Raw genomic sequence first — 70,039 nt, forward strand, 5'->3', positions numbered from 1 at the left:
TTTCCACATGCCACGGGGCAACTAAGCCCATGCACCACAACTACTGAGCTTGTGCCTCAACTAGAGAGCCTGACTGCCGCAAACTACAGAGCCCATGCACCCTGGAGCCTGTGCACCACAACTAGAGAGAGAAAACCTGCACGCCACACTAGACAGAAGCCCGCACACCACAAGGAAGAGCCCTGTGATGCAAATAAGATCTGATGCAGCCAAAAAAAAAGAGAATAAACTTGAGAAATCCCTGAGATGGATTGTGGTAGCTAGTCTCCAAATATGTCTCCCTGCCCGGTCAGTCCACACAACTCTGAGAAATAATAACAGAGTATAATTTTAAGCCAGTAAAAATTTAAAATTGTGGTAAACTATGCATAACATAAAATGTACTATCCTAACCATTTTAAAGTGTACAGTTCAGTGGCATTAAGTACATTCATAATGTTGTGCAGCCATCACCACCATCCATCTCCAGAACTCTTTCACCTTGCAAAACTGAAACTTTAGACCCATTAAGCAATAATTTCCCATCCTCCCTCCCGCAAGGCTCTGGCAATCACTATTCTCCTTTCTGTTTCTATGAATTTGACTCTTCTAGGTACCTTATATAACTGGAATAACTGTATTTGTCCTTTTTTTTTTTTTCCGGCACGCGGGCCTCTCACTGCTGTGACCTCTCCCGCTGCGGAGCACAGGCTCCGGACGCGCAGGCTCAGCGGCCATGGCTCACGGGCCCAGCCGCTCCACGGCACATGGGATCCTCCCGGACTGGAGCACGAACCCGTGTCCTCTGCATCTGCAGGCGGACTCTCAACCACTGTGCCACCAGGGAAGCCCTGTATTTGTTCTTTTGTGACTGGCTTATTTCACTTAGCATAATGTCCTTAAGGTTCATCCATGTTGTAGCATGTGTAGAATTTCCTTCCTTGTAAAGGCTCCATTTTATGGGTATACCACATTTTGTTTATCCATCCATCTGCCGATGGACACTTGGGTTGCTTCTAATTTTTGGCTATTGTGAATCATGCAGCTATGAATATGGGTACAGAAATATGTATTTGACACTCTATTTTCAATTCAAGCCACCAAATTTGGAGGTGGTTTGTTACATAACAATAGACAAACAGCATGCTGAGTCATGATTAGATCACACCATTGAAATGGTACAAGGATGATGATTGTTGAAGGAGAGAAATGTGTTTCTGTGTGAGTGGATGGAGGTTAGCCTGAAAACTGTGTGCTGACTTAGTGTCCCTAGGACCTCTGCTTTGGAACCCCTCACTTCCCTGGCTGCCCTGGAGAGAGGGTAAAGCGGGCTGCAAAGTAGCAGCATTTATATACTGGATTGATAGCTGTGTGTCAACAGTATGGAAAGACTACTCCATGTTTGTACTCAGATTGGACAGTCTGCTAAGGTGCTTCCTCCACCAGGATGGTGCTAGAGCCCAGCTTGGAAAACAAAATAAACAAATTGTGACTGATTGGGTCAGTCAGTGCAGGAGAGGTGAGAACAAAGAATGTTGAATCAATCTTGGATTCCATCACAAGCCAGAGTGGCTAAAATCTCGCTCTTGTCCAGGTTAATCAGGGCTGAGGAAGCAAAAGAAGAAACCATAGGATTTTCCTGGAACAAGTTCAACAAATGAAGGTCAGATCTAGGTACCTAGGTGTACTTGGGGATCCTGATGTGATGCAGGTGAGCCTCCCCTTCTTGAAGGTGGACCCCTGACACTGATAATAAAGATAAGTGGTTTTCCAACTGTTAAAAAATACAGTGTATTAGTAGAAAATTTGAGGTTCTTAGTAAGGGCAACAGATCAGGAGACAATTAGCATTGAAAAGATACTTGTTACTCATAGTTCCCAAAAGGAGGGGCACACCCTGCCACAGGGAGTCACACGGGGAAGCACCAGCTTCAAGAGGCAGAGGGAGTGAGGAGAAAACATTTATTGTGGTTTCCATGGCAAGTAATGGGGAAGCAGGATTAAGATTGACTATTTTGAATAATTTCAGTGGGCTCTGGGGCATAGAGGCTGTCCCTAGTAGTCTGGTACCTGGACCTGGGGTGATTAGGACAGGTGGATATTGGTATTGACCCAGATAAAGTAGATGGGCAGTGGTGAGTTGGTTGGTTTGCAAATGAAAGGTACACTTGCAGAGAAGTCATTTACTATCTCTAGGAATTAGCGAGCCCTGAGAGAGGCCATCCCTTCAGAGTCAGTAAGGCCCCAGATGTCAAAGCATCAGAAAACAGAAAATAAAAAACATGTTTAATACATGCTACAACATAGATGAAACTTAAAAACATTATGCTTAATTCATTTTGATATGAAATTCACAGTGAAGCAGGCTTTGAAATCACTGCCATTAATAGTGAAGAAATCCGAGAAATTCCTGACATGGATTCTTGAGCAAACACACAAAAGGCTACGTATTGTATGATTTCCTTTTTGTGAAATGTCCATAACAGGGGACTTTATAGAGCCATAAAGTAGATTAGTGGTTGACAGAGGGAAGGGGGAGGGGGAATGGGGACTGCTGATGGGTACAGAGCTTCTCTTTTGCAGTGATGAAAACGCTCTGGAATTAGATAAGAGTGATGGCTGCACAACATGGTGAAAATACTAAAAAAACCACTGAATTGGCCACTTTAAAAGGATATATTGTGGTATGTAGACTATATTTCAATTAAAATAATGTGAAAAGAGAGAGGTGCTCCTACGGCTGCTGGAAACTGGAATAAAGGTAGTAATGGTGATGGAGCAGGTTCTAGAACTTTTGAAACAGTGGAATAGAATTTGGTGACAGGTTGGGTATGGGGCAGGAGAGACAGGAGTGGAGGCTGGTTCTCAGGATCCCAGAAGTGGTAGCCTGTGTGGATGGGAGTGGCATTGGGTCAGGCGGTGAGGAGCAGATTGAGTGGGCACTTCAGGAGGGGGCGCTGCATGTGCAGGGAAGACTCACGGATGCACTGCTTTGAGGTGGAACTTAGATGTGGCGGTGGCCGGTGGACAGAGGCAGCAGTCTGCCTGAAATGTAGATCTGGGTGCTGTTAGCAAGTGAGTGGAACCCAAGCCAGAGAGTCAGGGACATCTCCCAGGCCACCATCCTGTTTGTTCCTTTGTGTCTTAGGCATGTAGCCCCCTCCATCCTGAGCACCTTTCTCACCTTCTTTACTCCAATGCCGTATAATTCTAGCAAGCATGCCTTAAACCACTCTCCCGCCACGCCTCCCCCTCCCAGGCTGGGTCCTGTGCTTATCTTTACCTTTGCTGTGACTACCTGGTATTGAAAGTGAGTATTTTTTAGTCTGTATCCCCCACCAGGACAGGGATCCTTTTTTTTTTTTTTTTTTTAATTTTTGTATCCAGAACCAAGTGTCTCTGACTCCCAGGCTAGAGGTCTCACCCACCATCCTACACTACTCATTTGCCCATGCCAGAAACCTCAGGGTCGTCCTCAGTGCCTCCCTCTCACCACTTTCGCCCAACCCAATGCCAGAACCTGAAGATTTGAGTGGCTCTCATATTAGCTCCTGTTCAAACCTCTGCCCTGACTTACTTCATTAACTCCCATCCTCACCTGGATGCAACCATCTCCTAACCAGTCTTCCTCTTGTCAAGTCAGTCTTACATTTAGAAAAAGTGATTTTTCTACAACACAGATCATGTCACTCCCATGCTAAAAGCTTTCAGTGACAATCCCCAGCTTTCAAGATAAGAGCAAGCCTTTACACTGAGCAACAGGCCTCTGTTTCTCTAGCATTATTTTTTTTAGCACCTTTATTGGAGTATAATTGCTTTACAATGGTGTGTTAGTTTCTGTTGTATAACAAAGTGAAACAGCTATACATATACATATATCCCCATATCTCCTCCCTCTTGCATCTCCCTCCCACCCTCCCTATCCCACCGCTCTATGTGGTCACAAAGCACCGAGCTGATCTCCCTGTGCGATGCAGCTGCCTTCCACTAGCTATTTTACATTTGGTAGTGTATAGATGTCCATGCCACTCTCTCACTTCATCCCAACTTACCCTTCCCCAGGGTGAGGTGATACCTCACTGTAGTTTTGATTTGCATTTCTCTAATGATTAGTGATGTTGAGCATCCTTTCATGTATTTGTTGGTAATCTGTATATCTTCTTTGGAGAAATGTCTATTTAGGTTTTCTGCCCATTTTTGGATTGGGTTATTTGCTTTTTGACATTGAGCTGCATGAGCTGGTTGTAAATTTTAGAGATTAATCTTTGTCAGTTGCTTCATTCATGTAGGTATTAATCACTATAAACTTCCCTCTTAGAACTGCTTTTGTGGCATTCTATAGGTTGTGATATTTTTTGTTTCTATTTTTCATTTTTTCACGATATTTGACTTTTCCCTTGGATTTGTTCTTTGATGCATTCAGGGGTGTGTTGTTTAATTTCCAAGTATTTCAGAACTTTCCAGCTTTTGTTCTGTTATTGATTTCTAGTTTTATGCCATTGTGGTTGGAAAAGATACATTGTATGATTTCAATCTTCTTAAATTTTCTGAGACTTCTTTTGTGACCTATCACATGACCTATCATAAAGAAGGCTCCATGTGCGTTAAGAAGAATGTGTATTCTGGTGCTGTTGGGTGGAATGTTCTGTACATGTCTGTTAGGTCCATTTGGTATAAAGTATAGATCACATTCAATGTTTACTTATTGATTTTCTGTCTGGATGACCTGTCCATTGTTAAAAGTGAGGAATTGAAATCCCCTACTGTTGTTGTCTATTTCTCCCTTCAGCTCTGTTAGTATTTGTTTAATGTATTTGGGTGCTCTGATGTTGGGTGCACATATATTTACGAATGTTTTATATATATAATGATAAAGAGGTCAGTTCATCAAGAATTTGTCTTTCTCTTGTTACTGTTTTTAGTTTAAGATCTATTTTTGTCTACATGTAGCTACTTCTTCTCTCTTTTGTTTACCATTTGCATGGAATATCTTTTTTCATCTCTTTAAGTTCTCTTCATCTCTGATAAATTACAATTTCTTTGGCCTTGCTGCTTTTAAGATTCTCTCTTTGTCTTTGTTTTTTGAGTTATATTATAATGTGTCACTGAGAGGAACTCTTTAATTTGATTTTGTTTGGTGACCTGTGAGCTTCATGAGCTTGGTTATCCAAATCTCTCCCCAGATTTGGGACATTCTCAGCTATTATTTCTTTAAATAAACTTTCTGTCTCCTTTTCCCTCTCCTCTCCCCTTGGAACTCTGATAATTTGCTCTATTGATGTCATTCCGTAGATCAAATAGGCTTTCCTCACTCGTTTTCAGTCTTTTTTCCTTATTTCTCCTCTGACTGGATAATTCCAAAGTTCTAGTCTTCTATCTCACAGATTCTATCTTCTGCTTGATCCATTCTGATGTTAATGCTCTCTATGGCATTTTTCATGTCATTCATTTTATTCTTCAGGTCCAGAATTTGTGTTTTTTTATGATTTCTATCTCTTTGTTAAACTTCTCATTTTGTTAATGTATTATTTTCCCTCTTTTGTTGAATTGTCTTCTGTGTTTTCTTGTAGCTCACTGAATTTCCTTAAAATAACTATTTTGAAATTGTATTTGGTAAATTGCAGATCTCCATGTCTTTGGTGCTGGTTACTGGAAGATTATTGTGTTCCTTTGGTGGTGTCATGTTTCTTTGTTTTTTTAAAATAAATTTATATATTTATTTATGGCTGCATTGGGTCTTTGCTGCTGCACGCAGTCTTTCTCTAGTTGTGGTGAGCAGGAGCTACTCTTTGTTGTGGTGCTCAGGCTTCTCATTGTGGTGGTTTCTCTTGTTGTGGTGCACAGGTTTTACATGTGCAGTCTTCAGTAGTTGTGGCACATGGGCTCAGTAATTGTGGCTCGCGGGCTCTAGAGCGCAGGCTCAGTAGTTGTGGCGCATGGGCTTAGTTGCTCTGTGGCATGTGGGATCTTCCCAGACCAGGGCTTGACCCGTGTCCCCTGCAGCAGCAGGTGGATTCTTAAACACTGCGCCACCAGGGAAGTCCTGGTGTCATGTTTCTTTGATTTTTCATGTTCCTTGAAGTTTTTCATTGCTGTCTTTGCATTTGAAATAGCAGTCACCTCCTTCAGTCTTTACTGCCTTCAGGAGAGAAATACCTTCTATCAGTGCTGCTAGTGATTCTGAGGCTTTCTCCAGCCTTTTGTGGTTATACCTTCACCACCCCTATTTTTCCCTCTCGGTGGTAGGGGGAGTGTAAAATTCTTAAGATTGTATGCCTGCCCTCAATTCTGCAATGCACCAGCCTGGATTTTGACAGTCTTTGTTTTCCATAAGGTGGCACTAAAACTCAAAAGTTTGTGGTCTCTTCCTGGCCCGATCTGGTTCCATTATCTGTGCACGCCCACCAGCTGTCTGCCAAATCTCACTCTTGCTGCTGCTGTCTGGAGTGTGCCTGTGTTGGGAGCTAGCCCCAGGGGCGGAGGGGTGAAGGTAGGGGAAAAGTGAGGCATACTGAGTGCTGGGATGCCTGTGGGCCATTCAGGGTATCTTCAGGCAAGGTGCTCCCAGAAGCTTGTGGGCAGGCTTCTTGATAGAACTTGTGATGTAGTTAGTAGGATCGGTGGCCCTTTAATTTTCTCAGAGAGTGCCATCTGCCACTCTCCTAGTCTTTTCCCACCGTCCATTCTTGCAGCTCATGACTCTACTCCTCTCCATTGCACCCAAACTCATATGTTTTTGTTTTTGTTCCAGTGGTGTGCTGGAACTTCTCTTCTGGAAACCTGGATTTCCACAAAAGCTCTCTCATTCTTGGTTCATTGTCTAAAATATTGTTTTCCAGAGGGTACTGGACCATGGCCAAGAGGGGTTAGAGCTGATCCATGGGCTAGGACCACAGCTAGAACCGAGGTCTGTATGCCTATTACCCGATTCATGGGTGGGTGAGATTCTTCCCAGGTCTCTTGATATATGGTGCTGAATTCCACAGCTCCCTCAAAGGCACTTGCATCCATGGACAGATGCCAAATAATTCTTGTTGAGAGGGGCACAAAAATGAGACATTTTATTCTGCCATGATGCTGACATCACTGCACAGTAGAAATTTCTCAAGGTGCATATGGGTTAAAATGTACCGTAGATGATTATACTAGAGTGACTGATCATTCTAGTTTGCTTGGGACTTTCGGAGTTTTACTATTAAAATGAAAACTTTTAAATATTTTTTATGTTATTTGATTTTTATTCATCTTGAATGGCTCGTAGTTTTCAACCATACAGAAGGAAAATGTACCATAATTAATAAGCTAACTTTTTAAAGTGCAGAAGACCCCACTCCCCACCCCACCCGGGTAATCCAATGTTTAGATCTACATGTGTGAAAAGGCTCCCTGTGGTTGTGCATACATTATTCATCCTCCAGCTCTGATCCCGTCCCCTTCCAACTCATACACATACTCATGTACATTGGAGGTTACTAATAGTTTTGTGAAGGGATAAACTAACTTAAAAAAGTAAATTTGAGGCCGAAAGTGTTCAATCCATAACTATTATCACAATCATTGCTATTTTAGTGATTATCTCAATTGGTTTTATTACCTTAATGGGATGGAGTTTTGCTCTGAGAGGTCTAAGAGAAGTAAATTATCTTTTCCTTTCTGGTTTCAGATTATTACCATTACTGTCCAGTTCTTAGGGGAGAAAAAGAAAAGAATTGTTGAAGTTGTGTTATGCAATTTATCTCCTTCTGTAGTATCCTGTTTTTTAAAAAATCAGGAGGGTTTTTTAACTGTAAAAAACTTTTATACATACCATAACTGAAAGATTTGTGTCTACTTTAATCTGAACTACATTGATTTTATTTCCATTAGAAAATAGTTTTGTAAATTAAGGGAAAAGCATTAGTAAAGTGTATATGCATTGAAAGCCTTTTAGTCTCTAAGGCAATCATTCAGTTGGTCACATCGTGTATTTTGAGACCATTTATTGAAATTCCAGAAACAATAAAAAATATCCAGAAAGTAATTCAAATATTGAGGCTTCCATCGTTTTAGACTTTCTTCCAAAGTAGAGGCTAGGCTCATGGTTCTCTACTCTGGCTGCAATTTAAAATACTCAGGATAAATATTTAAATATGCTGCCATCCAGCCGCAGTGCTGGAGACTGCTCTAATTGTAATGTGATGTGATGTGATTTGATGGGATGTGATGGGATGGGATGGAGTCTTATATTAAGCTTTATTTGTTTGTTTGTCTGTTTTTGTTAGTTTCCCCTGGGTGATTCTAATGGGAAGACAGGGATGAGAACCACTAAACTCGGAGCGAGAGGATAAGAAAAGTGTAGCCGATCTCAACTTTTAAAAAACTATGTTTGTTATCTCTGCTTTGTCCCTTCTGTCTCCAAAACATAAACACACAGACACAAACCTCTCCTATCCTCACCAAGAATCCTTCCTCTAGACTTCATTATATTTGAATGGCTGTATTCCAATCAGCAATGCTAGATTCTAATGGGTTTTCCTCTCTTGTCTCTCCCATCCATCTCTTGCTAGACTTTTCCCCACTGAACCCTGCTCACAAATGTTTACCAGAGCACAGGGGCTGTGGCCACTCTTTTCAGGATTTCACACAGTGTCTAACAAAGGGACCTGCCCAGACGAAATCATAAATATTTGTTGCACTGAATTATTGAACTGTCTATTTGCAGGGTCTTGCTAGTTGTTTTTTCTCTGTGATGGGATGGCAGAGTTATGTTCCTATTTTCTGGTTCACTCTTACCACATCCCTTAGTTTCAGGTACAGAGATGCTATGATCTCTCTTGCATACATACAGATATATATTCTCTTCCCTGTTTATGTTTTCTCTCTGTCTTTCAGCAGTAGAAAATAAATGTCTCTTTTCAAACCAATGCACGAGAAGAATATCATGGGATAAAAGAATGCATTATCCACAAATCCTTGATCATACCCTGCCTGATTTGTATCCTGTGTCTGCATCTCACCTTTTGACCCTCTCTCCATCGTTCACTATCCTCTGATCATGCCAACTTTCTTGCAGCTTCTTGAACACACCAAGTTCTTTCCTATCTCTGGTACTATCCTCTCTGCTTAGAATATTCTTTTTCCTGCTCATCACCTGCACATCCCGCAGGTGTTATCATTCCCCCAAAGAGAACTTCTACACACCCCTTATGTGGAAAGGAGGCTAATTTAAATGGAGAAGTCAGGATGGCCTCTGTGACCTTTTAGCTGGTAGCTGTGCAGGTCCTCCCTCCACCTCAGTGCCTGACACAGTTTAAGTGCTCGACTGATGTTAGTTGAATGGATAAAAGACATGGACATTCTATTGAAAAATTAGTCCCTATAGACATAGAGGAAAACCTGAACTCAGTGAAAATGTAGAGGAAAACCTGAGCTCAGTGAAAATGTGAGTGTTGATTTTCTCTTTTTTTTTTTTTTTTTTATGGTACGCGGGCCTCTCATTGTTGTGGCCTCTCCCGTTGCGGAGCACAGGCTCCAGACGCGCAGACTCAGTGGCCATGACTCACGGGCCCAGCCACTCCGCGGCATGTGGGGTCTTCCTGGACCGGGGTACGAACCCGTGTCGTCTAGCATCGGCAGGCAGACTCTCAACCACTGCGCCACCAGGGAAGCTCTAAGTGTTGACTTTTTAAGCCTTATCTTTAGTGTTCTAAAAGAGATCAAATGTAAGGGACTCAGCTATCCTTCAATCTAATTTTCAGATATATCAGTAAGCAAAGGGGAAAAAACAAAGTAAAGGCTATCAATATTTTGGATTGAAGGAAGGTCAATATTTTGGATGTAAAACAGAAGTTGGTGAACAATTTATGCTATGTTATTTCTTTTCTTTGCAACTTCATTACTTTATTATTGTTATTTCTTAATAGTAATTAAAAATGCCCTGTTAGAAACACTGACTGACCAAATGAGAAACTGAAATTTCATAAACTTATTATAAAGACTTGGGTTGGGCTTCCCTGGTGGCGCAGTGGTTGGGAGTCCGCCTGCCGATGCAGGGGACGCGGGTTTGTGTCCCCGTCCGGGAAGATCCCACATGCCGCAGAGCGGCTGGGCCCGTGAGCCATGGCCGCTGAGCCTGCGCGTCCGGAGCCTGTGCTCCGCGACGGGAGAGGCCACAGGCCACAACAGTGAGAGGCCCGCGTACCACAAAAAGAAAAAAAAAAAAAAAAAAAAAAAAAAAAAAAAAAAAAAAAAAGACTTGGGTTACCTGGAAATAAAAACACTTAGAAGGGAATTGTAATGTTAAAACATTACCTATTTAATGATCACTATGAATTAGTTAATTAATAATTAAGTTGGTTTGGCTACCACCTATATGTATTTATTGAATTTTAATAAGTATTGTTTACAGTTTAAAATTGCTTATGAAATTCCAAAGATGAGTTATATAATTTTAGTGAACTACTAACATGGAATATAAAAGTGTATATTGGAAAAGAAGTTGGAAGAATAAAATATATAATTAAGGTTTGCTGATAGAACACCTACACAAAAAATCAATATGTACATAGAAGGTTTCTGAATGACACTATTAATCTTGACACAATTGACTTTTATCGGCGATTCCACCTAACTACTGTAGAAAAAAATAACATTTTTTCATAGTAAACATGGAAAATTCACTGAGATATTCTGGGTCAATGTATACCAATATATTAAAATATTACAAATTATGTTCTCTGACCACACTGGAATTAAATTAGAAAACAGTAATAATAAGATGTCTAGAAAAGCCCTAAATATTTGGAAATTGAACAATACACTTTATAAAACTCCATGCTTTAGAGAAGAAATAACAAAGAAATTATATAATATTTCAAATAATGATAATAAAAAGGTAACATATCAAATTTGGTAAGATGTAGCTACAGTGGTGCTTAGAGGGAAATGTGTAGCTTTAAATACTTACATTAGAAAAAGAAAAAAGATAAGTTTAAAACCAGTTATCCAAGTTTCCTCTTAAGAAGCTAGAAAAAAAAAGAGCAAATCAAACCCAAGTAAGTGAAGTAAATAAAAAGAGCAGAAATTAGTTAAATAGAAAATGAATAACCATAGAGAAAATTAACAAAGCCCAAACTTGATTTATAAAATCAATAAACCTCTAGGAATAATGATCTGAAAAAAGAATGGTTGGTGTAGTGGTCACCTGCTGGAGTGCCCATGTACCAACTCCTTGGTCTCTAAGAACTTTCTCATTCTGACAGACCTTCCTGTTTTTGTAAATAGGTTAAACCAGTTGAACTAGTGATTTTAAGGAAACTATTTCCCCTTGTGTTTTCATATTCACTTGGAACCCAGGATAGTGACAAGGAACCAGAATGTAGACCAGAAAAAAAAGGAGTGTTATGTACTAAGGAACTGTACTTCACTGTTGCAGCAGTAAAGGGTACTTTTTGTGGTACGCGGGCCTCTCAATGTCACTGCCTGTCCCGCTGCGGAGCACAGGCTGCGGACGCGCAGGCCCGCCATGGCCCACGGGCCCAGCCGCTCCGCGGCACGTTCCCGGACCAGGGCACGAACCCGTGTACCCTGCATCGGCAAGCAGACTCTCAACCACTGCGCCACCAGGGAAGCCCTGGAAAGCCCTAAGGGTACTTTTTAAATAAGAATTCAAGTAAGCACCCGAATGTTTCTCGACCATCTCATATATGGGTCAGTGAGGTTGGATTTAAAGTCTAGGTGGACAGTGTTAGCATATCAAGTATCCAAGTGGCTGATGCATGCCTTTGAAAAAACCATAACTAGCTGGTTTCTTATTCTGGATCTGTTGACCTTGGACTCATCTCTCACACTTTCATTTACTCATCTATAAATTGCAGTTCAAATGATCTCTTGAACTGCAGTAATGATACTTAAAGTGTGACACTTCACAAAGTCCTCAGAGACTCATGGAACTGAAACAAAGAGAATCACACAGGGTCATTCTCCTTCATGACTAAATTGCCCGCACTTATCACTGCAATTATATGAGTCACATATGAACCATTTTATTCCCCTTAATTTGAAGATGTGGGATGGAGGTCACTTTCAGCACATGGAAACTACATATTTAATGGTAGCTGTAAGAAGTATTCCAAATTTCACGTCAGCCATTGGTCTATTTTGAGCATACAGTTTGCTAGCATTGAGTACTGTGTTCCAGTTCAGCTCAGACTTGCTCCACCCAATGGAAGCCAGTCAGGAAGTCCAGAGGGCAGTAGCCCAGCCTTTCCTGCAAACCCACCATGCAACCCACCCAGACCAGAACCCTGCCCACAGGTGGCCAAAAGAGGAGAGAGGAGGGGAGAGAGAGAGAGGGAGAGAGGGCAGGCTGTGGGGGAGAGGGCAGCTCCCCGAGGGAGGGCTGTCTGCTCCAGCTGGGCCAGGAAGTGTTGTGGCTGCCCCTCGCAGGGTGCCTGCCAGCCCCACCCGCTGCTCTCTAAGAGCAATATCCATGAGCACGCCAGCGGGGCCTGAGGCCTCAGTTAGGTCTTATGTCCTTGGGACCTAAGGGCACACAAAGTTTGTACTATGGGGTCCAGGTGCAAAAGGACATTCGTTCTCTTGGCTTGTCCCTGTCTTGCCAAGGGAACGTCTTTCCCTTGGGAAAGGGAATGACTGTGTTGGAGTCAGCTGTGGCCTGCAGCCCCTGCCTTGTGAATTTCTCGGAGCTCCCAGTATAGGAAGAACTCAAGGATGTAGGGAGCCTGCTGCCCGCACGTTAGGGGTCCCCTCAGTCAGTGCCCCCGCCCACCCCATTGCCCTGAGTCTGGGTGGGGCTGTGAGGTTGAGGGGCTGGAATGCTGCCTCCTGCCAGTGTTGCCGTAGGGGGCCAACGAAGGCCACTGGGATATAGTGGGCAGGTGGGATTTTAGGATGGGGAGGGCAGTGGCTGGAGGGCGGGGAGGGAGGAGGGACGGGGGGAGGGTGTCTTTGGAAAGAGCTGCGGGAGAGGGAGGGGGTGGAAGGCTAAAGCCTTCAGCAGCTGGTGTCCCCAGGAGGTCTGCAAACCAAGTAATAACCATGTCAGTAACCCTGCTCCTGAGGTCAGGGGAGATTGGGCAGGTTCCAGGTGATATGCTCTGACGCCAGGGCCCCAGAAGCCCATGGCCTGCTCTGGCCACTCTGGCTCCCCACGTGGCTCTGGACCAGGCACAGCGAGGTCCCTACTTGCCAGGTCTGGGCGCACCACCAGCTGGCCCAGGCGCTAGGCCTCGCTTCTGCTGCCCATGCCTCCTACCAGCTGCATCTGGAAAGTAGGAGGCAGGCCAGCCTGCTGTGTGCCTGAGACCAGGGCCTCCAGCATTTCGAGGTCCTGGTGTTCTCTGTGCCCTCCCATCACGGGATACTCCAGATCCGGCCCTGCTGGGTTCCGAGAGCTCATGAGGTCCAGCTGCTGGGGCTGAGGGGGTAGGGACTTCAGAGCCTTGGGCCCTTGGTCATATGAGCATCCGCCGGGCCGTCATGCAGCCCAGCCAGAGCCCTGACAGCCTCTACTGCAGGGCGCCACTTGCCCCAACCCACCTGGAGCCAGCAGGGCGCAGAGGGCACAGCCCAGCTCTAGGGCCCTTCCCCACTTTTCTTTTTCATTTCCTTCTTCTCTTTCCACCAGAACAGGCAGAACTGAATGATGAAGGAATGAGCAACCCCAGACCTTACATAACCTGGGTTACCTTGTCGACCTGTCCTTGCACAGTGTTCTGAGAGGCTGTTCTTCAAGAACCTTCTCTGCCTGAACTCTCACTCCCCTTCGAGGCTTATTGAAACCTAAGGAGCTCTGTGAGCTCTGTCCAGTCCAGGCCTTTCTCTTGCTCTGGAAGCCTGTTGAGCACTTGGTCATTTTCTAGTTGTTCTATGAGTATTTGGCTGGTCTCTCCAGTAATGAAGTAGGACTCTCAGATGCAGGGACCCCCGGGTCATGCTGGCCCAAAATATGCCTCCACCCCAAACTGCTCACTCCTCTCCAAACATATTCAGAACTTTCTTTTTAAACCATATTTCTGATGGGTAGAAATGAAAGTGAAAAGTTATTTCTGGGTAAGCAAGATGTAGATGTACCTTAAAAAAAAAATGTTCCCCCCAGCTGGGTCCAAATTCTACTTTAGAAATTTCAGAGGCTAGTAGAAAACAGGGAGAAAAAGTTTTGAATTTTGAAAAAAATTGGAAACAAGAGTTTCCAGATGCTGGACCAAGGTCTGGTAAGGATTTTGAGGTGCCAAGGGCCACCCTCAAGGAGTTTGCTATGCCTCTATAGAGGATCCAGCTAACTTCACTGCCCACTTAATCTCATTCTCTTGAGCCCAGCATACATTCTCTAGGAGCATAGGCTGGGCTGAAAGTTCTGGCCCACCCAGAACAGTGCCAAACCTCCACAGAAGACAAGCCCACCAGTTCTGGGGACTGGTCCTGAAGATTTCCTGCTAATTATTAAAAAAATTAACATTGAGAGGGGGGCCAAAATGATTTCCTTCCTTTTTATTTAACTGGAATTACAGGCTGTTAGAGCTAGAAAGATCATTTGGGTCCTGGCATCTGTCCTTTCCACTCAAGCAAAGACGCAAGCTGAAGGGACTGAACACAGGCAAAACACTCTTTGACATAAATCATACCAATGTTTTCTTAGGTCAGTCTATGAAGGCAATAAAAATAAAAGCAGAAATAAACAAATGGGACCTAATCAAACTTACAATGTTTTGCACAGCAAAGGAAACCATAAACAAAATGAAAAGACAACCTACAGATTGGGAGAAAAATATTTGCAAACAATGTGTGACTGACAAGGGCTTAATTTCCAAAATATACAAACAGCTCATACAACTCAATAACATAAAACCAAACAACTCAATCAAAAAATGGGCAGAAGACCTAACTAGACATTTCTCCAAAGAAGACATACAGATGGCCAACAGGCACATGAAAAGATGCTCAACATCGCTAATTATTAGAGACATGCAAATCAAAACTACCATGAGGTACCACCTCACACTAGTCAACATGGCCATCATTAAAAAGTCTACAAATAACAAATGCTGGAGAGGATGTTGGAGAAAAGTGAACCCTCCTGCACTGTTGGTGGGAATGTAAACTGGTGCAGCCCCTATGGAAAACAGTATGGAGGTTCCTCAAAAAACTAAAAATAGAGTTACCATGTGATCCAGCAATCCCACTCCTGGGCATATATCTGGACAAGTCCAAACTCTAATTTGAAAAGATACATGCACCCCTATGTTCATAGCAGCACTATTTACAATAGCCAAGACATGGAAACAACCTAAATGTTCATTGACAGATGAATGGATAAAGAAGATGTGGCATACACACACACACACACACACACACACACACAATGGAATAGTACTCAGCCATAAAAAAGAATGAAATAAGGCCATTTGCAGCAACATGGATGGACCCAGAGATTATCATACTAAGTGAAGTAAGTCAGAATGAGAAAGACAAATACCATGTGATATCACTTATATGTGGAATCTAAAATATGACATAAATGAACTTGTCTACAAAACAGAAATAGACTCAGAACAGACTTATGTTTGCCAAGCGGAAGTGGGGTGAGGGAGGGATGGATTGGGAGTGGGATTAGCAGATGCAAACTATTAATAATATATATATGTATAACTAGAGACTTCCCTGGTGGTCCAATGGCTAAGACTCTGCACTGCACTCCCAATGCAGGGGGCCCAGGTTCAATCCCTAAGCAGGGAACTAGATCCCACCTGCCGCAACTAAGAGTTAGCATGCTGCAGCTAAAGATCCTGCACGCCACAACGAAGATCCCGCATGCCACAACTAAAACCTCACACAGCCGAATAAAATATAAATAAATATTTAAAAATATTTTATATATGTATAACTGAATCACTTTGCTGTACACCAGAAACTAACACAACATTTTAAATCAACTATATTTCAATAAATTTTTTAAAACAGAAAAAAATGGTTATGATGGTAAATTTTATGAAGTATATTTTATCACAATAAAAATTTTTTTTAGGGCTTCCCTGGTGGTGCAGTGGTTGAGAGTCCGCCTGCCGATGCAGGGGACACGGGTTCATGCCCTGGACTGGGAAGACCCCACATGCCGCGGAGCGGCTGGGCCCGTGAGCCATGGCCGCTGAGCCTGCGCGTCCGGAGCCTGTGCTCTGCAACGGGAGAGGCCGCAACAGTGAGAGGCCCGCGTACCGCAAAAAAGAAATTTTTTTGAAAGATTTCATTTCAAATTCTGTAAGGGCAAATACTCCACTGGGCAACACTTGGGGGTGTCATCGTAGCTGGGATGCCCTCACTCTGACCCCATGGAGACACAGTAGTCTCAGAGTAGTCCCTTGCCATCATGTGGAATAAGCCAAAGAAACCAACTCTGTTACAGAATATTATGACTCTGATGGCCCCACCACTTCGTGGGCTGCTCAGATCCATCCCATGGCACTTGGAAAGAGTTACCCCTCACTCTCCTTGGAGGAGCCTTTCAACTGTCACAAGTAGCCAATTAATTTGAACTACCCCCAGGTACTCTGTCCTGGACACTTGACACCTTGACTCAGATAGGAACTAGGGGAGGACTTCGTTTACAAGTTCCAAAATTTATGAACGGGATTCACAGCAACATCTGGTAGAGGCAACAAAAAGCAGCTTTGGGGCTTCCCTGGTGGCGCAGTGGTTGAGAGTCTGCCTGCCGATGCAGGGGACGCGAGTTCGTGCTCCGGTCCGGGAAGATCCCACATGCCGTGGAGCGGCTGGGCCCGTGAGCCGTGGCCGCTGGGCCTACGCGGATGGGAGAGGCCACAGCAGTGAGAGGCCCGCGTACCGCAAAAAAAAAAAAAAAAAAAAAAAAAAGCTCTGGCTACAGCAACAACATGCCAGCCAGCAGCGTGCCTGCTGCTGCCATCTGGAAGACCTGTTAGAAAGTCAAGATCAGTCATTCGGTCTGAGATCAAACCATTCTGCTTGCTGGACCAATTGTTTCAATGTTTTATTATTATTACTTAGGTATTGTAAGGCCAACAGATCAGGAGACAATTGCCACTGAAAACATAGTTTATTGTGCTCAACATTCCCAAGAGAGGGAGTAGGGACGCATGTGGAGGCATGGGACACAGAGAATGACCAAGGGGAAGTCAAGAGGCAGAGGCAGGGCAACGGGATTTAGGATTGGCTAGTCTGAATAATTTCAGGGGCTCAAGGGCATAGAAACGGTCCCTGTTTTATCATCTGTCTTTTAAATTTTTGTTAAGAGCTACACATGATGTATCGGGTAGAAAGAACTGAGGTAAATAGGCTTTTAGTGTGAGCTTTTGTATTTTTCTGGCTAGGAACCAGGCTGTATTTATTGTTTGCTCTAGTTGTAGGTGTCAGAGGCTAAAATTTCCTCCAGTGTTCTTATTTTTGTGTCTTGTGTTGTCTTTGGCTTTCCCATTAGACCTCTTACACAGATTCTGAGCCTAGCAGTTCCTTCGGCTATAGTCCCCTATTATTGTAACGCAGGAGCTTTAGTTATGTGGTGGTAAGAGCTGGGCGGAGGGGAAGTGTCTAGAATCCTATGGTTAGGGCTTAGTCTTTTACTGAGCATCTGCCCGTGGGCTGTGACCTTCACAAGTGTTGCTGAGCTTCTGTTCCTCCCTTTACGGCGAGAGAGGGCTGGAGTTCGGTATCTCCCTTCCCCCAGGTTGGGTATGCTCTGGTAACAGTTTCCCTGAGGATGGGCCTTTGTTAAGGAGGACAGGCTGCGCCGGTCCGTTTCCGAACGGTTCCTTTCCCCCTCCCCTTGCCAGAAGCATCGGGGGCTTTTTCTCCAGTCCTGACCCGGAGCACCTGGTAGGGCTCCTGGAGTAAAACCCACAAGTGTGACGCTCAGTGAGCCTCCAAGTTTTCCTACAAGTTGCTGACTCTGGCAGCCGCTTCTGAGGCTGGTGAGGCCTGGCTCTCTGTCCTCACTCTTCTCTCCAGTTTTCGAGGCAGCAGTTGGCCCCGCGACCTCAATTTCCTCATGATCCAAGACGAGTGGCTAAACTGTAGTTTTCTCAGCTTTTTCCTTATTGTGAGGACAGAAATGGCTTCCAAGCTCTGTGCATGCCAGATCGGAAACCACTGTAACCTACTGTAACTTCCACGCTTAAAATTAATATGATTATAGAGATAATCCCCGCCCCCCCGCGCAGAAGTGTGAATGAATACACGCGTGTGGTGGTGCGCTACTGGGGACAGGGCCTCGGGCCTGCGCGTAAGCTCCCTGGATTAACTGATCCGACAGTGTAAAGGGATGGAAAACGGAGGAAGGCGTTTCCTGACTCATGCTTGTGGCTTTGGCTCCCCGTTCGAAGGGAAGAGTGCCCGGGCTGGGGTGCGGGGGGCGTGGCGTGCGGGCCCGGCCCGCAAGCCCGCGTTGCCCCCGTGAGAACCCAGGACCCCTAACCACTGGACCACAGGGCAAACACAGCGGCCGCCGGGCCAAAGAGAGCTAAAACCGTCAGGGAACGCTCCGGTCCCCTCCGCAGCCTGCCGCTCGCCCCTCCGCGGACACAGCTCCGCAGCGGCGGCCCCACCCTCCCCGCAGGCCCGGGAGCCAGGCTGCGGCGGCGCCGCCCTCGAGGGAGGAGCCGGGCCCAGGGCGCCCTTCACGGCGGTGGTCTAATACATACTGGAGTAAACATTTAACCTGTAACTACTACTATTACTCACACCCGTAGTGGATATGGTACCGCATGTAACTCACTGGTAGAACAACTAGTCAATGACGTGATGAAAATCGACACTTCCGATTAATACACTGACGATGGGGCCCAGAGCTTCCCGGGCCTCAATTTCTCCAGGTTTAAATGGAGAGAGACATTTAATTTGACGTGAGGTGTGCTAGTGGAAAAAAACCAAACTGTGGCAAGTTGAAAGAGTAAGTAAGAAAAAAATAACTCAACGTTCCCATACCGGGAGTCGAACCCGGGCCGCCTGGGTGAAAACCAGGAATCCTAACCGCTAGACCATATGGGAACTTCCGAACGTCTGCTTCCCTCGATGCGACATATATTATTTGCGTCAGCTTGTCGTCAGCACCATCACAGGACTTCTGCGCACCTCAGGCCTTGCTCCGGCTGGTAGAAATCTGTGCTGACTGCGGCTGCGCGAGCCCGCACTTCATGGACCCGCCCGCCTACGCAGCGCCGGCCGGCACATCCGGGCCCCTCCCAGGGGCGGGAACTCCTCCTCCCGGAAGTGTTCCCAAGAACCGAAGCGAGGGTGGCTGGGCGCTAGTCGTAGTCACCGTCCGCACTAGCACACCCCGCTGGGACCCTGGCCGCCCCGCCACCGAAACCCAACTTCAGCGGTAAATAACGGAGGGCTATTGCTTGTCCTTCGATGTCAACTGACATCTAAAACAAAAGACACCTCTTCTCCCCCCACCCCAGTACCGAGTTCCCCGTGAAAATCTTTTCCTCAGAAAGGAAAAACGGGGTGTTATCTTTCTTTAACTCATTTTAGCTTGAAGATCTCACAGGTTGGCACTTTGTTGGTAACAGGTTTTGGCCTGAAATTCAACCTTTTATGTGGGTGGAGGGATGCCCTTTTTTCCTCCGGTCACAGCGTTTCCTTTTCAGTGCTTCGATTAGGCTGTTTCACAGACAACTCAAGCTCAACGTAGTGCCCCGCCCAGCCCCGGACCGGCCAAAACAAAAAAAAATTCCCTCCAACCAGAAAATGTGCGCTTACAGCGGTTAAAGTATGTATTAAAGGCTCAAGAATTAAAACAGTGTGGTTCCTGTGTCTGACATTAAGATCAATGAAACAGAATGGAACCGCCAGAACATGGTACGGGTATACAACATTGGGATTAATCGAAAGAAAAAGGTGGCATCACAAATCAGCGATAAGGGTGGTCCCCTGTATGTGGATCTGTGGTAGAAAATAGGAAGTTGAGTGCAGGACTCACCCTGTACCTCACCTGAAAACACAAAAGTTCTTGAGGAAAACACTGGCGAATTCCCTTACCGTCACATCAACTACAATCCCAAAGCAAGAAATCATAAAATAGCTAAGTGATAAATTCAACTGTACTAAGAAAACTGACTTAAAAACACAAGAGCTGAGAGATGCTCATGATAGCTTTCACCTTGCTCTTTGAGCTATTCATTTGGTCTGTGCAGTTTAATGTAATGTGTTTTATAATAAAAAGTTTGCTTTTTTTTTTTTTAAAACCACCATAAGCAAAATTAAAAGACAAACTGGGAAAAAAAATTTACATCTCATATTATGAACAAAAAACTAACATCCATCAAACATAACAATTAGCTCCTAGAAACTACTAAAAATATCAACAAGCCAGTAGGAATATGAATTGACACAGAGTTCCTGGCCCTTCAACAAATTAAAAGACTCACTCTTGGAAAGATAAAGGCAAGTTTTTAAAAACTTGAATGGTCTCTTGAAAGATTTCCCTTGAAAATCTAGGTCCGATCCTTTTTTACCTTCTGGCTTAAAACCTGCCAAGCGCTGCCCATCTACTCGGGTGTGTGTGTGTTTTATCGATGAGGAATCATTCTGTCCTCATCTGTTAGCTGTGTATGGTTTATTCCTCCATCAAAATCACTTTTAAGGATCTAGTGAAACCAAAGCACCTACTTCTTGTCCTTCCCTGCCATTAACTGTTCAATATTTCATCCTTTAATGAAAAACCACAGCTGATTTATGCATCAGGTTGTTACAGTTGTTCAGTGATATGAACTAACCTAACAGGTTTGTGCCTGCCCCACATGAATACGTCCTGAGACAACAGAAGTCTAGAAGTGGTTTCAGAGTAGTGGCTTTCAACATTACTCACTTTGTCCCTTCAAACTTCCCCACCTAACAAAGTTCGAAACATGCAGACCAGAGAAATATTAAGGAGGGAGGAATAGCTGGGGTGGGGGGCAATCTGTGAAGGAAGAAGGCCTGAGATAATGCAGCCACATCGAAGAACAGCTGTGCTCACTGCCTTGCTTCTGTGGTGGCAGGTCAGGGAGCCCCGGGCTCCAGCTGCTTGAGTTTCTCCTGCAGCCCCTGGAGCTGGCTTCGACCCCAGTCGATGCGGATCTGAAGGCTGGCCATGTCTGCAGCCAGCTGCAGACCTAGAGGAAGAGGAGAGACTGTCACCATGGTATCTGTGGTGACAAATGACTCAGGGGGCTCTGGACATCCCCAGGCCTCTCTGGCCTTCACACTTCCTAAAACATTCCAGGTATAGCCTTGCATTGGCTCCTTGAGAACCTCACTGGACCCATACCCTCATGTCCTTCAGGTCGTTGCTAAAATGTCACCTCCTCAGATACTTCCTTGACCCCCTTATATCACCCACCAGGAACTAAAAATTCACAGATCATAATATAGGCTCATGCCCTTATTTCCTTCTTTTCTCCATTATCACAGCCCCTCACTGCTCTTGTCCTCTCTCCTTCTACCTGTTTTCTCTGCCCCCAAGATTGGTCCACACTCTGGATCCACCTCTACGTTGCTTTCACCTGATGCTTCTCCTGGAACAGCTGCTGTCAAGTCCTCTGGGCCATCCACACCACCCAGTCCACTGGCCAGTCCTGTCTTCAGCCTAACTGCCTGGCAGCAGAGCTGGCCACACACCTGATCACCTCCCTCCAGGGCACATCTTACCCTCTTGGTGTTGCTCCTGCCTCACTGTTGCTTCTAAGTCTCCTCGACTGGTTTCTTCCCTTCTTTTTTCTCTTACTTCCTGTCCACATTCCCAGGACCTCTGCTGATCTTATCTCATTTCAACTTTAATGCTGTGCCTGTTAGCAACTTGGGAATTTAAAACCAGTGTTATGCAGTGGGCTCCCAAATCTCTCTCTCCAGCCCAGTCCTCTTCCAAACTCCAGATGCATGTGGCCAAGCATCTGATCAGAATCTCCACCACACAGTACCAGGAACACACCCCACACCACTCCTGACTTCCCCTCGGCTGTTGCTGCTCCGCAGCCCTCCCACTCCAGGTGAGGGCATCCACCCTTTCAAGCATTCTGGCTAGAAACTGTGGGCTCATCCTTCACTTCACTCCTTCCCTTACTGCCCAGTTGATCTGTCAGCAAATCCTGTGGCTTTTACTTGAAAAAACGGGCAGCTTTCCACCACTTACCCCATCCTCCACTGCCCTCCCCCCGCCCCCCTCCACTAGACCACTGGCCTCCTCTCTGCCATTCCAGATACAACCTTGCCTCAGAGCTCTGCCCTGGCTGGTCCCTGCACCTAGAACACTGTCCCCCCAGATCACCAAAGCTCTCTCCTTCATCTCTTCAGAGGCCTTTCCAGGCTACCATTCAAAAAACAGCTTCCCCAGCTCACTCCATACTCTACCTTATTTTTTCATAGCAAGTCTCATTATCTGGTATTATATTTAGGGCCTACTTATTTGTTTGCATGTTGTTTTTCTGCCCTCAATAAAATAAACATCCCATGAAGCTGTTTGCTCCTTTTGTTTACTGCCAGCACCTAATATGAACCTGGAACTCTGCCAATAGCGAATAAACGCTTTTTGAAAAAACAGAAGGTGTGCAACAAAAGTCTGCAATGGAGAAAACCTGCAAAGCCCTTTGCAGGCTAATCCCAGCCCTGGCATTAGTGCTCAAGTGCTCCCTGTAGATAGGGGGTCCACTCACCCTCCCGGAAGCTGGCTTGAGCTTGCCGTAGACTGTGAGGAACCAGGATTCCAAACCAGTTCAGAGGGTCCTGGGGAGCTGGGGAGGGGTCTGGCTCCGGGGTCCTCGTGAGACCCTTGCGCCTGCGCAGAACTGTAAAAAGAAAGGCTGGAGGTTGGGGGGCTTGTTACCTGGCCCCTGTTTTCTCAGTGACACAATGTTAAACTTCATTTGAGCTCATGATCCTAGAAAATACCGATAGTTGGAAAATCCTCTCAACCTTTTATGTTCTGGAAAACAGCTTACTACAAAGAACCACCCTTCCCCTTGTGGTTCATGTGAATCTGTCCACTCTTTCTCTTGACTATCATAAAACCAGCAAATGACACCCCTTGTTTACCCGTGAAAAAGCCACATACTGACTTTTCCCATTTCGCCTTAACATGCTGAAAGGCCAGACAGACCCTTCAACTCCCTGTTCTTTGTCTCACGAATGATTGAGATTAGAAGCTTGTCCCGCTGAAACTAGCTAGACAAAAATATCTTCTGCTCAGCTGAGACTTCCTCTGATTGCAAAACAATTCCAACTGTAAAGGACCTCACCTATAACTTTCTCTCTCTCCCTGTAAAAGTCTAAGGCAAAAAACCACTCTGCTGAGACATTCTACATTCTGATGTTCAGGTCTGGGGTGCTCTCTCTATTGTAACAGCCTAAATAAAATCATCTCCTCTGTTGTCCTGTGCATTTTGTCTTTGACATCGGAAGGGGCCCTACGGGAAGAAGGGGCGGGGGGACTCACCTGCCTCGCGGGGTCCCACCTCCTCTGGAGTCTGGGCGCCGGCTCTCACCATCCAGAACTTCTGGGGTCCGTCCTGGGCCTCGCTATAGAACGAGAAGGGAGGCTGGACCTTTGGCGGCCCCGACCTGGCCCCTGCCTGCCCACCCGCTGCAGCGTGACAGGGACCTCACCTGGTGCAGACGCGGACCTGGGGCTCCATGCGGGAGGCATACTGCAGAGGCCCTACCGACTTCGCACCCATGGCGTAGCGAGCTTTGGAGAGCGAGAGCCAGCCCTGGGAAGAGAGAGGAGAGCGGTGAAACTCAGTAACCTTCATGTGCCGGCCCGCCCGCCCCAGGCTCCCACCTCCTCCACCCGGGCGTTCAGCGCCGCCCGCTTCGCCTCCAGTTCCTCCAGGTCCCCGAGCAGCTGCAGGAGAACGGAGTCCAACTCGGCTCGCGGGTCCCGCGCCGCCATGGGATCCACACACCCTCAGTAGCCGGCTCCCCAGGTCGCCCAATCAGTGTCCGCCGTGCCAGAAGGACAGCCAATAGGCGCGTGAGGTCCGTCCCCGAGGGGGCGTTTCCAGCCTTGGGCCGAGACGCCCACTGGATGGAGGCGACTCGCTGAGTTCCTTTCAGGATAAGCACCCTCAGGGCAGCGGCCCGGGGAGGTGATTAGCGCCTCGTCACGCGAGCACCGGAAGGGGACCAGCCACCCGGATAGTCGGCGAGAGCTGTGGGTGACTCCGAATCGCTTTTGGAATCGGCCGTTTTTTAAAGTACGGCTGTCGCAGTGGCGATGGAAGGAAGCATAGCTGTTCGGCAACCATTTTAAGGGAGGAGCGGCTTTAAATTCAATTCTAGAACCGGCCGCTAGGCGATCATCCGGTCAATCGCTGTGCAGCTTTTACAGTTGCTGCACTATTTCGAGCCTACAATTATGATTATTTTAGCTGTTCGTCGTCTTCTAATTAACATCCCGTTCCGCACGTTACGTAGTGAAACCACGGCCGACGCCTTTATTAACGGCCGTTCTAAGCCACGTGACAGCACCTTGACAACTCCCCCCCCCCCCCCCCCCCCCCCCCCCCCCGCCTAGTGGTTGCTCCAGCTTCGGGCTGGCCAATCGCCTTGCGACTCCCAGCCATTTTAACTTTGGGCATTCTCGGCAGCAGCAGAATCTAGTGAGGCCTCTAGCGGCCTTCTCGGTTGAGGGCGGAAGGGACGACTGCGTGGTGCTGGCGGCGCCAGAAGAGGACTCCTGGACTCACGTGGAAGTTGCGCCCAGGATGGTAATAGGGATGTTTAAGCTCCTGTTTTGGAGGTCGGGGGCTCGCGGAGGCTGGGGATGTGGCCCGTGGGCTAGGGGCAGGTGTTTCCTGGGCCCGGTCTTGCGCGGCGAAAAAGGTTTGTCTGAGCGGATCTGCTGTTTCCCAGCTGCGCCGCGAGGCCCGCCTTCGCCGCGAGTACCTGTATCGCAAGGCCTGTGAGGAGGCTCGGCGAACAGCCCAGGAGAGGAAGGACAAGGTTCGGCGTGCGCTCGAGGGTACGTCTGTCCCCGCCCCCCAGTCACGGTAAAGACCCTTGGGCTTTCCTGTTAAAACCCAACGGGAAAAAGGCCAGTGGTGTCAAACGCTTTTGATTAGCATTTACTTGTGTTAGTATGGTGAGTATCTTTTCAAGTATTTACTGGTCATTTTCCTTTCCTGTTGGATCTTCCTGATGGGTTGCAAATGTCGATTGCATGATGGTGTGAATTACTTGTCATTTATGCTGCAGTATCCAGATTTTACAACTTGCGTAGTGATTTTATTTACAGTGTCTAGGTCTTCCCAAATTTAAACATTTCACGTGGTCCTATATTTATTTCCCCTCTGTCGTTTTTATTCTTGCTACTTTTTTTCACTACAAGGTAACAAGAATATCTTATTGTCTTTTAGTGCTGTTATGACTTCCTTGTATTTTGAAACTGTTCACTCGTGTAGAACTGAATTTTATTTGCGTTGTAAATTAGGAATTTAACTTTGCAGTATTTTCCGCGCTTTCCATTTGCCGTACTAATGAAGAGCCTGTCACACATGCCTGATTGGAAATGCCGTATTTATCCGTATTTTGTTGGTTCTCATGTTGGTGGAGCTCTGTTTCCTATCTGATAGTACATCAACTCCATACCTCTATTTTAGATTCACTTTGATTTTCTTAGGTTTTAGACATATAAAGTATATGAGGTATGTGTATGTAGTATTTATGTCAAGCGTAAAGTTAAACACCTGTGACCTATCTGCCCATGTTAAGAAATGAAAAATGATGAATATATTTAAATTCAGAAATATTTCCTCCAACTTAGATAAACACAGTATTGAATATTGATTAAAAATGAACCATTTCCTTGCTGTTCTTTTTGAGGATTATCATGCTTGTTTGTATTCTTAAATCATATTGGTCGATTTTTAGTTGTAAAGGTAGTATTAGGTTGCGTGTATTCTTTTGCAGCTTTCTGTTTTGGTTCAGTGTTGTTTCTAAGATCCATTGAGTGTAGGTGGGGCTCCTGCAGGTTAATATTCCACGAGGTCTTCATCCATTTCCCTGTGGGTGGTGTTGAGCTTATTTTTAGTTTGGGGCAGGCCTGCTGCTGTGAACATTCTCTTACATGTGCAAGAGTTTGTCCAGGGCATGTTGGAGGGACCTGCTGGGATCAAGGGCATGCTCCAAAGTGGGCATGCCCACAGCCTAGCCCCTCTGCCAAGTCTAGCATTAGTTCACAGAGGAAACCTCTGACCCAGAGCATCACGATTAATGATTTTATTGTAAGAGGGTTTCAGGGTTTCTGGTCCACCTTTGTATAGAAAGAGCAGTTTCCATTTATTCTTTAAAAATTAATTGTTAGTTTTTTTCTAACTACGAAGGGAGTGCATACTTGTGATTAAGTATTTTAGAAACTCTTCAAGTCTTGAGACTCAGGAACCATAGTAAATGAAATCTCCTATAACCACTGTTAGCAGGTTGGCATGTAGCCAAAAATAGTTTTATCCCTCTCCCCCAGTTACGTATCACCTCTCTACTCAGAAAGGAGTAAAAGGGGTATTTTCCCATCAAGTTTGTTCAGTGTTGTATAAACTGAAGGCTCCATGCATGTGTCTCACTAGCCCCTCTGTCTTCCCTCTGCAGAGAACCGCCTGATTCCCACCGAGTTACGCAGGGAGGCTCTGGCCTTACAGGGTTCCCTGGAGTTTGACGATGCCGGCGGTGAAGGTGACCTTCCCTGACCCTGTGAGCCAGCCTCACTCCCTGCCGTTGAGCCCACTGGCTTCCATGTCATTCCTCAGACACCTTGAAGAAAGGTTGTGCAGCTCCCACTCCTGAAACTGTCCCCCAGGTGCCCTCGTGGCTCTGTACAGATGACACCTCAGGGGACCTCTCCTTGAGTGCTTCCAATTCCATTTACGTGACACAGTATTACCCCACTTTCTGCTTTGCTTTGTCTGTTGATTGTCCCCCTTACTAGGACGGTGGGCTCTGCTGGGGCAGAACAGTGTCCATTTTGTTCATTGCTGTGTCCTCAGCTATCAGCACTTCATTGGCACTCAGGTGTCTCATTCACTGCATCATTCAACAAATATGAAAGGAATCACAAACATTATAAATATTTGTTATGAGAGAATGGAGCCGATACCTTTGGCCTTAACAGAATCTGGATTTGTGCTAACGTGGTAGCTACTAGCTCCATGTGATTACTACAGCTTCAATGAACTAAAATTAAATCAAATATAAAGATTCAGTTCCTTGGTCACACTTGTGTTTGTAGCCAGTGTGGCTGGGGGCCACCCTGTTGGCCCAGAGCAGGTAGAGAGCCTTTCCATCCTTGAAGGTATCGTCAGTGCTGTTCTAGGTGGATTTGGCCACCCCAAGTTAGCATTTCACTTCTCTAGACAACGTCATGTTCTCGCGCCTCATGCTCCTAACAGGTGTGACCAGCCACATGGATGATGAGTATCGATGGGCAGGGGTTGAGGATCCCAAGGTCATGATCACTACTTCCCGAGATCCCAGTTCCCGCCTCAAGATGTTTGCAAAGGTACCAGTAGGTGGGAGTTAGTGGGAGATGCTCAGGCCCCAGGAGCCCCAGTCCTAACCAGAGGGAGTTCATATGCAGGAGCTAAAGTTGGTGTTCCCAGGCGCCCAGCGCATGAACCGTGGCCGGCATGAGGTAGGGGCGCTGGTGCGAGCCTGCAAAGCCAACGGGGTCACTGACCTGCTGGTTGTCCACGAGCATCGAGGCACACCTGGTAAGACTGAAGGGAAGGAGCAGGGTGCTGCCATGGTGGCTGGCTGGGAGCAGAGGGTCTCTGACGGCTTACCTGGCCCTGCCAGTGGGGCTCATTGTCAGCCACCTGCCCTTTGGCCCGACCGCGTACTTCACGCTGTGCAACGTGGTCATGAGGCATGACATCCCCGACCTGGGCACCGCGTCGGAGGCCAAGCCTCACCTGATTATGCATGGCTTCTCCTCCCGCCTGGGTAAGCGGGTGAGTCTGAGGCCGTGGGGTGAGGACTGGGGGCCTGGAGTGCCAGGCTGGGCATTTGCCACTTTTCTTCTTTCTGCCCCAGGTCTCTGATATACTCCGCTACCTGTTCCCTGTGCCCAAAGATGACAGCCGCCGGGTCATCACCTTCGCCAACCAGGACGACTACATCTCCTTCCGGTGGGTCAGTGGGCTGGGCCCGAATGGGGTCTTGACCTTTGTGTCCCTGTGCTGTTTGTTGTTGACCCCGAAGCTGCTCCCTGCCTCCCCTCACTCCTACCCTGCCCCCCTTGCCCCAGGCACCATGTGTACAAGAAGACCGACCACCGCAATGTGGAGCTGACCGAGGTTGGGCCTCGCTTTGAGCTGAAGTGTGAGTTTGGGGCTTTATCCCACATCTGGTGAGGGGCATGCTGGCTGTGTAAGTGACCATATCTCATCCCCCTTCACCAGTGTACATGATCCGTCTGGGCACGCTGGAGCAGGAGGCCACAGCAGACGTGGAGTGGCGCTGGCACCCCTACACCAACACCGCGCACAAGAGGGTCTTCCTGAGTGCTGAGTGAGCCCACTCACCAGTCAGGATGTGGACCTGGACCCGGGAGCTGGGGAGAGGTCAGAATAAAGTCTGCTTGCCACAGCACCCTGCTAGCCTCTGAGTGGCCAGGACAGGGCTGTCAGGCTGAGCGTGAAGGATGCGGGGTCCCCTCAGCTGGGGACCTGATAGCTCTGGGACATTCTCAGGCCTGGTGGTGACATCGTGTCTAGGACAAGGCAGGCCTGATGTGCTGGCTTGCCCCTGGGCCACAGAGGGTTTGGTGCTACCCTGGGAGATTTGGTGCTGCTCTCTGTCACTCAGGAGTTGGGGGCCTGTGACTTCATTATCTGGGAGTGGGGATAATAGTGTGAGCACGGAAGTCTCACTTAGAGCAGGGCTTGGCGCTGGGGCCAGCTCTCAGCCAGAGACAGACAGAAAATAAACAAGAGGCAAACCATTTATTCACTTCATTGTGGCCTCCTTTGAGTGTAATTAAAGTTCCTCAGAGATCCCAGTGCACTTGGACTCACCAGCAGTGGAAAGCTTTATAATGACCATCTTTCCCTTTAAGGATCTCCTTAGGCTCTCCCTGGATTACCGAGGATATTTCTAGGTTATCTAGGATGTCTGGTATGTGTGGATTCACCACTCTTTGATGGTCGCACACTCAAGTTGTTTCCTATTTTTACTACCACAAACATTGCTTCAAGAACATTGAACATACCTCTGTGCATATTTATGCGAGTATATTTGATGAGTAAACTACCGCAAGTGGAATTGTGTCTTGAAAATGATTATAGATGCTGCAGAATTGTCCTCCAGGAGGCTGTCTCTCCCAGCCACTATCATCAGATCTGAGTGTTTCCTGTGTCCTTGTAGGCACTGTGAACTGTCAGACTTTACATCTTGCCCGAGCTCTAGGTGCAAAATGGGTCCTCAGTTGAATTTGCATTTCTTTAATTATGACAGAGGTTACGCATCTTCAAATACTCATTGACTATTAGTGTATGTGTATTCTCTGTGACCTGTTAGCTCTTTATAGAAACAGTTGTTCACCTCTGTGTTGATTGATTAAGTCTTTTAATTGTGGAGAATTCCAAACATAAGAGCTGAGAGGACTGTACAGTGAGTCCATGAGCTCATCTCAATGTTGACCAGTCTGGTTTCCTTCATAGCCCCAACCACTCCCTTTATCCACTCCATTCGTTCATTTTGAAGCAAATCCCAGACACCATATCATTTCATCCATAAATATTTCCATATATCTCTGAAAGATGAGACTCAACAGGAATAATAATACCACTGTCGCACCTAAAAAGTCAACAATTATTCCGAATTCTACATGTTAATGTTCAGTTTTCCCTGATTACGTTATGTTTGTTTGAACTAGGGTCCAACTTGGGTCCATTCATTGCAAATGATTGACAAGTCTCTTGTCTTTTTTAAAACAGCTTTATTGAAATATAATGCACATGTCCCACACAGTTCACCTGTTTAAAGTGTACAATTAAATATTTTTTTATCATATTCACAGCGTTGTACAACCATCACCACAGTCTAGCTTTAGAGCATTTTTGTCCCTCCTAAAAGAAACTCCGTACCCTTTAGCTGTCACTTCCCATTCCTCTCCAGCCATCTCCCAACTCCCAGCCCCCAGCCCCTTGTAGCCACTAATCTACTTTTGGTTTCTATAGACTTGCCTATTCTGGACATTCCATAGGAACTGTAATAGGAAAGAAACTTTTGTATTCTATTACAAGCTAATCACTAAAGGGATGTTGCCTATAAGCTTGAGTTATACATAATGGCTCATCTCTGGGAACCCTGCTTCCCAGGTAATGAGCTAAAATACCTTTGTTTAACCTACAGGAAACATCCTGACCAGGTCCACCTGTAAATGACTGCAGGGAGGAAGAAATTAACACGTCCTTTCCAGAGGCTGATGGGAACCAGGAAGTGTTTGATTTTACTTCCTCCTCTTTTAGTATAAAAGGAGCCTGAATTCTAACTCAGGCAAGATGTTTCTTTGGGGCATGAGCCCACCATCTTCTCAGTTTGCTGGCTTTCCAAATAAAGTCTTATTTCTTGTCCCAACAACTCGTCTCTCGATTATTGGCCTGTCGTGCGGCGAGCAGTATGAGCTTCAACTTGGTAATGGAACGGAATCATACAATATGTGGTGTTATTTAGCATTGTTTTCAAAATTTATCCATGTTGTAGCATGTGTTAGTACTTCATTCCTTTTTTTATTGCTAAACAGTATTCTGTTGTGTGTGTATACCTTATTTATCCATCAGTTTATGAAATTTGGTTTGTTTTTCAGTTTTGGGCTATTTTGATAATGCTGTTATGAGCATCTGTGTATAAGTTCTAAGTCTCTTTTATCCTATAGAATTCTCTCCTTTTAATTTTTTTTCTTTGTACTTTATTCAGTTTTATTCAGTAATTTATTCAGTTAGGAAATTGGTTTGTCTTGTGGAGCTTCCAGAGTCTGGAACAATTTATTCAGTTAGGAAATTGTAATTTATTCAGTTAGGAAATTGGTTTGTAATTTATTCAGTTAGGAAATTGGTTTGTCTTGTGGAGCTTCCAGAGTCTGGAACAAAAGCCCTCCCAAAGGCAGTTACTTCCAATCACTGGTGGATGCAGGCTGCCACTTGTAACTGGAGAGACTGGCATTTTTCCTTTTTTGCCAAATGCCAGACTTGTAGGTGGGCCAACAGGTCAGCCCACACCCAATCCAAAAATTTGTAACAGAGTGGAGCAGTGGGAGAATTTTTTCAAATTTTTTGTTCCCTTTTGTGGCCTAGCAAAAACGGAAGTCAGAAGAACTGTTCAATAGGGATGTCAGTAGTCTCAGACTATCTCCGCATAGGCCTTCTAGGTGAGGGTGGTGTCTGCCAGGTTTCTTCACTGTTTAAAAGTTACTATTTCCCCTTGGCAACATCAGCGCAGGCTGGGTTCTTCACAGTATTGCAAAAGCTTCTCCGAGTACCTTCCAGCACCCTGTCCACTTGGCTCTGTTGGGTGGCCTAGCACTCTGAGCTGGGAAGCAGGTGGCAGACTGGCATGTGGCATGTGGGCGCTGGGGTGCTCAGGATCTTCAGGACAGTGCCAGCTGCTCCCACTGCTTGGGACTGCTGCCAGTAGGGTGCGCAAGAGGGCCAGCAGCAGCAGTGAGTCCCACTGCAGGAACACAGCTTGCAGTTCTCTGGGACAATGGAGAGGGGTGAGCCAGGGCTGCTGGTGGAGGTCTTGGGGGGTCTTTCCATCCCCTACACCCAGCCTGAGCTGAGCAGAGGGCAAGCCAGGAGAATTTGGATGTTGGAGAGACATGGAGGGATGGTCAGTGTCAGGATGGTGGTCCGGTTAAACAAGAGGAGGGTGTGTAGTAGGAGGTGGACGTGCAGCTAGAAAGATAGACACCCAACCCTGGTGGAAGCATGGCAGATGGACTAAAGTCTCAGCCACTCTGTTCACAGGCCAGATAGGCAGAAAGATTCCCAAACAGGCAGGCAAACACATAGATCCCTGGCAAGACAGACTTCTAGATAGAGTCCCAGGGAGAGAGAGACTACAGCAGGACAGCCAGACAAATGGACAGATTATTGGACAGGTGGGAAGGTGCTCAGCCAGGCATCCAGAAAGACCTGTGTCCAGACACATGGACACCCCTCCCACCCCACTTCCAGCCAACCAAAAGACAGAATTCCTCAAGCATAGAGCCCCACAATTGTACAGGGAGACCATTAACTCGATGGAGAGACATTCCACTACCCAGTCAACTAGCCAGCCAGACCTTCAGCTTGACAGACTTACTCTTTGCCAGTAGGACCCAGCCTATGAGAAAGGCAGGTAGGTCCTCAGGACAGACAGATGTCTCCTAAGCCAGGGGGACAGATAGACATATACACCCCACCCTGTCAGACAAATAGACCCTCAGCCCCTAGTGGAACAGAAGATCCCAGAGTACCAGAACCCAGTTGCTGGGTTAGTTGGCCTGCCTCCCAGTCATCACCATAGGTGATATGGATGGCTCACTGACCCTCAATGTTGTCTCTGCTCCCCAGGTAGCACTGGCTGCCAGTGATCATTGACATCCAATGACATTCACTACCAGCAGAGTCCATAAAGCCCTTTCTTGATCCCACAGTGGCTGTTCCCCCTTTACTCTGGTATCCACTATACCCAAATGACTGCCATTAGTATCCATGATTACTCAGGGACTTGAGTCTCTGTGACTCCTCCAGTGGGCCTCCATATTTTCTCAAAGTTCACTGATACTTCTGTATCCTGCCACCCTGAGTCTCCAAGAACCCATGACCATCCAAGAAATCTCAGTGATTCCACTGACATTCACTATTGAGCCCTGGTTAGGGGTCCTCAATGACCTTCCCTGACTCTTTTGACCCCTCAGTTATTTAGTAAACTAACATTCCAAGTCCCAATGGCTCCTCAGTTACTTTCAGTCTCTCACTGACCTCCCAGTGACTGCCATTGACGTCTACTGACAGTCTCCATGAACATCCAAGGAACTCTCACTGGCCTCCAATGAATTCACTATCAATGTCCATCCTCAGTGATCACTGCTGACCACCTTTGAACTCTTAAAGATGACAGTGATAAACAGTCAACAGTGACTCCTACTGACCTCTCAATAAGTGAAACATCCCCACTAACTGGCTTTTTGACCTCAGTCACTTAAACTGGGGTCAGCAACCCACAGCCTGCAGGACACACACACACAAATGGTGACACATGAAATTAAAATTTAAAGTCCACAAAGTTTGGGACACAGCCATGCTCATTCCTTTACATGTTGCCTATGGTTGCTTTCACCCTGCATAGCGGAATTGAGTAGCTGGGACAAGGACCAGAGACCCAAGCCCTTTAAGAAACAGTTTGCCTGTTCTTGACTTAACACTGATGAATTAGGTCCACACTCCTCACCCCCGAGGTGAAGGATGGGCTAGCCCATTTACACTGGCCAATCCTCGGCAGGGGCTGTAGGCTTCTCTCTGCTCTCTCCAGCCTCCCCTTGGTGGCCCTGGGAGCTGGGACAGCAGCTGTCCTCCAGTCTTCTCCACATTTTCTGAAGACAAGAGTGTGGGGACGAAGGAAACTAAGCCCCTTAAAAGCACTGAGAACACCTAGTCCCTTGGAACCCACTCCCAGAGCCTCGATTCTCAGTTTCCCAGAAGGTTTATGCGGGTTGAAATCCTCAAATTAGGACTGGATGCTGGCGCCCCCAGTTCATCCTAGCCCGACCCAGAAAAAGAAGGAGCCTCAGGAAATACACGGATTCAGTCTTTCTCACAGCCCAGGTGCCCGGGTGTCATTTTCCCCCGCGGCTACCTCCCCCGACCTCCCTCGGACCCCGCCGAAGCGCAAAGCGCGGGATAGTCCCCACCCGGGGTCCCCCAGGCAGGAGTTGCAGCTCGGTCTCGGCGACCGTCTTTACTCACAGCTGCCACGCCACCCCGGCTCGGATCCGGACACAGCCTAGCTCCCAGAAGACAGAGCCAGGGAGGCCGGGCGAGGGCGTGCAGCCATCCGCCCTGCCCGGGCGCGGACCCCGGGTCCAAGAGAGAGGAAGTGGCCATGGGACCGTGCGGACTCAGCCAGCTCACGCGGAGGCCATAAAAAAGGGAAGAGCCAGCGCAGGATCCACGTCCCTGGCCCACCCCGGGTGAACCAAGCGCTCAGGCAGCCGCCCCGGTCCGGGAGCCTGTAGGCGAGGCTGGGGCGGGCTCTGAGTGTCATTGGCCGAGGGGAGGGCCCTGTCCGCCGCTGCGCACTTCCATTGGCTGGCGAGATCTGAGGAGGGGCCTCGGCAGCCTCCCACGGAGTCTACGCTTGGTGGGAGCGCGGAGCGCTACAGGTGGACTGGGCATCGCTGGCCGGCAGCGCCATGAGCTGCAGCTTGGACGCGGCGAGGAGCTTCTTGGAGCAACTGGAGGCACGGGGAGGCCGGGAGGGGGCGGTCCTCGCCTACGAGTTCAGCGTGAGTGGCCGAGTTGGCCGGCAGCGCGCCGCGCTTCGGCTCCTTGCCCTGGACGGTCCAGACGTCTGTTCTCCTCTGCGCCCTGCTGCGCTTTGCCTCTTTCTCTCTGTCTCTCTCTGTCTCTCTGTCTCTCTCTCGGCCTCCAGGGGCATCTCCTCGCCTCGAGATCTCTCTGTTTTTCTCTCCCCAGCACCTCTCTCTGTCGCACTCTCTCCCTGTCTGTCTTCACCCTCTGCCAGTTGGGTCCCAGAGGGCGATGTCCACGGCCGGGTCGGGCGGGGCCGCACACGCCCTCGGGTCCCTGCGCCCTTGCCGTGCTCCCAGAATCGTCCGGTTGCTGAGCAGGGCGGGCGCTCACCTGCGCTGGGCACGCGACGCCCGAACGCTCCAGGCGACCAGGCAGTCACTCCTGTTGTCCTGGGGAGGAAGGGGCTGGGGAAAGAGGAACCAAGAGGCCCCGCTGCGGCGAGGGTGTGGACGCCGGCTCTAATAGGCGCTGTGGCCTGTGGCGCTTTATCCGGTCCCTCTGGCCTCAGTTTCTCCTTGGGTGAAATGCGGACATTGATGACTCAACTGGCCTGAGGATTAAAACAACAGGTGTGGGTAAAAAGCGCTTAGCACATCTTGAGCTCTCACTTTGTAGGCGCCTTTGTCACTAGTTTTAAATATTCTAAACTTTACAATGGGGTAGTGCAAGCCGTATGTAAAGAATGCTAACGCAGCAGCGTCATAGGCATCGTATCTACATGTACTGAGGTATTTTAAATATAATAACATGGAAACGTGCTATGCAAATACAATATATGGTGACATCTCAAATTTAGAAATAAGTTTGGTAAATATATGTATGTATTTAATAAATGACTATATATTGTTGAGTATAATAAAAATAGATAACAGAAACATTTATGAAATAATTTTATTAATAAATAGAAAATATATAGTGAATATGTATAAATATGATTGTAAACTATAATTTACACAATAACATTGGTTAACTTCTTAAAACAGTAGAATACACATAAATACAACATAGAATTATAATTTATCAAATAAGCAGTTATTGAAGTTCCTAAGTAATAAAATATGTAATAAATAGATAAAAGAAGTTTAAGATAAATCTAAATTTACACAAATATAAAAAATATCATATATAAGAAATGCATAATAAATGCAAAATATATAATTTATTCAATATGAAAATGTACATAATAAATGTAAACATAATATCCAGGTAGTACATGACATCATGTCCATCCGGGTCTGGGTCCAGTCTGGGACAGTAAGCAGTACCAGCTGCTGGAGGCCACCCTCCTGCAGGCAGCCTCCTGTACTCTCAGGAGTCTTTGGGCCTCTCTAGGCCTTGGTTTCCTCATCTATATAGTAAAAATATTAATAGTGGTACCCACTACACTAGTGTGTCCACGAGGATGTAAATGACTTGATGGGTATAAGAACACTTAGAATTGTGGCTTGCACTCATCAGGGGGCTTGGTAGGTGTTACTTATTATCATCATGATTATGAATACTTGATGATGGTAATGCTATTCACTAATTATAATAATGGAACAGTAGTAAAGCACCTATAGTATCTAGTTACATAAGTAATGTTATTCATTATAATTCATATGCATTGTATATTGTCTTATATATTGTGTATCACCATGTTTGTTATTTTAAATGCATAATATATTACAATTATTGTTCACAATACAATGTAAATACACATTGAGTGTACAGGGGGTAGATGCTCAGAGGTCTGAGTTCAATACTCACTCACTCACTGTGCCACTTCCTGGGTGGGACTTTCAGCAAGTCACTCAAGCATGTGGTGCCTCAGCTTTCTCACCGGCATGATGGGGACGTCAATAATAGTACCCACTTCGGAGGGACCCTGCAGGTGGTTCAATGCCCTCACACAGAGCCTGGCACAGAGACGGCACTCTGAGTCGCTACTATTATGGAATCATAATTAGCAGGCCCTGTGCTATCTGGACACAGCACTCACCTCTCACAGGCCACGTGCTGTGTATCCCTGTGACAGTCTCAGTGTCCCAGGACCCTGACCTGGCTCCTCTCTTGCTCTCTTCTCCCTCCCCCGGGTCTTCTTTCTGTCCTCCCACCAGGACATCCGGGCCCACTCAGCCTCCTGGAAGACAGACAGCATGTGTTCCACTGAGGCCGGCAGTCGACCAGAAAATGTGAGGAAGAACCGCTACAAAGATGTGCTGCCATGTAAGTTGGGGGTGGGAGTGGGGACCTTCTGGAGGGAGTCGGTGCTGCTTTGCATGCCCGCACCCCGAGGCAGTGCAGGTGTTAGCCTGGATTCCCGTGCCACCACTGGGCCCCCAGAACTCTCCCTCCAAGGGCCTTGCTGTGGCTGCATTTCTCTCCAGCAGTCTGCGAGTGCACCTCGATAAGATCCCTGCTAGGTATGCTGTCCCCTGCTGGCTTTCATCTGGGAAGCCGTCAAGGCCCCTGTCACCCACAAACTCCACGTTTCTCACCTCTCCCGCTGGCAGACGATAAGACACGAGTGATCCTTTCCCTGCTCCAGGAAGAGGGACATGGAGACTACATCAATGGCAACTTCATCAGGGTCAGGCTGGGCGTTAGGGAAGGGGCAGAGGTGGTGGAGGGGACAGCGGGATCTCCATAGTGAACTTAGCCTTTACCAGGGCACAGATGGAAGCCAGGCCTACATCGCCACGCAAGGACCCCTGCCTCACACCTTGCTAGACTTCTGGCGCCTGATCTGGGAGTTTGGGGTCAAGGTCAGCTTTGGGGGGGGTGAGGTATGTCCAACATTCTGGGTCCTCCCTTGGCCCTGATAACCACACCCCCTAAACCAAATCTCCTCCCTTTCCTCTTACCCCTCTTGTCTAGGTGATCCTGATGGCCTGTCAGGAGATTGAAAATGGGCGGGTAGGTGTCCTCAGCCCCTAGAATGCATATCCTTGTGCAGAGAGGAGACAGGAGAAATCTTGCTAGCTCTTCCCTGATGCCATGACTCAATGGCCCTGTTCTTGGTGTGACCCTCACTGTACCTCTGCTAAGCCCACTATTACTATCTTTAATTTTTTTGTTGATCTTTTACCTTTTATTCATGGGGCTCAACCCCTCTCCTGCTGGTCTTCCCGCCCCATTCCATACCATAGACCATAAGGCCCTATAACTGTGGCTTCCCCAGTACAGCTCTGATCCCTCTTTCCACCTTTCTCCCCTTTATTCACTCCACTCCAACCACCCTGGCCTTTGTTCTGCCTCGGGTCCTATGCTTTGTTCCCACTGCCTGGGACATTTTCCCCTTGGCCTGCTCCATCACCACCTTCAGGTCTTGGCTCAAATACTACTTCCTCAATGAGATCTTCCTGGATCTCACCCATTTGGAACTCCAAGCACTCTCACTCTCCTTCCCTTGTCCTACTTTCATTTTTTTCTTCACAGTTCTTACCAACTTCTAACATACAAGATAATCTACAAATGTGTTATGTATATTGTTTATTCTGTCTCCCTGATAAGAAGAAAAGTTCCATGAGGGCAGGGATCTTTGTTTTGCCCATAAGCATAAATTAGTTACTCAAAGAATGTATGTCAACATTGAAGGCACATGGTTTCTGCATCCTGGCGTGCTCCATGGACAGGGCTGGGGGTGCGGTAAGTACTGCCCCGGGATGGATGGCTGATCATGGAGTCTGTACAATCTGTAGTGATGTACCATCTTCATTCCTAATTTTGATAGTTGGTCGTCTGTCTGTCTCTCTCTCCTACATTGGTCTGGCAAGAATAAAGACAAGCAAACTTTAGTTGTTGTACTAAATCTGTCCTGCTGCCTGTTTTTGTAAATAAAAATGTATAAGAACATAGCCATACTCATTTGTTTACATAGTGTGTATACCTGCTTTCATGCTACAATGGCCAAGTTCAGTAGTTGCAAGTTAAGTACATTGTATGGCTCACAAAGTCTAAACTATTATCATCTGGCCATTTATAGAAAGTTAGCCAATCTCTGGGCTAGAGGCTTATCAATTTTATTATTTTTTCAAAGAAGCAGCTTTGAGTTTTATTCAGTTTCTCTATTTTTTTCATGTTTATTTCATTAATTTCTTCCCTTTATCATTTCCTTCCTTCTGGTTTAGGTTTAACTTGCTCTTTTTTTTTCTAGTTCCTTAAGCTTAGATAATAGATTTGTGATTTTTTTCACATATAAGTATTTAAAAAAATATTTATTTACTTTTTGGCTGCATGGGGTCTTAGTTGCGGCATTGGGGATCTTTTTGTTGCGGTGCGTGGGCTCTTAGTTGCGGTGCACAAGCTTCTCTCTAATTGTGGTGCACAGGCTCAGTAGTTGCGGCATGCGGGCTCTGGAGCATGTGGGCTCTGTAGCTGTGGCACACAGGCTCCAAAGTGCGTGGGCTGTAGTTGTGGCACATGGGCTCTCTAGTTGCAGTACGTGGGCTCTCTAGTTGCGGCACGTGGGCTTAGTTGCCCTGTGGCATGTGGCATTTTAGTTCCCCGACCAGGGATCAAACCGGCATCCCCTGCATTGCGAAATGGATTCTTAACCACTGGACCACCAGGGAAGTCCCCACATATAAGTATTTAATATCATTCATTTTTTTCTATGCAGTGTTCTAGCTACATCTCACAAACTGCTATGTAGTGTCTTTTTTTTCAGTTAGCTCAAAATATTTTCTACTTTCCCTTGTGATTTCTTCTTTGACCAATGGTATTTGACCATGGCTGTGCTTAAATTCCAAATATTTGGGGGCTTTTCCATATATCTTCCTGTTATTAATTTTCAGTTCCATTGTGGTCAAAGAACAACTTTATATGATTCAAATGTACTGAAACTTGTTTTGTGGCCATGAATGTGATCTATCTTGGTAAATGTTTTGTGTGCACTTGAAAAGAATGTGTATTCTGCTTTGTCGAGTGGAGTGTTCTATAAATATCAGTTAGGTCAAATTGATTGTGTCTTTTTGAAAGACACTTTAATATCTTCTATATCTTTACTGTATCTTCTATATCCTTACTGATTTCTTTTCTCTAAATGTTCCATCAATTGCCAAGAGAGGAGTGTTGAAACTTCCAGCTGTTCTATAACTGTGAATTAGGACAAGTTTCTCAATAGTATTATTCAAATCTTATTATTCTTACCTTTTTTTTTTTTTCTTTTTGGCCATGTGGCATGTGGGATCATAGTTCCCCTGACCAGGGACCGAACCTGTGCCCACTGCACTGGAAGGGTGCCCCCTGCAGTGGAAGGGCAGAGTTTTAACCACTGGACTACCAGGGAAGTCCCTATTCTTACTTTTTTTCATCTACTTGTCCTATTATTTGCTGAAAGAGGAGTGTTGAAATCTCTAACTCTGATTTTAGATTTATCTATTTCTCCTTTCAGTTCTGTCAGTTTTTGCTTCAGATATTTTACAACTCTATAATTGAGTGCTTATACAGTTAGGATTATGTCTTCCTGATGAATCAATCCTGTTTTCAATATGTAATGTCCCTTTTATCTCTAAAAGGAAAAGGGTAATATCCCTTTCTCTAAAGTGTACTTTGATATTAATATAGCCATTTAAACTTCTTTAGATTAGAGTGTGCATGATATCTCTATTTTAATTCTTTTACTTTTTATCTGTGTTCATTTTTATTTATTTAATTTATTTTTTTGGCTGCACCACGGGGCTTGCAGCCTCTTAGTTCCCTGAGCAGGGATTGAACCCATGCCCCCTGCAATGGAAGTGCAGAGTCCTAACCACTGGACTTCCAGGGAATTCCCCATTTTTATTTTTAAACTGTGTTTGTTATAGCTGGTATATTGTGGGTACTTACTTTTTTATCCAGTCTGACAATCTCTGCCTTTAATTGGAGTATTTAGTCTTTAATGTATCAATAATGTGTCTAAATCTATGATTTTGCTATTTGTTTTCATTTGTTCCATCGGTTCTTTGTTCCTTTCTTATTTTCTGTCTTCTTTTTTACTGAGAATTTTTATGACTCTGTTTCACAGTCATTATTTACTTATTAGTTATACCTCTTTGTATTATGTGCTTGTGTTCTTAGTGGAAAGTGTACTTATCACAGTCTATATTCAAATAATATTATATCATTTCATGTAAAATGTGAGAACTTTACAATAGCATATTTCAATTTTCTCTTTCCATGCTTCAAGCTGTTGTTGCCCTAGGTTTGATTCCAAATTTAAAATATACTACACAACACACTGCTATTATTTTTCCTACAGATTATCTTTAAAAAAAACAACTTTATTGAGATACAATTCATCCATCTAAAGTGTGCAATTCAACTGTTGTTAGTATATTCCTGAGTTATACAGTCATCACCACAATGAATTTCAGAACCTTTTCATCACCCCATAAAGAAGCCTTGTATCTATTAGCAGTCATGCTGCATTTCCTACCAAACTCCACCCTAGGCGACTACTAATCTATTTTTGGTCTCTGTAGATTTGCCCACTCTGGACTTTTCCTATAACTGGAATCATATGATATGTTGTCTTTCGTGACTGGCTTCTTTCACTAAGGTTGTGTTTTAAGGCTAATGTATAATGTAGCATGTATCAATACTTCACCCATTCTTATTGCTGAATAACATTCCATTGAATGGATCTACCACATTTTATATATCCATTAATCACTTCATAGAATTTGAGCTCTTTCCACTTTTTGGTGATTATGAATATTGCTGCTATAAACATTCATGTGAAAGTTTTTGTGTAGAAGTATGTTTTCATTTCTCTTGGATATATACCTAGAAGTGGAATTCCTGGGTCATATGGTAAACTCTATTTTTAACATTTTGAGGAACTACCAAACTGTTTTCCACAGTGGCTATATCATTTTACATTTCAACCAGCAATGTATGAAGGTTCCAATTTCTCCACATTCTTACCAACACTTGTTATTGTCTGTCTTTTTCATTTTTGCTATCCTGTTTGATGTGAAGTTGTACTCATTGGGTCTTTTTTTTTTTTTCAGTTGTGGTAAAATATACATAACATAAATTTTGCCATTTTAACGATCTCAAGTGTACAATTTGGGAACATTAAGTACACTCACAGTGTTGCAAACCGTTACCAATTCCAGAACTTGTTCATCATCCCAAACAGAAACTCTGTATCCATTTAACAGTTTCTTCCCATTTCCCCTTCCTGCAGCTGTTGGTAGCCTTTATTCTACTTTCTGTCTCTATTAATTTGCCTCTTCTAGGTACCTCATATCAGTGGAGTCATACAATACTTTTTCTTTTGTGTCTGACTTATTTCATTTATCAGGTTTTCAAGGTTCATCCATGTTGTAGAGTGTACCAGAATTTCATTCTTTTTAAGGCTGAATAACATTTCATTGTATGTATGTACCACATTTTGTTTATCCATTTACCTATTGATGGACATTTGGGTTGTTTCTACCTTTTGGTTACTGTGATAGTGCTGCTATGAACATTAGTACATAAGTGTCTGTTTTGAGTCCTTGTTTTCAATTCTTTTGGGTAGTAGAATTAATTACTGGATCATATGGCAATTCTGTGTTTAATTTTGTTGTTGTTGCTTTCCACAGTGGCTGGACCACCTTATATTCTCACCAGCAATGCACAAGTGTTCCATTTTTCCATACACTCACCAAGACATGCTATTTTCTGTTTTCACTTTTATTAGCCATCCTAATGGATGGGAAGTGGTATCTCATTGCAGTTTGGGTTTGCATTTGCCTAATGAGGTGGATTTGTGGATTTGGTTTACATTTACCAAACATCTTTTCATGTGCTTATTTTTCCATTTGTATGTCTTCTTTGAAGAAATATTTGTTTCAGTCCTTTGCCAATTTTTTAATTGGGTTGTCTTTTTATTATTGGGTTGTAAGAATTCTTCTGAATACAAGTCCCTTATCAGTATATGATTTAGAAATATTTTTTTCCATTGTGTGGGTGTCTTTTCATTTTCTTTATAGTGTCCTTTGAATCACAAACAATTTTTAATTTTGAAGACTTCCAATCTATTGTTTTGATGTGCTTTTGATGTGGTATCTAACAAGTCATTGTCTAACGAAAGGTCAAAAAGATTTACTCCTATGTTTTCTTCTAAGTGTTTTATAGTTTTCTCTCTTATGTTTAGGTTTCTGATTCATTTTGAGTTAATTTTTGTATATGGTGTAAGACAGTGGTCCAAATTCATTCTTTTGTTTATAGATACCCAGTTGTCCTAGCACCATTTGTTAAAAAGAGTGTGCTTTCCCCATTGAATGGTCTTGGTACTTTGTTGAAAATCAATTGAGTGTACACGTAAAGGTTTATTCCTGGACTCTCAATTCTATTCCATTGATCGACATGTCTATCTTTGTGCCAGTACTACACGGTATTGTAGGTTTGTGGTAAGTTTTGAAATCAGGAAGTGTGAGTACTCCAAATTTGTTCTTCTTTTTGCAAGATTTTTTGGGCTATTCTGGGTCACTTGCCATGCAGAAAAGAGTTACATACCAGGCATAAATGCTTATGCTTAAAAAGAACTTCCTGCAAGGTTGGCTCTTGACTGGAAATTGGATTTCTAATAAGAGTGGCTCACCAGGCCTAAACTGTTTATACAAACAACGTGTCTATGTGACAGTAGGTTTATGTGAACATCTGCTTTCCCTCTGGGAGTCTGAAGTTTTGTCACATGCTAGTCCGAGGTGCCTACATACCACATAGAGTCCCCCAGTAAAAAACCCTGGGCACTGAATTCCTAAATGTCCCTGTGGACATTTCACATGTGTGGTCACAACTCATTCTGGAGGAATTAAGCACATTCTATGTGACTCCACTGGGAGAAGACCCTTGGAAGCTGGCACCCTGTTTCCTGCAGACTTCACCCTGTGCGCCTTCTCCCTTTGCTGTTTTATCCTGTAACCTTTCATTGTGATAAATTGTAGCCACAAGTACAACTCTATGCTGAGTCCTGTGAGCCCTCCTATTGAGTCATCAAACCTGAGGGCAGTCTTGGGAATCCACAACACATTAATTAATGTTAACATATTGTTTATATATTAATGTTAAGATCAGCTTGCCCATATCTTCAAAAAGCCCTCTAGGATTCTGATAAGGATTTCATTGAATCTATCAATTCTGGGGGTGGGTGGGAGGTATTGCAAATAATAGTTTTTTAAATATGAAAATACAGTTGATTTTTCTGTATTGATTTTGTATCCTGCAACCTTGCTGAACTCGCTTATTAGTTCTAATAGTGTGTGTGTGTGTGTGTGTGTGTGTGTGTGTGTGTGCATTCTTTAGGGTTTTCTATATATAATATCATGCTATCTGCAAGTTGACATACTTTTGCTTCTTCCTTTCCAATCTGGGTAACCTCCCTTTCTTTCTTTCTTCTTCCTTCTCTCCCCATCTTTTTTTTTCCTTTTCTTTTCTTTCCTTTCCTTTTCTTTTTTCTCTCTCTTGCTTCCTCCCTCCCACCTTCCCTCCTTTCCTTCCTTCATTTCTTTTTTCCTAACTGCACTGTCTACAACTTCCAGTACAAAAAAGTGCAAACATTCTTGTCCTGTTCCTGATCTTAAGCACAAAACATTCAGTCTTTCACCATTAAGTATTAGGTTAGCTGTGGGTTTTGGTAGATATTTTTTGTTGTTGTTGGTTTTGCTTTTTAAATCAAGATGGGGAATTTCCTTTCTATGTCTACTTCCTTTCCTATTTTTATATGAAAATGTATTGGATTTTGTTCAGATTTTTTTTCTGCATCTATTAAGTTGATCATGTGTTTTTGTTTCATTTTCTATTATTATGGTATATGATATTGATTGACCTTCATGTATTGATTTTCATATATGTGTTCCTGGGATTAATCCCACCTGATCCTGTGTAAAATCCTTTGTTAATATTGTGTTGAGGATTCTTCTGTCTATATTCTTGAGACGCTGCTTAGTAGTTTTCTTTTCTTGTGATACCTGTCTGGTTTTGGTAGCAGAGTAATACTGGTCTCATAAAATATGTTGGCAAATGTTCCTTCAATTTTTGGGAAAAGTTTGTGAAGGATTGCTATTAATTCCTCCTTTTTTGGTAAAATTCACTAGATTATCTTTTAAAGATGTTAAAAACGAGAAATACCTTTTACATTTAGCTACATATTTACCTTTTTCTTTACTCTTCATCCCTTTGTGTAGGTCTGTATTCCACCTGGTTCCTTTTGTATGAAAAGCTTAGTATAATATTTCTCATAGTGCAGTTTTGCTTGTGACAAAGTCTCTCAGCTTTTGTCTGAAAGTTATTTTTTTTTAATTTCAGCATTTTTAGGGTGTCACAGCATTGATCTCTGGCTTGCAGAGTTTCTAACAAAATTCTGCTGTCATCCTTATTCCTCAGTATGTAATGTGTCTTTTTTATGTGTGATACTTTTAAGATTTTTTTCTTTATCATTGTTTTTCAGCAATTTGATCATGAGCTACCTTGGTGTGGCTTTCTTTATGATTATTCTCCCTCTGGTTCATTGACCTTCTTGGATCTGTGGGTTCATAGTTTCATCAAATTTGGAAAATTTTCCAGCTATTGTTTATTCAAAAATAGCTTCTATTCTCCCCTCTCCTCTCCTTCTGGACTCCAGGTACACATACATTAGGCCACTTGATATATATTTCCACAGGTATCTGATTCTCTCTCTTAGTTTTTTTCCCCATTTTTTCTCTCTCTTTTTCATTTTGAATAGTTTCTATTGCTATGCCTTTGTGTTCACTGATCTTCTGGTGTCTAATCTGCTATTAGAGAGTGAACTTTTTTTCATATTCTTTTCCATTATGGTTTATCACAGGATACTGAATACAGTTCCCTGTGCTATACAGTAGGACCTTGTTGTTTATCCATTCTATATATAATAGTTTGCATTTGCTAATCCCAAACTTCCAGTCCATCCCTCCCCACCCCCTTGCCCACAGCAACTACAAGTCTGTTCTGTATCTCTGTGAGTCTGTTTCTGTTTTGTAGATAAATTTATTTGTGTCATATGTTAGATATTTAGTGATATCCTATGGTATTTGTCTTTCTCTTTCTGACTTACTTCCCTTAGTATGATAATCTCTAGGTCCCTCCATGTTGCTGCAAATGGCATTATTTCATTCTTTTTATGGCTGAGTATATTGTATATATATACCTCATCTTCTTTACCCATTCATCTGTCGATAGACATTTAGGTTGTTTCCATGTCTTAGCTATTTTGAGTAGTGCTGCTATGAACACAGGGGTGCATGTATCTCTTCAAATTATAGCTTTGTCCGGATGTATGCCCAGGAGTGAGATTGCTGGATCATATGGTAACTCTATTTTTAGTTTTTTGAGGAACCTCCATACTGTCTTCCATAGTGGCTGCATCAATTTACATTCCCACCAGCAATGTTGGAGGGTTCTCTTTTCTCCACACCCTCTCCAGCATTTGTTATTTGTAGACATTTTCATGATGGCCATTCTGACCAGTGTGAGGCGGTACCTCATTGTAGTTTTGATTTGCATTTCTCTAATAATTACTGATGTTGAACATCTTTTCATGGGTCTTAGACAGTGAATTTTTTATTTCATATATTTTATTTTTCCTCTCTAGAAGTTCCATTAAGGTCTTTTTTATATCTTTTATTTCACTTTCATCCCTTTTGTGGTTCCCTTTTCATCTTTGAACATATTTATAATATTTATAAAGGCTGTTTCAAAGTCTTTGTCTGCTTGTTTCCTCATCTCTATTGGGTCTTTTTCTGCTGCTTTTTCTCCTGGGTATAGGTCATATTTTCTTGCTTCTTTGTATGTCTAGTAAATTTTTATTGGATGCTCAATATTTTAAATTTTACAAAAGTAAATTTTGGATTTTTTACCTTCCTTTAAAAAGTGTTGGACTTTTTGTGGAAGGCAGTTGTTACTTTTAGATATTTGATCATTTTAAGGTTTGTTTCTAAGCTTTTGTAGGGCGAGTCTAGAGAAGCCTTTATTCTAGAACTAAGTTCTTCTACTTTCAATGTTTGATCCTTCAGGTTCCCTACTGAATGCCCCTTTTAATCACTCAGGTCTCTCCACTGTGGCTGGAGGAAATGTAAATTATTTCTGTCCCACTGTGAACCCTAGGAAATGTTCATCTTATAATTCCCTAGCTATTATTCCTTCAAGGGATGTTATTCCTTCCTAGCTTCATGGGGTTTCGTGTCATATGTGCCCAGATCATTATTCAGCTAAAGACTTAAGGGGACCCCTATGCAGACTTCTGGAGTTCTTTGCTTTTGTTTGCATAGTGCTGTTCTCTCAAGACCTCTGCCTTGGCCTCCCTGAGCCAAGATCTCTGGTTCCTCAACTCAGTGGGCTCATCAAACTCTCCAGGTTCTGCAGCCTGGTTACTGCCTCTTGGCAGTAAGCCGGGGAGGTCATAAGGTTTGACTCATGTGTTTCCCGTTGTTCAGTGATCACAGTCCTGCAAGGCTGTGCACCAGTGTCTGTAAGTAGTGGCTCATATATTTTGTCCAGGTTTTCAGTTGCTTACAGAAGTAGAATATTCTGGACTGTCTTCCTCCTGCACAGTCAGAAGCTCACATCTCCATTGAGTCTGTCTGTGTTTACTCTGATGAGGTTCTGCTGCCTGGCCTCCTTTGAAGTTTCAGCTGTCTGTGCTTCCACCAGCAACCTGAGCTGTCCCATGCGGGGTGTGCACGTGTTGATCTGAACTTTGAGGCAGACTCCCGCTCTTCACTCTCTGCCCTTTTCCCCTTGCCTTTTGCAGAAAAAGTGTGAGCGTTATTGGGCCCAAGAACAGGAGCCACTGCAGATTGGGCTTTTCTGCATCACTCTGGTGAGCTGGGGCAGAGGTGGGAACAGCACTTTATGAAGTCTCGGATGTTGTGGAAGATTTCACAGATGATTCTGAGTGGAAAGCTTTTGGGCTGGGCCTGAACAGTTTTCCCACAGTCCCAGTCACACTGCAGGGAGCGCTCTGGTATTAGCATTGCAAATAGTCAGAACTCATTATACACTGTTTTTGCATTTTAACCACTATCATGGTTATCTCTGTAAATGTTCATGTGCCTGGTTAGGTTCTTAAAATTCTTATTTCCCGTACCCTTTCAAAAGAACTCAGGAAAATCTCTCATAAGTCATAAATACAATTGGTATTGAATAAATACAATGAAACTTGTTTTAGAACAAAAGACGTTTCTTTGTTTCACTGTAAATGAGATTGTTGGATATTTAATCATAGTTCCTTTCTCCCCTTTGTGAAATGCTTCCTTCACAAAAGCCATGGGAGATATTCGGGCTAAATTATTTTTTAAAATATGTTGTTTGTATTTGATTTTTCTTTTGTGTTTTTTGGGGGGGCATGCTGCATGGCTTGCAGGATCTCAGTTCCCTGACCAGGGATTGAACCCAGGCCATGGCAGTGAAAGCCCAGAATCCTAACCACTAGGTCACCAGGGAACTCCCTGTATTTGATTTTTAATCAGAAATGCTTTGTTTTTTGTAAATATGTCTTTTGGCACCTGTGATCTTTGTTCTCTGCCCTCTTCTCACATGCCCCATATCCACAGACAAGGGAGACATGGCTGAATGCAGACACCACGCTCAGGACCCTTCAGGTCACCTTCCAGAAGGTACTGAAAGGGGAGGAGGAGACTCCTACCTAGGGAGAGCTGTTTCCTGTCTCTGTTTTCTCATCTGTAAAATGTGCATTAACAATAGTACCCATCTCTTCAGTTATTATCTGTTGCATTTAAATGGAGGATGTGGAGAACTAGGGCTGACATGTAACAGGGGCTCAATAAATGCATTTCTTTCTTTTTTCATTCTTTGCCCCTCATTTCCTGTGTTTCAGGAATCCCGCTCTGTGTACCAGCTGCAGTATATGTCCTGGCCAGACAGAGGGGTCCCTCGCAATCCCGACCACATGCTCGCCATGGTGGAGGAAGCCCGGCGCCTCCAGGGATCTGGCCCCAGCCCCCTCTGTGTCCACTGCAGGTTTAGGAAAATGGGCTTTATGGGGGTCTGGTGAGACAGAGGGGATGGTGGTGGAGAGGGGACAGGGAGGATAGTGCAGGGCTTGGAGCCAGTCTTACAGTCTGAGTGCCTGTTTCAAGAAACCTGAGGCCACACTTGCTCAAGTTGCAGCTGAAATGGTTAGTATTTATTGAGCACAGACTGTCTGCTAGGGAGTAAGTACACAGTTGATGCTCAACAAATATAAGCAATTAGAAAGGTTTTCCTTTCAAATTATAATCTGGGATTCTGGGAATCAAAAAGTGCTGCAGGGGACACTCCATTAAGGCCCTCACCCCCAGCCCCAAATGCCCCCTTTAAAAGGGGTTGCAGGCAGGCCCTGACCAAGCTCACTCTGATTCTCACTTGTCAGTGCGGGCTGTGGGCGAACAGGTGTCCTGTGCACCCTGGATTATGTGAGACAGTTGCTCCTGACCCAGGTATGAAGAGGGCATACAAGCGCAGTGTGGGTCCTGTGCCTATGAGGTCCTGCTCAAGTGCCCATCTCTCTGCCCTAGATGATCCCACCTAACTTCAGTCTCTTCAGTGTGGTCCTCGAGATTCGGAGGCAGCGGCCTGCAGCCGTACAGACAGAGGTGGGAGCCGGGTCTCCTCGTTCCAAGGACATATCCCTCCTGTTCTGGTCTCCCCTTCTCGATGACCCCTCTTTCCTCCCCCACCCCCTCAGGAGCAGTACAGGTTCCTGTACCACACAGTGGCTCAGATGTTCCTCTCAGCGCTCCAAAATGCCAGCCCTCACTACCAGAACCTCAAGGAGGTACCAAGGCCCCCTTCCAATCCTCAGAGACCAGGACCCAGAGCAGAGGTCTATGGTCACCACCAGCGCCAGCATCCAGCCTTTGGACTCCCTCCGGGAGCAGGGACTGACGCACTATGACATCTACCTTTGTCCTCCTCCTTGCTCCCTTATCACTGTCCCCTCTTAAGCTTCCCCCACAGAGCCCACAGTGACCTCACACCACTAGGAGCCTGGAGAGCGTCCTCCGAAGCCTCATGCCTTTCCCTCCTGCCTTTCCCCAGAATTGTGCCCCACTCTACGATGATGCCTTCTCCCTCCGGACTTCCCACACCCTTCCTGCCACAGCCCGCCCATCTGGCGGGGTCCTCAGGTACCCAGCCCCCTCTCCTCAGTCTTCCATTTTCACTTTCTCGTCCTTGGAGGCTGGCCCTTTCCTCACCCTTGAAACACCAGCCCCTTCCTTGCCGTTCAGTTCACCAAATATTCACTGGCCCTTTCTTGCAGCTGAGCTCTGGGAACCCTCCCCAAGATGATTCTTTAATCCCAGAGATCCCATTGCCTCTGCCCCTCAGGCTAGCTCCCGATGTCAGTTCTCTCCTCGCTTTTCCACTCATTAATTCAGCAGATTTTTTTTGAGGCCACCCAACTGTAAGGCCTCATGTCGGGTGCAGCAGAGACTTCAGCCCTTGGTCCCTGAGACCAGCCCTCCATTTTGAGACTCTCCCTTGCTTCTCTTTAGATGTCACTTCCTCATTCATTTATTCAACAGACAACTACACAGAAATGACCAATCCTCAATACCAATATCTTGCCCCATTCACCTGCCAGGCTGGCCCCTTCCTTCCTTCATCCACCCAACCTGCTGGGCGCTAGGGACACAGAGACGAGACCCCTTTCCCCAGAGACGCTACCACCTCGACCTCCTCGCTCCGTAACTGCGCGCCGCCTCGGGCGGGAAGGAAGCCGGTGGTTTGCACGCCGAGTGCGCTGCCCCCTCCCTCCCCAGCCTCGGCGCCGCCGCTTCACTTCCTCCCCACCCGCAGGAGCATCTCGGTACCCGGGCCGCCGGGCCTCGCCATGGCCGACACGTACGCTGTGGTGCAGAAGCGCGCGGCCCCCGCGGGCACCGGGACAGGGGCGGGCGCGCGGGCGCGCGGCGCGGAGGAGACGCCCCTCTACAGCCAGGTGACGCCGCGCGCCCGGCGGCCCCAGGCGCACGCGGAGGACGGGCGCGGGCCGCTGCCCGGCCGCGGTAAGTCGACGCGGCCCGGGCGCGGGGCTGGGGAGGGCTGGCCCCGACCTGCTCCGTCTCCCGACCCCCTGTGGCTGCGGTCTGGAGGGTCTGGAGGCCACGAGGACCCCCACCGCCCCCTCCACCGAGTCCGGCCCGGTCACGCCCCGGAGGCTGACGTCCTGGCTTCCCCGGCCACGCCTCTGGGACAACCGCCAGTCCTCTGGTCACGCCCGGAAGCGTCCCGGGCCAAACCGCGGTCTCTGGCCCGACCACCTAGTCTGGGCGGAGGTCTCCGATTTGGTCACGCCCTTGGCCGCGCACTCTCCTGCTGGGCCCCGGCGCCCGGCCTCCAGCCTGCCTTATCTGGCCTGGGAGGATGCGCATTTGCCTCCGAGTGGCTCTCCGGAACTTCGAGGGGCGGCCTGAGCCGATCTGTTAGGTGGTTTTCTGCCCGCAGTTCCTGTTGACCAAAGCCCAGCAGGGCCTGGCGCCTACGAGGACGTGGTAGATGGAGCTCAGACTGGTGGCCTAGGTAAGTCAGACAGCCTGGGTCGCTGGGACTCTCTACAGTTTTAACTGAATCCCAGGCATTTGGGGCTTTAAGATGGTGTTAGGAAAACACTCGCCCTCGGAGTCCTGTGGATGTGTCAGCATCAAACCGTGAGGGCCTGGAGGCTTGGGGGTGGCTTTCCACGAGTTGCCTACCTCTCTGCACCTCAGCTTCTCCATGATCCCTACGGTGCCCTTCCTTTTCCAGGCTTCAACCTGCGCATTGGAAGGCCTAAAGGACCCCGGGACCCGCCTGCCGAGTGGACCCGCGTGTGAGTGCAGCGCCCTTGCCTGCCTGTTGGGTGCCTGGTCCACGTGGGTTCCTGGACTGCTGAGGGCCGTGCTCTACTCTGTGACGTGCTGGGAATGGGGTTGCTGGGCTGAATCAAAATAAAAGTTTCTCAGTGTGGAAAATATGGGGGCTTTGCCTCAGTGATCATAACGTTCAAGGCATGAGGCTTGGGGAGGTAGTTGGTTGACGATGGCTGGTGAGGTTACACTGAGCATATTCAAGAATAAATTCAACCCCAAGAGTCTGGGCAGGGCTCCCGGCTGTGAAGGGAAGGATGGACAGATAGGCTTCTGGAGACTGTCCCCTTCACCACTTGAAGGACTGGTTCATCTCAGTATCTGAGCCTCCCTCACTCAGACACTCAGCTTATAACACAGGGAGATGGATGGACCCCCGTTGACCTCCACCATTCAGACAGATGGAAGCCAGGCATAACAACAGCCAAGCAGACTGATTTCAGACAGGTGAAAAGATCCCCAGATGGGCAGGCAGACAGATGGAATCCCAACCTGGACAGGCGTATAGCAATTCCCTTAGACAGCCAGACCTTCAGAGGGAGAGTCCATGGGTGGACCTCCAGCCAGAGAGAGTGACCCACTGACAGCCTAACAGACCACTCCATGCAAAACAGACCACCCAAAAGACAGACCACTTCCCCCAGCTAAGCAGCTAGACAGACATCAGCCAGATAAACCCTTGGCTGGACAGACTCCCAGGCAGATGTAAAGAGATCCCCAGCTGAATAGACACAGATGTCCTCTCAGCTAGACAGACCTCCCAGCTACACAGACCCACCCCCATGTGGGCAGACAGCCTGACAGACCTAGTCACACAGACTCCCAACTAGCCAACTGGACTCCAGCCAGGCAGATACTAGCCACACGGACCCTTGATTGCACAGATGCCCCACCCAGCCAGCCAGACTTCCAACTAGGCAGACAGGTGGGCAGACCCCCCATTTTAGCAGAGAAATTGATATATCTTCTGCTGGGAAGACACCCAGGTGGACACTCAGGCAGTCAACTGATCAGATAGGCAGATGGACCCTCATATAGAAAAAGCGTCACGAGCCAGACAGATCCTCCGCTACCCAGACCATCTGCCAGTTGGACACACACTGCAAGTCTTCAGGTAGACGGAATCCCTGCTAGCCAGATGGGCTCCTAGCCCTCAGATACATAGGACCCCATTGGATGGGTGGACTCCTAGTCGGACAGATAGATTCCCAGCCACAATGACACACCATCCTCAGCCAGAGAAATAAATGGACCCCAAGCCAACTGGCCAGCTAGATCCCAAGTTGGATGAACAGACCCCCAAACCAGATGAACGGGTAGACCCCCATCTGGACAGATGACTGGACCCCAAGTCAGACCCCTAGCTGTTCACACAGGCTTCTAGCCAGACAAGCCTCCAGCCCTTGATCTGGACAGCAGATGCACACAGACCACCAGCTTGGCAGACAAATCTGCAGCCAGCAAGACAGCCCTCTAGCCTCACAGTCACATGGACTGACCTCATACTGATAGACTGGTAAACCTCCAAGTAGACTCAGCTGGAAAAATAAACTCCGGACAGACCGACTCCCAACTTGAAAAGATCCTCAGACAAACCCATGACTGGACAGACATGCAGACCCCCAGCCAGAAAGACAGCAGCCAGACAGACCCCATCTAGACAGGTAGATACTCAGTGAGCCACACAGATCTCCAGCTGGACAGACAGACACTGGGCCACCCAGCCAGATAACCTTCAAATGAGATGGAATGCCAGGTAGACAAAAAGATGAGTAAATTTACACGATGCTTCAAAATCCTGATCCTGCTCTGTAAGCCTCCCTCCCGACGTGATCTTCCTTCTGGCAGTGTCTGTCTGACAATGTCAGGTTTATCTAGGAGGACTCCCAGTCATTCCTCCCCAACACAGTGCCTTCCCCAGGCTGTCGGAAAGCTGGCCTGTGTCTGTGACGAGCGTGGACCACCAAGGCCTCCACCTGCTCAGCCAGGCCACATCCCTCACACAGTTACTGTGAGAATTCAGTGAAAGAGAATATAAAGAGCCTACCATCTGCTCAATAAGTGTTCAGCCATAATTATCTCCAGGGCCCTGCATTCAATACAGGTCCTGAGACAAATCATTTGCCCTTTGAGTGTTGGTAGAAGGAGGATGAAGCTTGCCTTCCCTGACCACAAAGTGCTTGGTGACAGTGACTTAATTTTTCAAGTATGTAAAGTCTCTGCACAAGAAGCAGTTCGACCAGCAGAAACCAGGAATTGCAGAGAAACTAGAGATTCCCCAGTTCAATGGGAAACAGGTGAAAGTTGGAGCAGATCTTGATGGAAAGAGGTAGGAAGGAGGCCCCGGGGCTGCTGATAGCAGAGGAGGCTGAAGGTGTCATTTAGAGTGTAAACCAACCTCAAAGCCAGAAATATTAAGTCATTGCACTCCGGAGACCAGAGGGGAAAAGCAGTAGTGTCTCAAGAGTAGAGGGGGCTAATGGTAGAAGGAAGAGGCATCTTTCCATCATTTGATGTTTCTTTAAACTAAGCAGGTCTGTGTCATAATGGTGAATAGCTTGGACTCAGTCACTTACTAGTGTGATATTGAGCAACTTTCTTAATTTCTCACTGCTTCAGTTTTCCAGTCTCTAAAATGGGACAATAAAGTTATATTTATCATAGGGTTGCCACATATATGACTGTGAATCTGGATTTTTGCAATGGACATAGAAAGGAAGATTTCTTGTTTTTTCAGGGCTTATCCCCAGAATAAAACAGAATTCCATACAGTTGAAATAATTATATCAAAAGCTCTGACTAAGACATGGGACTTCCCTGGTTGTCCAGAGGATAGGACTCCACGCTTCCACTGCAGTGGGCACAGGTTTGATCCCTGGTGGGGGAACTAAGATTCCAGAAAAAAAACCTGAAAGCCAACCAGACAAACAAAAAAACCACAAAAAACAAAACAAAAAAGCACCCTTTACCCAAGACAAAAATAAATGAAAGCAAATTTAATTATACATTCTCCTGCTTAAAATCTAATGGCTCCAGTCTTTGATTACTGTTGCATTTTAAATCAGTGGGCAGAAAAATGTTTTATTCAACATAGGTTATTGAGATGATAAGTAGTCATTTAGGAAAAAAGAAGTTTTAGCCATATACCTTACAGCAAGATAAATTCCAAATGCATCAAAGATTTAAATGTAAAATATTAACCCCTGTTACACCATGTTATTCACTGTAGTAGCAGAAGATTGGAAACAATTAAATTAAATTAATTAATTAATTTATGGATGCATTGTGTCTTTATTTCTGTGCGAGCTTTCTCTAGTTGCGGCGAGTGGGGGCTACTCTTCGTTGTGGTGCGCAGGCTTCTCATTGCGGTAGCTTCTTTTCAGGCTCTAGGCGTGCGGGCCTTTGTAGTTGTGGCATGTGGGCTCAGTAGTTGTGGCACACGAGCTTAGTTGCTCCTTGGCAGATGGGATCTTCCCAGACCGGGGCTCGAACCCATGTCCCCTGCATTGGCAGGCGGATTCTTAACCACTGCGCCACCAGAGAAGTCCTGGAAACATTTTAAATGTTCTCCCTGGGATCCTGGTTAAATAAATGCTGTGATGAATCTTATGCAGCTGTTTAAAAAAGGAAGAACTCCTCTATGCACTGGTGTGGACACATCTCCAAATCACATGGAAAAATGAAAAAAAAAGGGACTTTCCTGGTGGCACAGTGGTTAAGAATCCCCCTGCCAATGCAAGGGACATGGGTTCAATCCCTGGTCCGGGAAGATCCCACATGCCGTGGAGCAACTAAGCTCGTGCACCACAACTGCTGAGCCTGCGCTCTAGAGCCCGCGAGCCACAACTGCTGATCCCACGCACCATAACTACTGAAGCCTGTGCATCTAGAGCTGGTGCTCCGCAACAAGAGAAGCCACCAAAATGAGAAGCCCGTGCACCAGAACGAAGAGTAGACCCCACTCGCCGCAACTAGAGAAAAAGCCTGTGCGCAGCAATGAAGACCCAAAGCAGCTAAAAGATAAATAAATATATATTTTTTGAATTTTATTTTATTTATTTTTTAGACAGCAGGTTCTTACTAGTTATCTATTTTATACATGTTAGTATATATATGTCAATCCCAATCTCCCAGTTCATCACACACACACACACACACACACACACCCCTGCCGTTTTCCCCCCTTGGTGCCCATACATTTGTTCTCTACATCTGTGTCTCAGTTTCTGCCCTGCAAACCAGTTCATTTGTACCATTTATCTGGGTTCCACATATATGCATTGATATACAATATTTGTTTTTCTCTTTCTGACTTACTTCACTCTGTATGACAGTCTCTAGATCCATCCATGTCTCTACAAATGACCCAGTTTCGTTCCTTTTTATGGCTGAGTAATATTCCATAGTATATATGTGCCACATCTTCTTTATCCATTCGTCTGTCGATGGGCATTTAGGTTGCTTCCACGACCTGGCTATTGTAAATAGTGCTGCACTGAACACTGGGGTGCATGTGTCTTTTTGAATTATGGTTTTCTCTGGGTATATGCCCAGTAGTGGGATTGCTGGGTCATATGGTAATTCTATTTTTAATTTTTTTTTTTTTTTTTTTTTGCGGTACATGGGCCTCTCACTGTTGTGGCCTCTCCCGTTGTGGAGCACAGGCTCTGGACACGCAGGCTCAGCAGCCATGGCTCACGGGCCCAGCCGCTCCACGGCATGTGGGATCTTCCTGGACTGGGGCATGAACCCGTGTCCCCTGCATCGGCAGGCGGACTCTCAACCACTGCACCATCAGGGAAGCCCCATTTTTAGTTTTTTAAGGAACCTCCATTCTCTTCTCCATAGAGGCTGTATCAGTTTACATTCCCACCAACAGTGCAAGAGGGTTCCCTTTTCTCCACACCCTCTCCAGCACTTGTTGTTTGTAGATTTTCTGATGATGCCCATTCTAACTGGTGTGAAGTGATACCTCATTGTAGTTTTGATTTGCATTTCTCTAATAATTAGTGATGTTGAGCAACTTTTCATGTGCTTCTTGGCCATCTGTATGTCTTCTTTGGAGAAATGTCTATTTAGGTCTTCTGCCCATTTTTGGATTGGGTTGTTTGTTTTTTCAATATTGAGCTACATGAGCTGTTTATATATTTTGGAGATTAATCCTTTGTCCATTGATTTGTTTGCAAATATTTTCTCCCATTCTGAGGGTTGTCTTTTCATCTCGTTTGTAGTTTCCTTTGCTGTGCAAAACCTTTTAAGTTTCTTTAGGTCCCATTTGTTTATTTTTGTTTTTATTTCCATTACTCTAGGAGGTGGATCAAAAAAGATCTTGCTGTGATTTATGTCAAAGAGTGTTCTTCCTATGTCTTCCTCTAAGAGTTTTATAGTGTCCGGTCTTACATTTAGGTCTCTAATCCATGTTTTTTTTTTTTTTTTTTTTTTTTTTGTGTGGTACGCGGGCCTCTCCCTGTTGTGGCCTCTCCCGTCGCAGAGCACAGGCTCCAGATGCGCAGGCTCAGTGGCCATGGCTCACGGGCCCAGCTGCTCCGCAGCATGTGGGATCTTCCCGGACCGGGGCACGAACCCGTGTCCCCTGCATCAGCAGGCGGACTCTCAACCACTGTGCCACCAGGGAAGCCCTCTAATCCATTTTGAGTTTATTTTTATGTATGGTGTTAGGGAGTGTTCTAATTTCATTCTTTTACATGTAGCTGTCCAGTTTTCCCAGCACCACTTATTGAAGAGACTGTCTTTTCTCCAGTGCATATCCTTGCCTCCTTTGTCATAGATTAGTTGACCATAGGTGTGTGGGTTTATCTCTGGGCTTTCTATCCTGTTCCATTGATCTATATTTCTGTTTTTGTGACAGTACCATATTGTCTTGATTACTGTAGCTTTGTAGTATAGTCTGAAGTCAGGGAGCCTGATTCCTCCAACTCCATTTTTTTCCCCTCAAGACCACTTTGGCTATTAGGGGTCTTTTGTGTCCATACAAACTTTAAGATTTTTTTGGTTCTAGTTCTGTAAAAAATGCCATTGGTAATTTGACAGGGATTGCATTCAATCTGTAGACTGCTTTGGGTAGTATAGTCATTTTTGCAGTATTTATTCTTCCAATCCAAGAACATGGTATATCTCTCCATCTGTTTGTATCATTTTTTAATTTATTTCATCAGTGTCTTATAGTTTTCTGCATACAGGTCTTTTGTCTCCCTAGGTAGGTTTATTCCTAGGCATTTTATTCTTTTTGTTGTGGTGGTAAATGGAAGTGTTTCCTTAATTTCCCTTTCAGAGTTTTCATCATTAGTGTATAGGAATGCAAGAGATTTCTGTGCATTAATTTGTATCCTGCTACTTTACCACATTCATTGATTAGCTGTATTAGTTTTCTGGTAGCATCTTTAGGATTCTCTATGTATAGTATCATGTCATCTGCAAACAGTGACAGTTTTCCTTCTTCTTTGCTAATTTGGATTCCTTTATTTTCTTTTTCTTCTCTGATTGCTGTGGCTAGGACTTCCAAAACTATGTTGAATAATAGTGGTGAGAGTGGGCATCCTTGTCTTGTTCCTGATCTTGGAGGAAATGCTTTCAGTTTTTCACCATTGTGAATGTTGTTAGCTGTGGGTTTGTTGTATATGGCCTTTATTATGTTGAGGTAGGTTCCCTCTATGCCCACTTTCTGGAGAGTTTTTATCATAAATGGGTGTGGAATTTTGTCCAAAGCTTTTTCTGCATCTATTGAGATGATCATACGGTTTTTCTTCTTCAGTTTGTTAGTATGGTTTATGAAATTGATTGATTTGCATATATTGAAGAATCCTTGCATCCCTGGGAGAAATCCCACTTGATCATGGTGTATGATCCTTTTAATTGTTGTTGGATTCTGTTTGCTAGTATTTTGTTGAGGGTTTTTGCATCTATATTCATCAGTGATATTGGTCTATAATTTTCTTTTTTTGTAGTATCTTTGTCTGGTTTTGGTATCAGGGTGATGGTGGCCTCATAGAATGAGTTTGGGAGTGTTCCTTCCTCTGCAGTTTTTTGGAAGAGTTTGAGAAGGATGGGTGTTAGCTCTTCTCTAAATGTTTGATAAAATTCACCCGTGAAGCCGTCTTGTCCTGGACTTCTGTTTGTTGGAAGATTTTTTTTTTTTTTTTTTTTTTTTTTGCGGTACGTGGGCCTCTCACTGTTGGGGCCTCTCCCATTGTGGAGCACAGGCTCTGGACGCACACGCTCAGCGGCCATGGCTCAAGGGCCCAGCCACTCCACGGCATGTGGGATCTTCCCGGACCAGGGCACGAACCCGTGTCCCCTGCATCGGCAGGCAGGCTCTCAACCACTGTGCCACCAGGGAAGCCCTGTTAGAAGATTTTTAATCACAGTTTCAATTTCTTTACTTGTGATTGGTCTGATCATATTTTCTATTTATTCCTGGTTCAGTCTTGGAAGGTTATACCTTTCTAAGAATTTGTCCATTTCTTCCAGGTTGTCCATTTTATTTGCATAGGGTTGTTCGTAGTAGTCTGTTAGGATGCTTTGTATTTCTGCTGTGTCTGTTATAAATTCTCCTTTTTCATTTCTAATTTTATTGATTTGAGTCCTCTCCCTCTTTTTCTTGATGAGTCTGGCTAATGGTTTATCAATTTTGTTTATCTTCTCAAAGAACCAGCTTTTAGTTTTATTGATCTTTGCTATTGTTTTCTTTGTTTCTAATTCATTTATTTCTGCTCTGATCTTTATGATTTCTTTCCTTCTACTAACTTTGAGTTTTGTTTTTTCTTCTTTCTCTAGTTCCTTTAGGTGTAAGGTTAGATTGTTTATTTGAGATGTTTGTTGTTTCATGAGGTACGATTGTATTGCTATAAACTTCCCTCTTAGTTCCGCTTTTGCTGCATCCCATAGGTTTTGGATCATCATGTTTTCGTTGTCATTTGTCTCTAGGTATTTTTTGATTTCCTCTTTGATTTCTTCAGTGATCTCTTGGTTATTTAGTAACATATTGTTTAGCTTCCATGTGTTTGTCTTTCTTACGTTTTTTTCCCTGTAATTCATTTCTAATCTCATAGCGTTGTGGTCAGAAAAGATGCTTGATATGATTTCAATTTTCTTAATTTTACTGAGGCTTGATTTGTGACCCAGGATGTGATCTATCCTGCAGAATGTTCCATGCGCACTTGAGAAGAAAGTGTAATCTGCTGTTTTTGGATGGAACGTTCTATAAATATCAATTAAATCTATCTGGTCTATTATGTCATTTAACGCTTCTGTTTCCTTATTTATTTTCATTTTGGATGATCTGTCCATTGGTGTAAGTGAGGTGTTAAAGTCCCCCACTATTATTGTGTTACCGTCGATTTCCTCTTTTATAGCTGTTAGCAGTTGCCTTATGTATTGTGGTGCTCCTCTGTTGGGTGCATATATATTTGTAATTGTTATATCTTCTTCTTGGATTGATCCTTTGATCATTATGCAGTGTCTTTCCTTGTCTCTTGTAATATTATTTTAAAGTGTATTTTATCAGCTATGAGTATTGCTACTCCAGCTTTCTTTTGATTTCCATTTGCATGGAATATCTTTTTCCATCCCCTCACTTTCAGTCTGTATGTGTCCCTAGGTCTGAAGTGGGTCTCTTGTAGACAGCATATATATGGGTCTTGTTTTTGTATCCATTCAGTGAGCCTGTGTCTTTTGGTTGGAGCATTTAATCCATTCATATTTAAGGTAATTATTGATATGTATGTTCCTGTTACCATTTTCTTAATTGTTTCAGGTTTGTTTTTGTAGGTCCTTTTCTTCTCTTGTGTTTTCCACTTAGAGAAGTTCCTTTAGCATTTGTTGTAGAGCTGGTTTGGTGGTGCTGAATTCTCTTAGCTTTCGCTTGTCTGTAAAGCTTTTAATTTCTCCATCAAATCTGAATGAGATCCTTGCTGGGTAGAGTAATCTTGGTTGCAGGTTTTTCTCCTTCATCACTTTAAATATGTCATGCAACTCCATTCTGGCTTGTACAGTTTCTGCTGAGAAATCAGCTGTTAACCTTATGGGTTATGTTATTTGTCATATGTCATTTTTCCCTTGCTGCTTTCAATAATTTTTCTTTGTCTTTAATTTTTGCCAATTTGATTATTATGTGTATTGGCATGTTTCTCCTTGGGTTTATCCTGTATGGGACTCTCTGTGCTTCCTGGACTTGAGTGGCTATTTCCTTTCCCATGTTAGGGAAGTTTTCGACTATAATCTCTTCAAATATTTTCTGGGGTCCTTTCTCTGTCTCTTCTCCTTCTGGGACCCCTATAATGCGAATGTTGTTGCATTTAATGTTGTCCCAGAGGTCTCATAGTCTGTCTTCATTTCTTTTCATTCTTTTTTCTTTATTCTTTTCCGCAGCAGTGAATTCCACCATTCTGTCTTCCAGGTCACTTATCTGTTCTTCTGCCTCAGTTATTCTGCTATTGAGTCCTTTTAGTGTATTTTTCATTTCAGTTATTGTATTGTTCATCTCTGTTTGTTTGTTCTTTAATTCTTCTAGGTCTTTGTTAAACATTTCTTGCATCTTCTCGATTTTTGCCTCTATTCGTTTTCCGAGGTCCTGGGTCATCTTCACTATCATTATTCTTTATTCTTTTCCTGGAAGGTTTCCTATCTCCACTTCATTTAGTTGTTTTTCTTGGGTTTTATCTTGTTCCTTCATCTGGTACATAGCCCTCTTCCTTTTCATCTTGTCTATCTTTCTGTGAATGTGTTTTTTGTTCCACAGGCTGCAGGATTGTAGTTCTTCTTGCTTCTGCTGTCTGCCCTCTGGTGGATGAGGCTGTCTAAGAGACTTGTGCAAGTTTCCTGATGGGAGGGACTGGTGGTGGGTAGAGCTGACTGCTGCTCTCGTGGGCAGAGCTCAGTAAAGTTTAATCCACTTATCTCCTATTGGTGGGGCTGGGTTCCCTCCCTGTTGGTTGTTTGGCCTGAGGCAACCCAACACTGGAGCCTACTCCGGCTCTTTGGTGGAACTAATGGCAGACTCTGGGAGGGCTCTCACCAAGGAGTACTTCCCAGAACTTCTGCTGCCACTGTCCTTGTCCTCATGGTGAGACACAGCCACCTCCGCCTCTACAGGAGACCCTCCAGCACTAGCAGGTAGGTCTGGTTCAGTGTCCTGTGTGGTCACTCCTCCTTCCCCTTGGTCCCAATGCACTCACTACTTTGTGTGTGCCCTCCAAGAGTGGAGTCTCTGTTTCCCCCAGTCCTGTCAAAGTCCTGCAAGCAAATCCCACAAGCTTCAAGGTCTGATTCTCTAGGAATTCCTCCTCCCGTTGCCGGACCCCCAGGTTGAGAAGGCTGACGTGGGGCTCAGAACCTTCACTCCAGTCGGTGGACTTCTGTGGTATAAGTGTTCTTCAATTTGTGAGTCACCCATCCAGCAGTTATGGGATTTGACTTTATTGTGATTGCGCCCCTCCTACCGTCTCATTGTGGCTTCTCCTTTGTCTTTGGATGTGGGGTAGCTTTTTTGGTGAGTTCCAGTGTCTTCCTGTTGATGAGTGTTCAGCATTTAGTTGTGATAGAGGAAGTGAGAGCATGTCCTTCTACTCCGCCATCTTGAACGAATCTCGATAATTTTTTTAAAAAGAAAGAAAAGTGTATGCAATTTAACTTACATTAAAAAAAGAAAAAAAGGGCTTCCCTGGTGGCACAGTGGTTGAGAGTCTGCCTGCCGATGCAGGGGACACGGGTTCACGCCCCAGTCCAGGAAGATCCCACATGCCGCGGAGCGGCTGGGCCCGTGAGCCATGGCCGCTGAGCCTGCGCGTCCGGAGCCTGTGCTCCACAAGGCGAGAGGCCACAACAGTGAGAGGCCTGCGTACCACAAAAAAAAAAAAAAAAAAAAAAAAAAAAAAAAGAAAAAAATACTTTTATATTTTTATATATAGATATGTTTTCCTTGGATATGCAAAAAGTATGATTGAAAAGAAGCACAAGAAACTTGACAGAGGACTGACTGTCTGGGGGCCAGGTGCTCCCACCCACCACTCTGCCTTCCTTTCAGTTGCTCAGACCTTCCACGCTTAGGTATTTGTGTATGGTGGGCTCAGGTCCTACTGGCACTGCTGTGGTGCCCCAGGGTCCCACATCCAGCACAGTTATGCCCTGTTCTGAGTGAGGACTGGCCTTCCTGCCTCCACCTGCCCACATCCTTGGGGAGAAAAAGTGCCTTGGAGTGAATCCCCACCCTGCCACCTTCCACCCAGCTGTCCAGGAGGGAAGTCCTCTTTCCTTGGGTAATATATATGTATCCCAGTGTAATATGCTGAGAGACCCTTTTCTCTCTTTCCCAAAGATACTTACATCACAGGACAGTGAATGAGTTCTGTTTTGGGGAGAGGATGGGCAGGTCAGCAGCCCTCTTGATAAAATCTCAAAGCCTCCTTAGTTCAGGGTTTCTGTCCTGTGATGCAAACCCCTGGCGTGCACAGGTGACACCGGCATCCCCTTGTGGGGAGCAGGGACGTGGGAAGCTGACTCAAGATGCTTATTCAGGCTGCTGTTTTTACTGCGAGTGATAAGCTGTTTCTCTGATTCAGAGGTCTGATGTCATATATAGATGAAACTGGGGCAGCTAACCTGACAGCTCGCAAGGAAGGGCCACCCTCAGAGGCTTCATGGATTCACCACTGGCCTCCTTCCTTGTCTGTTCACAAGTGCACTCCTGTTTCAGGTGTTTGCACTGGCTATTCTCTTTGCCTGGGAAGCTTTTCTCTCACATTCCACTTCTAGTATATTAGAAATTTTACCTCTTTATGTTGTTTTCTATCTGTCTCTCCTGACCAGAATGTAAGCTCCATGAGGACAGGAATTTTTGTTTTGTTAACAGCTCTATGCCTGGTTCCTAGAACAGTGTGTAGCACTTAGTAGGTGTGCAAGTTAATTTATGTCACACTATTCCTAGGCTTCCCAATTTCTAGGAAAATATCACACTTTGTCTCAAATGTGCCCTTAGCCTTCCCATGTTAGTGACTGCCTCAGGCTGACACACAGCCCTCCTCTTGTTGAGAAGGTACTCAGCATTGGGAGAGCCATCCTCTGTGGGCCTCTTCCTTTCCTGAACATCTTTGCTGGCTGTGAGTGGAATATTGCCCCTCCCCTGTCCCAGATGTCTAAATCCTAGCTCTGGGTACGTGTGAAGGTGACCTTATTTGGAAAAAGGGTCTTTGCAGGTGTAATTAAGTTAAGTGCCCTGAGATCATCCTGGATTTAGGATGCGCCCTAAACCCACTGACTGATGTCCTTACAAGAGAAAGGGGAGGGAGATTTGAGACACAGAGACAGAGAGAAAAGGCTATGGAAGATGGAGACAGATTGAACTGAGGCATCTACAAGCCAAGCAACACCAAAGAAAACACCAGGAGCTGGCAGAGAGGCCTGGAACAGATTCTCCCATGGAGCCTCCGGAAGAAATCAGCCCTGCTGACACCTCCAGTAAAGACCTCTGGACCCCAGACATGTTGTTTTAAACCACCGGTTTATGGTCATGTGTTATGGCAGCCACAGGAAACTCATATATTGGGTGTGCCAAGAATAGCCCTTCTCAGAGCTATGTTTGCAGCAGGAAAATTTCAGGGAGGCAATGGCTCCCTCTGAGCTCAGTGTTCCTCAGCTGGGATACAGCCCTTTGTGTGAGTGGTACCTGTCTCTCACATGCCTCAGTGGGATGTGGGGTCAGGGTATGCACGCATGATGGGGGCCCCTTGGTCTCTCATCGGTAGTCTCATGTCTTCCGCTAGCACCCATGAAACAGGGATGCACTGTGGTCAGTGTATAAGTAGGGTGGTATCAGGTGACACCTCCTCCACACACCCCGTGGTGATTCCTCCCTCCTTTCTGTGTTCAACATCTTCTGACTTTACTTCTTCTCTATATAAGGTGTTTGTTTCTTATTTTAGATTGTGATGTCTCTGAGAAAAAAAACGAGGCTCTATCTGTGGCTACATGTGCTGTTTTTAATCCCAGTGGTGCAGAGGTGTTTTACACAGTGATGGAAACTTTGTTTTGGTTTCCTAACTCTTAATTCAATGCTCTTTTCAGTCACCCCCTATGCACATGTATCTCATTACCTTCAGAAGCAAAACATGGTACTAAAAGATGCTGCCAGACTTTGGGCAGTGGATATCTGATCTCATGCAGCCAAAAGAAAGAGGTGAAGAATTTCTGTTTAGCCCTTGGGTCCTCAGCGAACTTCTCAAATCTTAACATAGAAGGGGGTTGCTGAGGTCTGGAGCTGCTGAGAGTCTAACAGCCTTTCGTAACTGGGCTGGCCTGGGCCCGGTCCCACTTCCTCTTCTCACCTTCTACTCACCCTCACACGCAAAGCCAGCACTTCCGGCAAAATGCACTGTCTCCCCAGGGTTCCCTACTCTCTTCCTTCAGTCACAGTTTCTCTCATCCCACAGGACCCAGCTCCCATTTCACCTGCCCAGTGAAGGATGGAGCATTCTCTCACCCTACCCCTCGGCTTCTATTCCCCAGAGCACCTGGTGTCAGCCCTTGTCATATCCCTCCCTGGGCTGGCAGGATCCTGGGGATGCAGGACAGTTCTCTGTGTCAGGGATGTGTCTTGCTCCTCTTTGCTGCCTACATGTTTGGAGCATACCCTGCACAGAGCAGTGCTCAGTAAGTGTGGATTTCTATTCAGAAAGTGGAATTGATCAATCATGTTCCTGCAAATTGGCCTTGTTGGAAAGCTTGCAGAATGCCAATTGCAGCCTCAGTGAAAGTCATGGAAGAAATCACTAGGCAGCTATTGTTCATTGGTCAGTGTTTGATAATAGCTAAATTTAGTCCAAAAACAAGGTCAACATATGAATAAATTATCTAGTAAGTGGGAATTGTTTTATTTACTTACTTTACGGCACATTTCTTTTAAAATATACAAACTGGTCCAGGGGACATGAATCCTTAAGAAAATATGAGAAAAACAAGTGTTTGTAAAGCCACACCAGCATTCTGATCAATTTCATAGGCTTTAAGAGCTAAGAAGAGTGTCCAAACATAAATACAAAATGCACTTGAAAAGGGATTTCAATGGATTCCGCAGGTCTCAAGCAAACCTATGGCCCTGCAGCCTTCCTTCTGAGGATGACTTCTCCAAGAAGTCTATCTATCTGGCTGGCTATCTGGAGATTGATGACTACTGACAACATTAACAGGCTGACTACCATGACTTTTTTCCGAGTGGCAGACATAGGAATTTTACTTTATCTTGTTAAACTTATTGTGGTGAGCAAGATCCCGGTTTTAAAAGTCTTTGGGTTCCCCCACAGGTTTAGCAGAGTTTGGGGTCAATAAATATTTACTGAATTTAATAAGAGCTGTTGGTGAGGAAGAACTCTACAGTGTAGTCATGCCTAAAAACCTAAAGTTGAACTTTCTCCACCCTGACCTTGGAATAGGTCAAGGGCCCCAGTGAGAGTGTGGGATCAGCAGCTCTACAGCTACCAAAAAATGGTTCAAGTTTGCATTGTCACGTGTACAGTGGATGCTTTAAAATCAAGGAACATCAAAATTATCAACAATGTGACATTGTGATTTGTAATAAGTATTTATTTTGGACTTCTCTATTGTTCCTGGCTCCCAGCTCCCCAAACTCGTGGAATTTCCTAAGCAATAAGAGCAAGGAGAGCACCTTTTATTATAATATTTGGTCTTTTGCCCTCAGTTCCTGAAAGTGCTTCAGGGCCATAAAGGTGAAATAGGTGTCATGTTATTCATAGCAAGCCCCTTTCTACTACACCTGAGTTTAGATTAATGAGGTGACTTTTGGAAAACCCCTAGGTAACTAAGGTTGGAGGCTGGTTGCCATGGAAACCAATCAGATGATTAGAGGGTTGGGACATTCAGCACCAACCTCTCACCTGGGAAGGCGGTGTGGGGGGATAGGGGGTGGCTGGAAATTGAGTTCTATCATTAGTGGTCAATGATATAACCAATTATGCCCACATAATGAAGCCTCCATAAAAATTCCTGAACTTCTGGCTTTGGAGAGCTTCCAGACTGGTTACCCAGAATGCATCCCCATGCTGGGAGAGTGGCACACCTCAAACTCCACAGGGACAGAAGCTCCTGTGTTCAGGACCCTTTCAGATCTCACCCTGTGTATCTCTTTGTTTTGGCTGTTTATTCCTATCCTTTCGTATCCTTTGTAATAAATCAGTAATCTAGTAAGTAAACTGTTTCCCTGAGTTCTGTGAGCCACTCTAGCAAATTAATTGAGCCCAAGTAGGGGGTTTGGGGAACCTCCAGCTGATCGCCGGTTGGTCAGAAGCACGGGTAACAGCCTGGACTTGCGATTGGCATATCAAGTGGGGGGCAGTCTCGGTAAGACTGAGCCCTTAACCTGTGGGGTCTGATGCCATCTGCAGGTTGATGTCAGAATTGAGCTTAATTTGTGGGACACCTAATCAGTGTCGGCTGAGAATTGCAGAATTGTTTGGTGGTATTGGAAAAAACACATCGGAAACAATTGCTTTGAATATTCTAGTTGGCTTCTTGCTTCTCAGTTTGGGTTTGTTCTAGGGGGTGGAAGAAATCTTCATGATCAATACATCCCAGCTTAGGAGAGAATGCTCAGCCATATTTTTGTTTCCCCCAAATATGACAGATGTATTTAGATGTGAGGAAAGGGACACTAACATGGGTCCTATGTGGGGGAAACCTCTACAGTGTCCACAGGACAGAGGGAGGAGGGGAGGAGAAAGACAAGGAAGCACTTTCCATCCTGTATGAAAAGTACAATAAACAACGCAGGGGAGCAAAGGTGGGTGTATCTTGGTCCAGTAAAAAATGAGAAAGGAGGGGTGGGTCAGGAAGGGACTCCTGAGGAAATGACACCTGGGCTGAGCTGTACTCACTGAGTTCAGTTACTTGTGGGCTAAGTTAATTACCAGTGAAAGCTGGTCATTGAAACGGCACCACAGGGACCCCATAACATGTGAATTGGTCCTTTCATATATTGCCAACAGGAAAATATATTGAGGTAACTGTTTTCAATAATTATTAGATAATGCCTACCCTTTAACAAACCAGTTCACTAGGAGTCTACTCTCTGGATGTATTCTCAAAAGTTAACTAAAAATGGTTTTCTCTGGAGTTGAGGTGTGGGGAGGGTCTGGCCGTGAAGGGGGTCACACTCTCTGGGACAGTGCTGTGTGATTGCTAAAAGCAGCCGAATAAAACACTCTCCTGGAAGTCATGAAAGGCAGACTTGTCTGTGTGAGCTGGCGGCCCACTGGGGAGACTCAGGTGTGCACTGGATCAGCAGTCACCCGTGCCCCCCTTTCCTATTTCAGAGGAGAAGCTAAAACCTACAGAGCTCCTGCACAGCGTCCTTCTGAGGCCATGCCATACCTTTGTGGGCAGCTATTTCTGCATTTTCCCCAAATTCTAAGTTTCTTGATATGTTCAGTTTTTCAAAGAGACCCATGCTATTGTTTTCTTTTAAGCAACTGAGTTTTGTGATTCTAAGATGAATTTAGCTCTAATGTGGAATTGAGGGCATGGTGTTTGGGGAAGGGAAAGATAAAAAATCATGGTATGTTCGAACTAGCAACAACCATGTTTTCTGAATGAGGGAACTGGGAGAGAAGGAGGCAGGTAGAGGTGACAAAGACATCATTTGGGAGACAGGCATCAGTGGATGTGAACGAGGATGAGGGCACAGCAATGGGAGTGCAGTTGCAGTCTGGAAAGGAGCCTGGTTGCCTTACTTGGGATGGTCGCTTGTAGGCAATCAGGTTCATGAGTTGAGTTCCTGGCAGCTGACACTGATAGAGGCAGAGTGCATTTTTCACAGAGCATCTTTGCCCCTCAGGGCAGAAAGAGCAGGAGGTATTGTCCTGTGGGTCTAGGGCTAGCAGGACTGACTGATTAATCAGTCTCATTTATACTGCAATTTGTATGTGTTTTGAGGATGACCAGGGAAGATGTTCCCAGCATGTGGGCAGGAAACAAGCCCACATCCTTGGCGGCCTCTTGCAGTACGCCCGGCGAGGCTGCACCTGAGTCCTGGCTGAGGGAGAGCAGAGCAGAGGCGGGAGGCTTCCAGTGTCAGAGTCGCCAGCCTTGTTTCTGGTTCCACGGGGTGTACTCTAGGTTAAGGAATAGAATTGGCTTCAGCACCTTTGGCTACGCTGTCTTGTCCCCACGTTCACACTCACAGGGCCAGCGCCTCAGATGTGTGAAGGGAAGAGTGCGGGGCGTGAGGCAGTGGTGCATGGAGGGGTGGGGGGAGTGACTGCGCTCAGCCTCTGCCCCAGTCTGGCCTCTGGACTGTAAGACAGGGTTTTGGCACTAAGAGATACAGGCCTCGAGCACTAGGCACCCTCCAGGAGCAAGAGGCTCTACCGTCTGAGCGAGGCTTGGGAGGAAGGGAGTGCTGTGCAGGGTGCCCACCCATACCGACCCCCCTGGCCAGACTGCGGCCAGGGTGCTAACCTGCCACGTGCATGGTCGGATCTCATCGAATCCACTGGGCAGGTCAGGAATTATTTGAATACTCAGACTTTAAAAGCTAGCGTTGAAACTTCCGGTGCTTCGATGTCTAGTCACGGAAAGGCTTTGCTGGAAATAAGTATGCAAAGTATAAAATATACATCGTAGATGATGTATGGACACAGACCCAAGGTTGTGGCCTGAGCCACTGGAGCCACTTTGTCCTGGAGGAGCCAGCAATGCTACACCCAGATTCCTGACTCAGGGAAACTGAGATAGGGAGTGTTACTGTTTACGTTTCTAAGTTTGGATGATTTGCTTTACACAGCAGAGGTAAAATACACAATGTGTTACCTGATAGGACATGGTCTGTTTGCAGCCCCTTCAAAGTGGATCTTTTAGATCAGGAGCCCTGCCACGGGGCTTGACCTCTCTTCCACTGGGGCCTGCGTGGCTTTCCTCCATGACACTCATTTGGCTCCAATTCAGGGTCAGCCAGGTCTCTTCCAAGGCTGAGTTAGGTTATTCTGGGACCAGAAATCTCCTGAGGAATCACTGAGTTCTCCACTTTTTGGAGAATTCAGTCCCCATTAGCATTGAAGAAAGTGATACACAAGCCATCTTGGCAATTATTGACTTATGAGTTTACCATCATTATTTGGTCCTCAGAAGCCTCATCAATTTTGGGTACCTGGGGAAAAAAATCCAGTTTCTGGACCTGAACAGCTGGTGGTGACACCTCACAAAGCCTTATCCAGGAGCTTAGCTAGCCTCTCCTTAAGGACATTCTGTGCCATCTCCATTTAATATCACCATAAGTCACCGAGAAAAAGATGGACTAGGATTGGATCCCTCCCCTAGAGAGTCAATACTCAAGAAATATTTATTGAATGAATAAATAAGTTCCTTTTACATTGTTGATATAATTATATATGTTTATACCTATAGCTGTATGCCTCACTTTTCTATTTAACATTATTCTTGAAGTGTCTCCAGGCCATCTGCAGTCTTTGTAGACATCACTATGAGGGCAGCACCAAGCTCCATATGACGGTGGCCACTTATGGCTGAGCACTCCACCGGCTGGTCCACACTTGGTCTGCCCAGCATGGCTAGTGGCATATATTTGCTTCACAGGACATCTTTACTGTGCCTATGTTTAGGGGGTATTTTCTCTATTAATAATGTTGAGGAGTACATACATGTTCACTTGCATGAATATGTATTTGCTTAGGATCGATCCCCA

General features: G+C 45.5%; 3 protein-coding genes and 1 non-coding gene across 8 annotated transcripts; 2 read left to right on the plus strand and 2 right to left on the minus strand.

Moving 5' to 3' along the window:
- Positions 1-18,920: 18,920 nt before the first annotated feature.
- Positions 18,921-18,992, minus strand: TRNAE-UUC. Its single transcript has one exon. It is a non-coding gene; the product is annotated as a tRNA-Glu (tRNA).
- Positions 18,993-19,700: 708 nt separating this feature from the next.
- On the minus strand, positions 19,701-23,925 carry CCDC115 (coiled-coil domain containing 115). Its single transcript, XM_032637783.1, has 5 exons — positions 23,764-23,925; positions 23,589-23,692; positions 23,419-23,501; positions 22,640-22,771; positions 19,701-21,103 (listed from the first exon to the last, which is right to left on the minus strand). Exons 1-5 carry the CDS (start codon positions 23,872-23,874, stop codon positions 20,991-20,993), a joined length of 543 nt encoding a protein of 180 aa, XP_032493674.1. The 5' UTR covers positions 23,875-23,925; the 3' UTR covers positions 19,701-20,990.
- A 571-nt stretch (positions 23,926-24,496) lies between these two features.
- On the plus strand, positions 24,497-30,599 carry IMP4 (IMP U3 small nucleolar ribonucleoprotein 4). 2 transcript variants are annotated; one of them, XM_032637781.1, is made up of 10 exons: positions 24,500-24,691; positions 24,837-24,945; positions 26,568-26,651; positions 27,365-27,474; positions 27,553-27,685; positions 27,771-27,925; positions 28,008-28,102; positions 28,222-28,295; positions 28,376-28,537; positions 30,330-30,599. In XM_032637781.1, exons 1-9 carry the CDS (start codon positions 24,689-24,691, stop codon positions 28,486-28,488), a joined length of 876 nt encoding a protein of 291 aa, XP_032493672.1. In that variant the 5' UTR covers positions 24,500-24,688; the 3' UTR covers positions 28,489-28,537; positions 30,330-30,599. The 2 variants fall into 2 exon arrangements, with proteins under 2 accessions (XP_032493673.1, XP_032493672.1); XM_032637782.1 differs by lacking the exon at positions 30,330-30,599 and having other exon boundaries at positions 24,497-24,691; positions 28,376-28,565.
- A 3,212-nt stretch (positions 30,600-33,811) lies between these two features.
- On the plus strand, positions 33,812-51,424 carry PTPN18 (protein tyrosine phosphatase non-receptor type 18). Of its 4 annotated transcripts, none has more exons than XM_032637935.1 (15): positions 33,846-34,464; positions 36,592-36,700; positions 36,988-37,064; positions 37,144-37,239; positions 37,352-37,390; positions 47,217-47,285; positions 48,019-48,081; positions 48,303-48,445; positions 48,837-48,903; positions 48,982-49,059; positions 49,152-49,241; positions 49,505-49,593; positions 50,267-50,475; positions 50,915-50,989; positions 51,215-51,424. In XM_032637935.1, exons 1-15 carry the CDS (start codon positions 34,372-34,374, stop codon positions 51,280-51,282), a joined length of 1,365 nt encoding a protein of 454 aa, XP_032493826.1. In that variant the 5' UTR covers positions 33,846-34,371; the 3' UTR covers positions 51,283-51,424. The 4 variants fall into 4 exon arrangements, 1 of the variants encoding a protein (XP_032493826.1); XR_004350777.1 differs by lacking the exon at positions 51,215-51,424 and adding an exon at positions 35,001-35,061 and having other exon boundaries at positions 34,331-34,464; positions 50,052-50,475; XR_004350776.1 differs by lacking the exon at positions 51,215-51,424 and having other exon boundaries at positions 33,822-34,464; positions 50,052-50,475.
- Positions 51,425-70,039: the final 18,615 nt, after the last annotated feature.

Source organism: Phocoena sinus, chromosome 7, assembly GCF_008692025.1.
Source record: "Phocoena sinus isolate mPhoSin1 chromosome 7, mPhoSin1.pri, whole genome shotgun sequence".
NCBI lineage: Eukaryota > Metazoa > Chordata > Mammalia > Artiodactyla > Phocoenidae > Phocoena > Phocoena sinus.

Excerpts from the sequence above, each read along its gene's own strand:
- PTPN18 (XM_032637935.1), top strand. The coding sequence starts at position 34,372 with ATGAGCTGCAGCTTGGACGCGGCGAGGAGCTTCTTGGAGCAACTGGAG. Across the intron at positions 37,240-37,351 it reads TCTGGGAGTTTGGGGTCAAG|GTGATCCTGATGGCCTGTCA; the intron begins GTCAGCTTTGGG and ends CCTCTTGTCTAG. Across the intron at positions 50,476-50,914 it reads CGGGCCGCTGCCCGGCCGCG|TTCCTGTTGACCAAAGCCCA; the intron begins GTAAGTCGACGC and ends TTCTGCCCGCAG.
- IMP4 (XM_032637782.1), top strand. Across the intron at positions 24,946-26,567 it reads GGTTCGGCGTGCGCTCGAGG|AGAACCGCCTGATTCCCACC; the intron begins GTACGTCTGTCC and ends TTCCCTCTGCAG. Across the intron at positions 27,926-28,007 it reads CCTCCCGCCTGGGTAAGCGG|GTCTCTGATATACTCCGCTA; the intron begins GTGAGTCTGAGG and ends TTTCTGCCCCAG.
- CCDC115 (XM_032637783.1), bottom strand. The coding sequence starts at position 23,874 with ATGGCGGCGCGGGACCCGCGAGCCGAGTTGGACTCCGTTCTCCTGCAG. Across the intron at positions 23,693-23,763 it reads TGAACGCCCGGGTGGAGGAG|GGCTGGCTCTCGCTCTCCAA; the intron begins GTGGGAGCCTGG and ends CTCTCTTCCCAG. Across the intron at positions 21,104-22,639 it reads TCAAGCCAGCTTCCGGGAGG|GTCTGCAGCTGGCTGCAGAC; the intron begins GTGAGTGGACCC and ends CTCTTCCTCTAG.